The 72089-nt window shown below is 37.5% G+C and overlaps 5 protein-coding genes and 1 pseudogene across 5 annotated transcripts; 2 read left to right on the plus strand and 4 right to left on the minus strand.

Annotated features, from left to right (window-relative positions):
• Positions 1-7755: 7755 nt before the first annotated feature.
• On the minus strand, positions 7756-12627 carry LOC118807454 (chymotrypsinogen B-like). Its single transcript, XM_036569465.1, has 3 exons — positions 12585-12627; positions 9704-9939; positions 7756-7905 (listed from the first exon to the last, which is right to left on the minus strand). Exons 1-3 carry the CDS (start codon positions 12625-12627, stop codon positions 7756-7758), a joined length of 429 nt encoding a protein of 142 aa, XP_036425358.1.
• Positions 12628-23904: 11277 nt separating this feature from the next.
• LOC118807533 (thrombin-like enzyme elegaxobin-1) lies at positions 23905-27747 on the minus strand. The gene is made up of 5 exons (XM_036569556.1): positions 27610-27747; positions 25880-26096; positions 24482-24753; positions 24242-24393; positions 23905-24152 (listed from the first exon to the last, which is right to left on the minus strand). The coding sequence occupies exons 1-5, from the start codon at positions 27626-27628 to the stop codon at positions 23985-23987; spliced, it is 828 nt and encodes a 275-aa protein (XP_036425449.1). The 5' UTR covers positions 27629-27747; the 3' UTR covers positions 23905-23984.
• LOC118808746 lies at positions 27602-27751 on the plus strand (annotated as a pseudogene).
• A 9230-nt stretch (positions 27752-36981) lies between these two features.
• On the minus strand, positions 36982-40964 carry LOC118807534 (factor V activator RVV-V alpha-like). Its single transcript, XM_036569557.1, has 5 exons — positions 40850-40964; positions 40539-40755; positions 38377-38648; positions 38150-38301; positions 36982-37180 (listed from the first exon to the last, which is right to left on the minus strand). Exons 1-5 carry the CDS (start codon positions 40890-40892, stop codon positions 37031-37033), a joined length of 834 nt encoding a protein of 277 aa, XP_036425450.1. The 5' UTR covers positions 40893-40964; the 3' UTR covers positions 36982-37030.
• A 2561-nt stretch (positions 40965-43525) lies between these two features.
• On the plus strand, positions 43526-49269 carry LOC118807536 (putative trypsin-6). The gene is made up of 5 exons (XM_036569558.1): positions 43526-43698; positions 44371-44527; positions 45652-45893; positions 48264-48421; positions 48973-49269. The coding sequence occupies exons 1-5, from the start codon at positions 43593-43595 to the stop codon at positions 49135-49137; spliced, it is 828 nt and encodes a 275-aa protein (XP_036425451.1). The 5' UTR covers positions 43526-43592; the 3' UTR covers positions 49138-49269.
• Positions 49270-50950: 1681 nt separating this feature from the next.
• LOC118808127 lies at positions 50951-65101 on the minus strand. Its single transcript, XM_036570577.1, has 8 exons — positions 65047-65101; positions 62498-62617; positions 61872-61991; positions 60614-60730; positions 57184-57288; positions 54270-56178; positions 52672-52794; positions 50951-51923 (listed from the first exon to the last, which is right to left on the minus strand). The coding sequence occupies exons 1-8, from the start codon at positions 65056-65058 to the stop codon at positions 51664-51666; spliced, it is 2766 nt and encodes a 921-aa protein (XP_036426470.1). The 5' UTR covers positions 65059-65101; the 3' UTR covers positions 50951-51663.
• Positions 65102-72089: the final 6988 nt, after the last annotated feature.

Here is a 72089-nt window from a genome sequence, read left to right on the forward strand (position 1 = left end):
TGTACTTTAAATACATTTTCCTCTGTAAAATGAAAAGCCTGGAGACAAGACAAGGTCCAGAGTCTTTTTCTTCTTGTTCAAGTACAAAATGTATACAGTGAACACAGTTTCTTTAACTCTTTTCTCTTTCAGTCTCAGCCTGTAACAAAACTGTGTATTTCTACAGCTCAGATTACAAACGCAAATGTACACTATAATTACACTGTCGCACTGTCCTCTATAACCTAAAGTGAATATGAACTCCATATCAGTTGACTATGTCACAGATACCGTATTTCTTATAGATGGTCAAAATCTGGATGGAACCTCAGCTGAGACTGGAATCAGGTATGACTACAAAATGGCAAATTAAAATGGTAAAATTGAATTTGAATTTTCATTTTGAGCCCAACATTGCATATATTTAAATTCAAACATACATATATAAAGTAATTTTGCATATTACATTTTCAATGCAATTTTGCTACTGATATGCTTCCATATTATTGGTTTATGAGCTGAAACACAGATTTGTTTTTACTCTGTAACATTATTACAAATTTATTAAATATACTGTATTGCAAATGAACTCATTTTAAAGTAAAAGTACTATGATTTAATTCTGCTCAAAAAGGTACAGTTACAGGGGAAAGTGTACTCAAATACAATAATGAAAGTAAATGTAACTTTCCATCTCTGTAAACAATGTACATTTCACATAATTTATATATAGATTTAAGTAAATACTCAGAAGCCTAAAAATGAATATTAATGTATTATATATAATATATATATATATGAATATTAAGTAGAGCGGTTTAGGCCTCTTTAGCCTGCTATATTTTGAAGGGGAAATCCACCATTTTTTAAAAAAATTCTATATAATTAAATCGATGCAGTGTCATTCAGAGTGGTTTGGTGTGAAATGGCACCCTCGGTGGTCCATGTGCTTAGCAAATATAAATAAAAATATAGCCGCAAGCAGCAATGAGCGGGTTCAAGCATGCAATAGCAGTATGGGCCCTTCTGCAGGTTTGGCCCATTATGCCTAAAAAGACCTCAAGCTTTTCGTTTAGCCCATTAGGCCTAAAAAGGCCTCAAGCTTCTCGTTTAGCCTATTAGGCCTAAAAAGGCCTCAAGCTTTTCGTTTAGCCCATTAGGCCTAAAAAGGCCTCAAGCTGTGGGTCTTATTTATAGGCAGAGTGAATAGAACTGAAAGGAAGTCCGTTCATCAAAAGGCCTTCAGTTGCCATAAACAACGATCAGAGGTCTTTAAACACATTATAGGTTTAAAGTCATATGTACTGATCTACACTGGTTTGTAGAACATCCAAGACGTTGTCAACATAGATGTCAAAACTACATGACTAATGGCAGCATTTCTCACATAGTAGCACTTGCACAGTGGATTGGTTCTATATTTAAGCCATAATGAGGCCCAATGCACTCATAACCACAACATGGTTTCATTCTTGATCAGGGACCATATCCAAAGAGGTTCACCAAGTTTTGGTCAGAATGACCTTGTGATCTTTGTATAATAAGCCTTTGTATAGTGAAATCTTTGAATGAATAAGCCAAAATAGAAGACAAGCAGTGCAATTTTTGACATAACATGTAACTAGAAAGTTGTTCATGAGAGTGAACTGAGTCACAGGGCACCATTTTTTTATCTGTCGACCTTGTAATAACATTGTAATAGCATTTTAGTTGTTTTTTAAGTGTTTTTGAGTGCTAAAGCGCCCCCTAAAGGTCAATCTGGACCAACATTGGCCAAGACCATTAGAGTCCTAATATATAACATTATTGCAAGTTTGGAGATGATCTGACTAATGACTGTTGAGTTATAGCAAATCAAGCTAGCAATGCCATGGTTGCAGTAATTAATTGATTGATTCTCAATACACTCAGTGGAACAGTCAAAATGTTTTGGATAATTATTGACGATCAGTGTCTTCTGAATCTTAAGATACTAATTTGATGAAAATTGGCAAAAAATCCAGAGACTAGTTCACAAGAATAGGTTTTTCACATTATGCAAATTAGCTCAAAAACTAAGTGGGTGGGGCTAAAAGTGACCCAGATGCACTTATTCAGCAAGTCCCAAGGAATCAGCAGAATACAGAATTTTGTCTCTATCTCACTCTGATCGAATGTTACAGGCAAAAATATAAGTAAAGTTGAAAAAGATGAAAAGTTGAAACATAGGATTAAGGAAAGTATGAGCTCAGTGAAAGTGGGTCAGAATTAGCGAAAAGGCCACAATATGGTATGATTCTTGATCAGGGACCATATCCAAAGATGTTTACCAAGTTTTGGTCAGTTTGACCTTTTGACCTTTGTATAATAAGCCTTTGTATAATGTAGTCTTCGAATGAATAAGCCAAAATACCAGACAAACAGTACAATTTCTGACATAACATGTAATTAGAATTTTGTTCATGTGAGTGACCTGAGTCGTATGGCACCAATTGTTTATCTGTCGACCTTGTAATAACATTGTAATAGCATTTTAATTGATTTTTAAGTGTTTTTGAGTGCTAAAGCACCCCCTAAACGCCAATCTGGACGAAAAGTGGCAAGCACCATTAAAATCTAAATATGTAAAATCCTTAAAGTTTGGAAATGATCTGACCAAAAACTGTTGAGTAATAGCAAATCAAGTTAGCAAAGCCATGGCCACAGTAATTAATTGATTGTTCCACAGAACACTTAGTAGAAAAGTCAAAATGTTTTTGATAATTATTTACCTACACATGCCAAAGGATTTTTTCAGACCAAGTTCGAAAAGATTGGATCAAAATCCAGATACTAATTTGAAAAGTAGCCTTTTTAAACAGTTAATGATTACAAAAAAGCGATGTAGTTTTGTAATAAATATGCATTTGCAGAATTGTTTGGAATAACGTACTACATATGATACACAAGGATTTTCAAGCAAACTTGTAATAAAATAGTAATAATATGTAATAATATGTTCATTTTTGTGAATAGCGCCCCTCAGTGGTCAAATTTTTTCAAACTTGATTGTTTGTTAGAAAGTCACTATGTGTAGAGATCATTCAAGTTTCATGATGATTGGTCAATGTTAAGCCTGTCAAAAGCCTGCTAAATGCTGATTGGCCGATGGCGACCATATACTTCAAATTGTCTTTATGGATTCCCTTATAGTCTGGCCAGCAGATGATATCTGCAAAGTTTCAGCCTGATCGGATGTAGGGATGCTGAGAAACAGCCATGTAGCATTAACTCCGCCCCCTAACGACATATGCGCACAAAAATTGACTGGCTACCTCAGAATCTTCTCCCAGATGTGTCTGTCAAGTTTGAAATTTTTTGGCTGAAGGGTTGTTGAGTTACAAAATTTTAAATTAATTCTGAATTATTTTGAATTTATCCAGAAGGGTTCATTTGCACATGACAGCCATGTTGTTTAGAAAAGTCAACATTTTTTTGATAATTATTGAGGTTCAGGCTCTTCTGAATTTTTTGACACTAAAAACATGAGGATTGGGCAAAAATTGTAGGACTAATTCGCAAAAGTAGGTTTCGCATATTATGCAAATTAGCTCAAAGTCTAAGTGGGCGGAGCTAAATGGTCCAAATGGCAAAGTTGTTTGGTTGGACCCAAGGAACTAGGAAAAAAATATGGCTTGTCTGGCAAAAATCTGGTTTAGGAGTTATAAACCCAAACGCGTTGACCTGCGCTATAGCGCCCTCTTGTGGCTGACTGGGCTGATTCCTTGCACCTGAGTAGTAGGAGGGAATACTACCTATTGACCAAGTTTCAAGTCTCTAGGACTTACAGTTTGGGCTGTGCATTCCTTTTCAGGGAAATCTTGACAATAACAATAGGGTTCAATGCATTGCATGCTTGAACCCTAATGAAAAACGATTTCTATATAGAAAACTGAGTTTAGCCTTAACCTTCAACTGCATCTTAGCAATACAGTGAGAAAAGTATAATGTACTAACCAGATGCCTACAGTGATCTAAAGTCTAAAGGTCTGAGCACTAGTGAAAATGTTTCTATTTGGCATTACTTTCTAATTTAACACAATGATTTTCATTAACAAATCATATTATTAGCTTTACAATTTGAGTGGAAAGTAAAATATTTTAAATTCAAGAATTTCAGAATTTTATTATTTGGTGGCCCATTTACTTCAATCACAGTGTGCACTTGAACTCCACAAGTTTGTGCAAAAACCTCAAATGAGCAGATCAAATCCACCTGAAAGGTGCCTGAATGGAAGAGATAAGGAATCTGACCTTTTTGTAAAAAGGCCTTTATGCTGTCAATGTCACAAGTTTGTGCAAATTTAAAAAGTGACCTAGAAATAGTGCAGAATCTTGCATTTCTATTTATTTTCTGTTTCTTTTTATTTCCAGGCTTAAATGAAAAATAAAAAATTGCAAGATTAACAAAGTGTCAGACTTTTGGACCTCACTATAAGTACACACTCACCTCTTCCAGGGCAGATCCCTCACTAATGGTGATCTCAGAGGTAGAAGGGGGCTCTGCACTCTTCTTAACAAGCCACATGATCTTGGTCTTGGTGGGGTTTAATTAAAGCTTGAGGCTGCTAAAAGCCTGCTGAATTTGAAGCAGGCTATTCTGAAGTGATAGTGAGATTGATTCAGTGACATACAGGATTGTGTCTGCAGAGTATAAATGAATAAGGGAATTATTAGCAGCATTGGGGGGAGGTCATTTTTAAATACTCAAAACAGATTGGGACCTAATACTGACCCATGGGGTACATCTTTACTAACAGGGAGAGGGTGAGGGAGATAATGATCAAATTTTACATACGGAATTCTATGAGAGAGGAATAATATAGTTACAGGAACCAACAGATTGAGTCTTAACAAACAGCATTCCTCTGTCCTCTCATTCTCCTCCTGCAGCTCTTATTGGGAAAGTTAATAAAGGTGAACACCATATTATACATGACCAGCAGAGGGCAGCAGTAGTGCATTCACTGTGCAGTTCAGCAGCAGATCCATGTTCACACAGTATCAATACAATTGCTGACTCTTATTGACTTGATAGAGATTCTGAGTCAAATCAGATACATACTGGAAAATCACTGACAACAGTGTAAGACATTTGTAGAGGGTCCATGTTCTACATTTTCCTTGTATTTTATTTTTTCCCCAGGGTCAACAACATTTGTGTGGTTTTATGTACTAATTAATAGGTTCATATCTGTAAACGTGTTACTTTTGTAACAATAACAATGAATTCAGAACCAGCTGTTTTATGAGTTTAGATTTCACAATAGGACTGTATGGTCTGGGGAGTGAAGGATAAGTTTAGGAACTTTATCAATTTTCACATCAAAATCTTTAATTCAACAAACAGAGGCAGGTTTGATTTTGAATTATTTAAATATAAAATGAATCAGCCTTCTGATGATTTACTTCTTATATAATTCTCTGATGTTTTGATGTAATGTTAATATTTAGTGTACATGCAAAGGTTTGAACACCGGTGGTCAAATGACACATTTTGTTGATTTTCTAAGTGAAAATAAGTAGTGAACATACCCTGGAACAAACTTAAGTCTGGGCTTTTTCTGCAAGATTTCCTTTGTTATTTCTCTGTATTTGCTGAGATTAACATATCAGAAAATAAGTACTATAACTTTTGTAAAGGCCACATTTTATGTTATTTATTTCCAGTATGATCAATTCAGTAAACAAACAGTAATACTGCATTAAAATATGCAGACATGTGTTCTCTGTATGTGTTGTGATGTGTTAACTTATTTACACTTAGAACATCAAAAAAATCACAGTAAAATTTAACCACTGGATATTTTTATTCAAGCTACATTGAAGCATCATTTGATTCAGTTCAGCACTAGATGGCATAGTAGTCCAGTGTAAAAGCCCATGTCTTGCAAATCACCCCCATATAAAATATGGTCATGAAATTTGACCAGAGGTGCCCAAACTTTTGCATATATTTATGTTCACCAGCTGCCGGTTTTCTGTTTAACATAAAGGTTTAAAGTGGTTTTGAAGCTACAGCCAGATCTCCTCCAGAACTCTTTCCACACCTTCTTCTCCATCTCCAGCCTCCATGATATAACAAATATTATCATTCAATATACTTGATATAATCAGTCATTAATAATTGCAATACATTTTAAATACGTATGCTTGGAATTGAAGTAATAAACATTTCATTCCATTGGATCTGTTGTTCGGCTTTACCTTTATTGTTTGTAACTGCAAATATTGTTTATTTGTGGCCAGTATTGTTATTACTTTCTGTAGCTCATCCTTCTGTACTTTCAACAGTTCTTCTCTCAGATCCTCTTGGGTACATATTAATATTATAGAAATGATTTCTAGTAGATTAGCCATGATTCTTACTTTTGAAAATTGGGTATGTGTCTATTCTGTATATGGATCATGGATCATTGTATATGGATCATTGAACTAAATTATTAACAGCAGCCTAACTGTAAAAAATAAATAAAAAAAAGTGAATAATTCAGAGGTTTATGCTCTGATTTATTTAAACCCAAGACATTATTAGGGATAGAAATGAGCTAAATATATACAAAATCATCTTTTACAGGCTACTTTCTATTGAAAGGTTTCTGTCCCAAATAATACTTATATTTTGTTGCATTCTTATGTGTTTTTAAAGATCCTTTTTATTCATTTTAAAATGAAACCATTTAGATGTATCACAATTTTAATATTTAAATAAAACACTTTATCCCAAAAAATGCTGCTCCACGTTTTCATGTCACTATGGAAACACAGAGTTTTAGTTTGTAAGCAGAGCCTCATTTTAGCCAAGCCTGTGCATTTTAGAGTAGGAAGTGAGGCCGCATCCCTGTCCCTCATGGCCACAAGGTGAGCAGTTAGATCCCATTGTTTTGAAGTAAATGTGTCCCCAAGTCTGAAAACCAATGTGGAACATTAAGAATTATCACTACCGAAACACAGATTTTGTGCAAATATGTAATAGTTTTGTGTTGTAAAGAAAAATATGTTGATGTTGTGTGAACTGCTGTTCAAAGCTGTGTTTGCTGGTCATGCACTGCCTGCGTTTTTGAGTTCAGCTAAAAATGAGCTAAAATTGTCACTACTAGTCAATACTGAAACAGTCACTACTGAAACATTCGGTAAAGTCTGGGTAGTATTATGACTGTTTTGGCAGTGACAAAATGAAGGGTTCAATTATTTGTTTTACTGTAATAAACATAATTAAGGTTTAGGGTCACTCAAAGCAAAGGTATATTAGTCTAAAGATCAGTTAAAAGTCCCAAATTTCTTTCAGTTATGAACCAGTTTGAACCAGTTCAGTAGAATCATCCAGATCCAAACAGAACTATCTTACTGCTGTGTATGTTGTTATTCCTACAGCAGAGCAACATCATTGTATAGCTACATTAACTTCTGGTAGTGAAAGTCAGCTGCTACATACTGCAGGGGTCAAAGGGTATAACTGTTAAATCATCTTCATCCAAATGTGAGGCCTCCAAGACCTGAACACCAGAACAGACTCAGCTTAAAGTCAGATTTTAACGTCATCAGCTTTCAGTTAATACATCATACACTTCATACAGTAAGAGGTGGAACCATATTTTCATTTGAATTTTTCTGATCCAGTGACCACTGTAACGTTCATGTCTAAGTGTGGTGTACAGAATTAAAACACTCACAGGACAGAGATGTGTTTATGCTTGTAGGGAGATCTGAGATCTCTTTATTATCACACAACAGAACACATCACACTGATCTCTGCGCTCACAGATTCGCCACATGAAAGATCCAGTCTCTGTACAGTGGGTTACAAATGTCCATGAAGACCAAGGGAGCCGCATTAAGATACTCTGAGCCACCCTTAAGCACTCCATACAGCTTTCTTTTCCAGACGAGGCTCCCACCAGAATCACCCTGTAAATACACACAAAGAAGTAGTTTCTGGATCATCTCTGTGTATGTTAAAGTCAGAAAACATGACTGATGTAAGATTGTGAGCAAACATACTGAATTGGTTGAAACACCTGGATACTTAACACAAACACAGTAACCAGGGACATGGGGGGCTGTTCTGTAATGGAGGACAGTCATATGGTCTGGTAGGTTGACACGCCATAACTATGGTGTCTGCAAAGCGAAGCTGTTTTGCGGTGAAGGGATCTGTGGATTGACAAAGAGATGATGGGAATTTTGCTGCACGATATCATACATTTGAAAAGCACATCTAAGTTAATCTTACTCATCCGATCTGGTAGACAAAGATTTGTATTCATCCAGCCGTAAAAACAAGCTTGATGGCCACCAGGCGGTGCAGTGCAGCCTTGAAGAGGGAGCTGAATGATGGGTAAGTGATCCTGCTTGCCTTTTTTCAGTTTCAGTAACATGAGATCATGACTTTCCTTTTCATCAAAAACAAAACTGTCTGTCATCGATCTCCCGCTGTTCTTCATGATCACGGTCAGAATGAGCGTTCACAATTACCTTTAAGCTCCTAACAGCACAGAATGAGAGAATGAGAACAGAGATGAGTTCAGAGCACTTCTGTACTAGACTGACGGCATTTCTGCATCACTTTCTACATTCATTATGGAATGTAGTGCTCTATCCTCTTTACACTCTGCATTCTGAACAGGATGAACAATGATGATATCAGAATCATATCAGTATTTGCAGATAATGTAAATGAAATTAATGTGACAGGACAGGTGTTTAGATTTAGCTGATATTTGATGATGTCATTATGGTACTCTGAAAGATCAGAATGTTTAGGTGATGCTGGACTGCTACAGCAAAGTGTCTGCATTTTTTTATTTTACAGCATTTGTTAAATAAATTAACAAATTAACAAATAAATGTTATTTCTCAGTAATGCTAATCCAGGTGTATTTAGTCTCACTTTCTACATTTACTGTACAAAAGACAGAGAGCACCCTTCATTTATTAAGTCTTAAGTCAAAACAGCCACAAAGTACAAATCATTTATTTTTCAGGAGATATTTGTGAGGAGATTAGATATAAAATAATCCACCAACCCACATAACGAAAAGCAAAGTGAAAATAAGTGAGAAAATAGGAGCTTCCAAAACTGATTAAAATATACAGTTAGATAATATGTTTTTTTTGTAATTTTCTTCTTATTAAAAAAAGTCTTTCATCACAATACCATTCAATTGCAACATATACCAATACTGTAATTTAGTTGTAGAAACTCATGCATATATAATCCTTCTGTTGTAATCCATGCTTTTCTTATGCATTAAATAAATAAATAAATAAATAAATAGAGATAAATGAGCAGATTAAAAGTTCCAGTTAAATTCCAGTTAAAAACTTGAGCAAAAGTATTCAATACAAAAACTAATTAAATATGAATTTTAAGCTAAAACAACTATAACCTCTGATCTTCCAATAAAATTAGGTTATCACTTTCTTCACATGAAATCTATATATATATCACAAATGGGGAATCATTCTTTTGAGTAGACAGAAGGGATGGGGGTGTGAATGTCATACAAATTAAGTTAGTTTTTCCATAATAAAAATTTCAACCATTATATCATGCTGCTCATGTAATTGAGGGGTTCATTGTGATGGTGATTGTTTTCTGACTTGCTGCTAACAAGGTCTTTAACTATTTCTTATAGTTTTAACTCAAGGCAAGAGGGCTTTGTATGATTTTAAGGGGCCCTCTCTCCAAAGCTTGCATATTTACGTGTTTAAATAGTTCACTGAAAGTGTCACAATGAGCAGCAGTGATGACCCAGTCTTGAGAAATCAGAGAACCTCCACAGCGCACTTCATCAGGACAGCCTTTACGTTCCAAAATCACATGATGCTGACCATGATGCTGACCAGGAACTGGCCCATTATGATCAGTTGCATCACCTCCTAGTTCAGGATGATGAGGATCCACATAAACTCTCTTCTGAACTTCCCCCAGTGCAGCACCTTACAGAGAATTACAGAGGAAAAGAGTTAACATTAACAGACCATCAGTGAACTGAATCTTCATTACCTTATTCAAAGCTATAAATTCTATTCTATGCAAAATAAACCTTCATTTTGTAAATTCAGTAATAAAATCAAACAATCATTGATAATGAGCCAAGTGTCCAAAATGCAAATGTATTAATCACAGAAACAGTAACATAAAACAAGACAAGAGACAGATTCATAAACCACACTGCCAGACTTACTGTGATAATAAAAGTAAATAACATGGTGGTAACATGTTTGTTAATTCATAAACAAGGATTGCAGATGTGTTTTGCCGCTTGTGTGATGTGAGGTGTGGGGGGCATGTTTACTTCATTTAAATATGGCAGCAGTGATTCATAACAGGACACAATCCTGCAAAAAAATAACACCTGATCCACTCTGACTGTAATATTCCACTTTAAGGCTGATGTGGATTAAAGGAGATTTTCTACAATGTTTCCACACACACACACACACACACACAAACACACATACATACACTCAGCTGATTAACAGATACATTTAAAAGACACACTTTGATCTGTTTGGACTGAACATAGGAACCTTCTACACGAGCAGGATTTCAGATCAGCACTAAGTTTTTCTGTAAGAAATACAAATGTAGGTGTTACAGAGGAAGATCTTTTTAACAGATTCCTCTCACACTCTCAACACACACTGGACTTAAAACAGCCTCTTCTTCCTGCACTCAATATTTAATATTTACTAGTGGAATTTTAATTTTCACATGTGTAAATAAAAAAAAAATCAGAAATAAAAGCTAAAATGATCATTAGAATTTCAGCACATTGATTTAATTTGTAATTGTGTGAAAGAATACCACATGTTAATCTTTAATTAGTAAAACATGGTTAACATGTTAATAAAAAATGGTACTGATTATAAAGAATTGGAAATTGGAATTATTACCAATGAGAAATTAATTTTTACATGCTAAATTATCATTTAAGATGTTATAATTTGATTTTTATATACATGTCTTCTTTTGTTCTAGCATAAACTACATTTTACAATAAAGAAACATGATTGAACAAAACAATTTGCATTATTTTCAGAAATTCTTCACTTTCTTCACAAATCGTTTTTTCATTTGTTGTTTCTCTTACAGTGTTTATTTAGTCACCTGCCGGGTCTTTTATATGTATGAGCCCATTTACATATGGGTTTTGATTGGCTCTTGTCTACAACACACTACAACATCGCTACCAAGGGCGCCTCCTGGCCTGGACATCCAGCTACAGCTACTAATATTTTAACAAGCCCCAAACCTTATAACCTCACACAGAGAGAGAGAGAGAGAGAGAGAGAGAGAGAGAGAGAGAGAGAGAGAGAGAGAGAGAGAGAGAAAGAAATTGAGATTTGGAAAGATAGAACGCTGAAACTCTCAAATCTTTCTATTTCTACACTCAAATCTGATCTGTTTCCATATCAATCTGATCTGTTTCCAGTTCAATCAGTTCAATTATATATATATATATATATACACATATATATATATATATATATATATATATATATATATACACTAGATTTTTGCTTAACTCACCCTTAAAACTGGTAAGTTCTGCTCTCTTTCAGGAGTAAAATATGTTCTAGTGGGGCCATTCTCTTTTATCACTGTCCCACCCAAAGGATTATGAATAAAGAAACCAAAAGCAAATATGAAATTACATTTTTAATGCCCACCAATCAAAGTCTCAGTTTAACCAATAACTATGACTGTGAGGGGTTTACTAAGCATCTCTCCCTCCTGATCCACCAGCACACAACACACCCTGAGACTCCCAGCTAGTTCTCAGTGCTGATATAAGAGCTTCTCACCACTCTTGTAGGAGAAGTTTGAGTTCATGGAGTCCTACATTAGCAGCAATACTGTCAGCATGTTGGAGATGAATGTGGGGAGAAACATTATGTGGATTTAAGGCTTTGAAGAGCATGAACAGCCTGCTTTAAATATGAACGCAGCCGACGTAGCACAAAATCATCTATAGCATTTAATAAATACAGTAACTACAAACAGTTATGCAATGTGGCACAATCATCAGCCAACACAGTGAAACACTGAAGGCATAAATTCTAGAAATCACTCGCATTTTAAAGTTATGGTGGTCGTTATTGCTTCTGTGTGCAAAGCAAGTGATTTTATTCTCTTTTATTAGGAACTCTGAGTGCTTTTGGTTGACTAATGAGCCAGTGTCTCCTACTGCAGTGTTTGACTGACATATAGCAAATGACTCAATGGTGAGTGTAAAAAATGCTGACTGCTTTTTCAGTAAAAGACTGTATGAAAATTTGTACACAAAACCTCAACATTTAAAGAAATCAAAGGAAAAGTTTTCCAACACTTACACAACTTACTCTTTGCCTAATGATTTGTGGTTAAGACCATTAAAAGCTTAATGTTTTGCAATTTTGGGCCCATTTTTTGCCCAGGAGTGTACACCATCTTAATGCATACAAGTCAGGGTCCCCTTTAACAATCTGTGCTACAACTCTTTACGGGGAAAATAAAACATGGATCACTTGACAAGTGAAATAAAACATCCCAATCTTTGGGCTAAAGTTATTTAATATAAAGTACAGCAGCAACTCACCTGCCAACACCAGGAGAAAGAGACTCTTCATCACACTCATCATTATGGTCTTCCTCTCTGTGTCTCATGCTAAGAGCTCTTAAACCCTACACATCACCAACCAAGTTAAGCAATCAGACTCTTACACTGTAGCTCAAACAGCCACCACTTACCAACAGTCCACTGAGGATGGTTTGCGTGTAAGTGAAGATACCTCATAATTCCAGAGACTTTCTCAGCTCACACTAAGCCTCTTTGATCTCAGATATGAAATGAAAATGGAAATCTTGCAAATTTAACAACCACCACAACCACTTAACACTGCAAATTAAATCATTAAATAAAAACAAGGTGAGTGTCTACAAAATAGCAGTAAAACAAAGAGTTTACTTTAACTAAGTTTAGCTTAAACTGTTTAAGATGTAACATGTGTTTAACTTCTCAGGGACAACAAACCTGTTAAGGATTATCTCAAGGAAATAAATTTGGACAGATTTTACACCTTCTCTGTACTGAACGATGCTGGTAAATGGTACTGGCTTTAGACATTACTGCATTATGTCTTGTGGTTTGATTAGAGAAAAATGTGTTTTCATTCATCTACAGTTACAAGTTTCATAGTTACTAGAGCTGATCTTGGTGTTTCTTTGGTATTTCTTTTTCTTCTTTCTTGTCAGAAACTGATATTAAAAGAATGTTCATAGAGGGCTGTTCAGTTCCAGCTGTAAGCACATGCAAATGAGCTCCTGCCTGATAAACTTTATAACACCAAATTTATGATGAATTGGCTCATAATAGAGATGACCTGAACATACACTAAAGATTATTTGAGTGTACACTGGAAGTTATTTGAATGTACTCCAGTGATTATTCAAATGCATGTCTGGACTGGCCATCCGTCAGTCCGGGTACTTTCCAGGTGGGCCACTGTGCCTTTTGGACTAAAACAAATATCTTTTTTTAATGACATAAAACAGGTAGATCTGCCCATTGGCCTAATCACATATTTAAACACCTCCCCTTTTGCGTTCAGTCCTGGCTTTATTAAACAAAGCATATGCTAATAAGTCATAGTTTATAATTAACCAAATGTTTGTCCATGATAGGGTTGCAGAGAAGAGCAGGTTATTTAGAAAGCTGCTCTTGTAGCCCAATAAGTTGAGATGAAATTAATAAAATGATTAAGAAAATATTCATTGTAACAGAGAGATCTGCTATGTTTTCTTCAAGCCTGAACCACCTCAAAAATATTATCTTTGTTTCTCAAAGATAATGACAGCACTGCAGCAATAAACAGTGATTTCAGAAAAGACAGAGTGCAAAGTTATGGCAGTATTTTTTAGACATGACACTTAATATCTGGCTTCACTTGGATTTGCTGCATGGACTCTCCTGTTCTGTGGAAACATCAGTAGCAAAATTCTAATGAAAATGTAATATGCAAAATGGCAAATGCATTTGTATGTTTGCATTTAAATTTCCCACTTGTGTATGCAATGTTGGGCACCAAGCGTAAAAAATCTAATTCAATACGGCCATTTTAATTTGACAATTTGTAGATTAGTACTGACATTTCATTTACACAGAGTTTTAGGCACTTTATAAGTAGCTTAATTTAATTTGAAATGTATTTCCAGAATTGCATAGTTGTGCCTCTTGTGATTACACAATAATAGTGTAGTAATATAATTAATGTAATGTATGCATATTTGCACTCTTAAGTAATGTATTTGAAATTGTATCATCAAAGAGAACACCAAGCTACAGGGACTCTTCTCTTTGCAATTAAATATTTTTGCCTACTGCACTCATACTGTGGCAAAATGCCTTTGAAAATGATTGCATTTTAATTTTCATTGACTTCCTAACCTGTAACCCATCTTACAGGCTTTATCTGACTGAGAGCAGCGAGGAAGTCTGTAGGGCGGCTGTCACCGCTATTCAGTTCAGCTTGGCCCTGGAAGAAAAAGCATGGACCTGCTGGAAGAGCAGCATGGTGACCTGGCAACACTGACCACGTACTTGACCATGTGACCATGGTTTGGGCAGGTGCTGGTGGCGTGGTTGGCCAGGCAGCTGCTTCCTGAAAGGCAGGAGCATGAGGGTTCCGCAGGCATACCCATCGTTTGAGAAGGCGGCGCAGGAGGCGTTAGCGCTGAGACACATCCTGGGCGCCTGCTGCCAGAGGAGCTGAGAAAGCATGTGCAGCTCGCCGCACAAATTAGCCTTCAAGTTGCTGTAGCCAAAGCAGAAAGGGACAAATTCCCCTCTGGCGTGGAGACATGGCAGCAAGCAACACAATGTTACACAGGGGATGGGCTTGAGGAGAAGATGCTGTCGGCTGGTGCTTTCCCCGTGCTGCTTGTTCAATATAAGAGCATTTGCCCGTAAGCGCAATGTTTCCCATGTATTGTTCTACGCCAAAGCGTCTATATCTGACATTCACTATGTACATTAGAAAAAGTCCTTGGTGCTGTATAAATCTCTTTATGTATCCTATGGTTGGCTAACAGACAATAATTTCGACCCACAGATTAAAGCAGAAAATTTCTGCCGCATGTTTAAAGACTCTTTGTGGGTCATGTTTAAAGATTTATATATACATATATATATATATATATACTGCTCTGTTTCACCCCATCTTCTAATGAAATATAGGCTGCCATGTTTCAGATAAAGCCTTTTCCGCTGGGCGGGCTGTTGGCCCTGCACTACTAGGAGGAATGACAGTTTGGGAAGTTTAGAAAAATGGAAATGAAAATTACAACCGGGTCTAAAGTATTTTCAAAGGCATTTTGCCACAGAATGAGCGCAGTAAGTGAGAGTATGTAATTGCAATTACTGAATTAATCTAATTAAAGTTACTTATAAAGTGTCGACATCTCTTTGTGAATGAAATGTCAATACTAGTGTAACAAATGACAAATCAAATTGGTAAAACTGAATTAGAATTTTCATTTTGAGCCTAAAAATCATTGGAAAATTTAAATGCAAACATACAGATAATTTGCCATTTTAAATATTACATTTTCATTGTAATTTTTCTATTGATATGCTTCCATACTTCCCTTTACTCTAATATTATACTATATAACCATAATATTATTAATATTCGTTTCATGCTAATTGGCAAAATAAACTATGTTAAATAGAGAGTTAATTTCATAGTATGAAATAATAAAACATAGTGTATTCTTTGAAATATCTGACCAGTTGATGAGTGAGAGTTTATGCACTTACCTGAATAAATGTTTCACTAATGGTTAAGATCAGGATCAGGTGGTGAAGATGAATTATTAACTTGGAGCTACTGCAGAAGTAACATTTGGCTATCACTCCTTAGATGTTCACTTATGAATGTTATTGCAGTGTGTCCCTCTGCTGGTGTAGCTGTGAAACCTGCTTGAAGCTGATTGGTTGTGGGAGTGGAGCAGATACAGAGTCTGGATTACAGCTTGAGTTATCAGACCTGCTGCACAGTGAAGAAGACCACCATGAAGAGTCTGATGAGTTATATTTTTTTCTGCCTTTCAGTGTTACTTTTGGAAATGACTGTTGATGTAACAGATGTTTATTCTTGCAGACATTATGAATATTTGAAATGAATGCAGCACTTTTTTCATTGTATATAATGGTTTTGATTCATTTGCACTTGAGCTGCTAACTGCATGTTTAAATTTTAACATCTGTTTAGTGTGTCTGAATTTCTGCTAAAGTGAATATCCATGAAAGTGAGTTCAGTCTCTCTCTGAGCCGATATCTCTTATAAATTCATACTCAGCTTGAGTGAACTGCACAAAATCCTATTAACATGCAGCAATAACAAAAAATGTTTTTTTCAAGGTCTTTAGTAAAGATAATGGTTCTATACAGAACCATGAACACGCAAAGAACCATTTGCTTGATTAAACAGTGCTCTGCATGGTGAAATCATTCTTTGATTGATGGAGAATGTGTTGTTTTTGAAATTGGTTCTATATACACTATATTGCCAAAAGTATTCACTTGTATGCCTTCACATGCATGTGAACTTGAGTGACATCTCATTCTAAATCCATAGGGTTTAATATGATGTCGGCCAACCCTTTGCAGCTATAACAGCTTCAACTCTTCTGGGAAGGCTTTCCACATGGTTTAGGAGTGTGTTTATGGGACTTTTTGACCGTTCTTCCAGAAGCCCATTTGTGAGGTCAGACACTGATGTTGGATGAGAAGGCCTGGCTCGCAGTCTCCGCTCTAATTCATCCCAAAGGTGTTCTATCGGGGTTGAGGTCAGGACTCTATGCAGGCCAGTCAAGTTCTTCCACACCAAACTCGCTCCACCATGTCTTTATGGACCTTGCTTTGTGCACTGGTGCGCAGTCATGTTGGAACAGGAAGGGGCCGTCCCCAAACTGTTCCCATAAAGCTGGGAGCATGAAAATGTCCAAAATCTCTTGGTCTGCTGAAGCATTAAGAGTTCTGGAACTAAGGGGCCGAGCCCAACTCCTGAAAAACAACCCCACACCATAATCCCCCCTCCACCAAACTTTACACTTGGCACAATGGAGTCAGACAAGTACTGTTCTCCTGGCAACCGCCAAACCCAGACACGTCCATCGGATTGCCAGACGGAGAAGCGTGATTTGTCACTCCAGAGAACACGTCTCCACTGCTCTAGAGTCCAGTAGCGGCGCTTTACACCACTGCATTCAACGCTTTGCATTGCGCTTGGTGATGTAAGGCTTGGATGCAGCTGCTCAACCATAGAAACCCATTCCATGAAGCTCTCTACGCTGTTCTTGAGCTAATCTGAAGGCCACATGAAGTTTGGAGGTCTGTAGTTATTGACTCTGTAGAAAGTTCTGTAGAAGACCTCTGTGCACTATGTGCCTCAGCATCTGCTGACCGCTCTGTCATTTTACATGGCCGACCACTTTGTGGCTGAGTTGCTGTCATTCCCAGTCGCTTCCGCTTTGTTATAATACCACTGACAGTTGACTGTGGAATATTTAGTAGCGAGGAAATTTCACGACTGGTCTTGTTGTACAGGTGGCATCCTATCACGGTACCACGCTGGAATTCACTGAGCTCCTGAGAGCGACCCATTCTTTCACAAATGTTTGTAGAAGCAGTCTGCATGCCTAGGTGCTTGGTTTTATACACCTGTGGCCATGGAAGTGATTGGAACACCTGAATTTAATGATTTGGACAGGTGAGTGAATACTTTTGGCAATATAGTGTAGCACCAGGAAGGGGTTCTGCTATTTTAACAGTGTCAAGCAGAACCCTTTTTGGTGCTATATAGAACCAATTTCAAAATGTTCCATATAGAACCATATACAACACATGAAGAACCATTTCACCAAAAACATTTAAGCATGTAAGCATGTGGTTCTATATAGAATTGCAAGTTCTAAATAGAACCATTCCCTTGAAGAATCTTTTTCAAAAGTTTAGTATAACACATTGTTCATTGGCTTCTCTCTAAAGAGTACACAGCTTTAACAGAACGCAGCTGCAAGAGTTCTTATTCGAATGAATGTGTCACTCCAGCACTCACAGCACTTCACTGGCTTCCTGTTCAACACAGAATGCATTTTAGAGTTTATTGTTTTTAAAGCCACTAATGGATCAGCACATTATTATCAGATTGTCCATCTGAATCTGCTCCACAACAATGTCTAAGATCATCAAACACAGGATTACGTTTGATCCAAGAACAAAATGCTTAAGAAGTAGTGAGGCTGATTTCAGCATTTATGCTCCCACAAGACACACGATAGACATCTTCAGTTGGAAATTTTAAAAAGCAGCTTAAAAATATCTCTTTACTTTAGCCTTCCATATGTTTATTTATGCTATCATTTGACTTTTTATAGCAAATATTTATTTGTATTATTCTTTTATTTTCTTTACTTTATTGTAGATTTGGAATATTTTATGATGTGCTACAATTTCTTGTTGTCCCATTTTCTTTTATAAGTATCTTTTATTTTTCTTTATTTTATTGTCACTTATTTTAGAAGTATTTATTTTTAGAATGTATGTACTTCATTGGTCCTACAAGGCAAATTTGTCATTTTGCTGCCTAACAATGCCCAATCTGTGAGCAACGCAGCACCGCCACCTGGGGTTGTGGGGAGTTAAGTGCCTTGCTCTCCTACCAAACGGCCACCCCAATTTGCCTTACATTTTTATTTTCCTTCTTTTCGTCAGTTTTTTTCTTCTCTGTTCCTTGTTTTTTGTTGGCTTTTTAAAGTGTGTAGATAAAAAAAATTATATAATATTACATGCATTATTATTATTATTATTATTATTATTAGTAGTAGTAGTAGTAGTAGTAGTAGTAGTATTTCACTGATGTCAGAACAAAACGTCGTATCTCCATTTTTGTCATTTTTCAGTTTTTGACATAATTTGACAATACCTTTTGCTCTTTACATTGTGTGCAAATTTCATGATGAATTGACTAAAAGAAACAGCCCAAAATTACCCAAAATGTCCGGTTCTATTGACTTACATTAAAAGTAAAGTATTTTTTTCCTTCTCCTGTAAAATTTACCATTTTGGCGATACAAGGTTTTGTTCCAACAGCACTGATTGGCAACATTTTCTTTGTCAAGTTGTGCAGTGGCTAGGCTGTGGTCATTTTCAGTCCATATCAAATCTATTTCAGCTTTTGTGTTAACATTTTCTGTCCCTGGACGAGTCTTTGTGAAGGTGCATTCTAAAACATTCTCTCTGTCAGGTGTAAAGTTCTTTCATTTGTGGTGAAAATTCTGCCAACCAGCCTCCAGCTGCAGCATGAGGATCACTTTCATCAGTGTCTCTTTCTTTTCTCCTGTTATATACTATGTTTTATTAAAGTTGCGTCCAATCTCCAGCCTGTCGTGTTGAGTCACGAGTAAACTATGCACACTTTCATTTTCATTTTAAATTTAATTGCATATATTAATATCCAGAGGACATTTTTGATCAGTAATTTCTGATAGACATTTACAGTGCGTAGAAGTGAAAGGGTGGTCATGACCGACAACCAGTTGTGGACGAAGTACACAAATCATGTACCTGAGTTAAAGTAGGGATACCCAAGGTAAAATATTACTCCAGTAAAAGTAGATGTTCCTCCCTTTAGACCTCCACTTGAGTAAAAGAACAAAAGTATTTGCCTTCAAATGTACTTTGTATTGAAAGGAAAAGTACTAAAAGATTAATTATGGCTCTAATGTCCTATTACCATTTTTGTAACAAGACTCTTGCTTCATTAACTCATTTTAGGTGAAAATACTCTAGTGTCACCGTCGATAACCCAATCTTTTAATAGAATGTCATTAATTAGTCTGACTCTGATGTCTATTAAAATTATCATAAGCACAAAACACTGAAGGTAAACAATTTCCATTAGGTAGAACCGAGTGTCTCTGAAATAACCTTTGCGAACAAGCAAAGTTTCAGTTTAAGATTTATTTGCAACTTAATTACAAGTTTAAGTTTAATAAAAACTTGCTTTAATCACAGGTTCACAAATTAGTTTTCCTTTACTATATTGCATCTGTAGGTCTCTGTTCATAAACATAAACTAGCAAAAACAAATTTACAATAAAATAAAAGTGTTTGTATAAATTCAGAAAAAAGAAACATGCCAGTCACAACTGCATATCTGTACATATTTCTATATTGTGGTCTGTTTACACAAAGTTAGGTTAGTTCTATCATTTATGTAGGAATAGGCACTCCCCGTAAGCTTGCACTGGGTCGGTATGTCCAACAGGTCAAAACAAGCTCAAAACAAAGTGCGCGCTGTGCCCTGATTGGTGTTCTTGCTTCATTCTTCTTTTGTTTTGACATGAGCCACATGAGCCAAAAGGAACAACAGATTTCGCATAATGTAGTGGAGTAAAAAGTAAGATATTTGACTTTGAAATGTAGTGGAGTGAAAGTAAAGTTGCCCAAAATGGAAATATTTCAGTAAAGTACAGATACACGAAAAAAACTACTTAAGTACTGTAACAAATTACATTTACTTCGTTACTGTCCACCACTGCCGACAACGACATAGATATACATACCTAGATGTCGCGTTGAGTCCAGCCAGGCACGTCAATGGCGCTGCCTTTATAGGGTGGTCAACTTTGCTGCTGGACTGCATTTAGTACCATTACAGAGTGGCAGTTTAAGAAAGATACTGTCCAAAATTACACAATTTCAAGAATATTTCACTCAGAAAGCAGGATATGATAATATAACAGAGAGAATGCAGTGATCCTCACATGTTTGTGTAATGTTTACTGTTTGTGTGATGTTTATGTGTTATGTGAGGTTAGTGAAGCACAGAACCTGTTGATGTGATTGTCTTTCCTCTGGCTTTATGTTAAATTTATTTCATTTCATTGCCTGTAGGGGATGTAGTAGTGATTTATTTAAAATGATTGTTACTGCTTTGTAGCTATAGGTAATATCAGTGTAGATATTCATAATAGATTAGCAGCTTCTTACATGAGGCTGAAGTCAGCTTCTTATTTGCCAGGTTCTTGGTCAGATTTTCCTGTTTCTACCTTAAATGGTGCCGCTTCAGGCACCAGAAAGTAACTGCTGTACCATTTATGGTGGAACGGGAAAATCCGAATAAGAAGCTGGCAAATAGAAAAGCCAACTTAAGGTTTGTCCTTCTTGTTTTTGGGTGGTTTACATTTTTATGTGCATTAAGATTAGAAGTCATTCATACATTGATGGATTTGCTGATGTGTGTGAGATTATGTTTCTACCAGATCTCACGCTAAACTCGATTTTTAATGTCAGGTGCAGACTGAATACTCCCCTTCTGGTTAAATAGAAATGAAAGCTACCGAGAGCCGTCCATGCAACCTAGATTAATCTATGTCTGAGGATTATAACAAAACAAATTTGGTGAAAATTGATTGAGTAATAAAGACGTTACAGCCAATTTAATCAGAGAAGATTGAATGAGAACTCATCTTATCTCAGTACATGAGATACTCTCCAACATGGCGGATGCCAATCTTTTCTTTTTTAATAGTCATCATTTCAAAAGGCTCAGTTTGACCAGTTAGCCTTTCTCTTTTTTAAGATGCATATATCAATCCAAGAAGGGAGATTCTTGCCCAAATTGAAAAGATGCACCACATGCTGCAAGGACTTCCACTGCCCCTTCTGCTGCTCAGCTTTGTTTCACCCAACAAAGTTAAGCAAAGTCAAAACCCACTTAGAGAGCCATTTCAACCGGGTGGTTCTCCATGAAGGTAATGTTTGCGAACATCCTTTTGGGAAATGCAATTAGTTTTAATGCGTCTATGCATTAAAAGCAGCCTGAATGTTTTGATCAATTTCATTAGCGCAATTAATTAAAATGTCCCCCTGTGATTTGTTTTTGGCAACTGGATTGTGAATTTGGGCGTTCATAATTTACACAGAGACACACACACACACACACACACATACACACACACACAAACATATTATCTAAGCCGCTCATCCTCCTGGGTCATGGGGGTGGTTAAGGCCAAACAAAAGAAACACCACAGCAGCGTCTTCAAACTAAAGAGTTTAAAAAACTAAAGGGGAATGCAGTCACCAAAAGGGCTCTTGTGTTTTTGTGTTTTTGTTTTTTTTTTAATTATGCTGAGAGATACTCCACAAACCAGAACTCAAAACTCAAGAGAGGAACTAAAACCAAAGTTAACGGCTTAGTCTGAAACATGCACATAGCATAGTGACCTCAAGACTGAGCAGAAAGCAGCATGTGAGCACCCCTTATGTAGGGTGCCCACAGCTGTTAAAGGAGTAGTATTTGAGCAGAATAAGCCTTTAAAACTATAGGTAGTTAGATACTGTAGTATTATTTTGGTGGAATGACCTTTAAAACCATAAGCAGTTAGATGAAGTGATAGTATTCAGACAGAATAAGCCTTTAAAACTATAAGTAGTTAGACAATGTAGTAGTATTTGGGTGGAATGATGTAAGATGGCATACAGACAGTAAGAGCTTTATGGATAAAAATATGGATAATGTGTCTCCCGACGCACAGCCAGCGATGACCAGCCAAGCTTTTCATAGAGTACACAGTGATGGGTTCTGTAGGTGTCACCAGTAATGAATCTACTGGTTGTGTAATGAGTAATAAGTGGTGTACAGAGTCAAAGGTTTCAGAGTAGTTGCAGATGCGTATCTGTATATCATACCACCATAATCCAGGATAGACAACAGCGTTGCTTCAACAGTCTTTTTCCTTGTGTGCATAGAATCACATTTTGTTTCTATACAGGAAGCCAAGTTTTTGCCTCAGTTTACATGTAAGCTTGTACATCATCTAGTAATATCAACACTAGATGGCGTAGTAGTTGAGTATAAAAGCTCATGGCTTGCATGTCACCCCCATATAAAATATATAGTCCTGTCATTTGACCAGAGGTACCCAAACTTTTACACATATTTGTGTTTACCAGCTGCTTGTTTTCTGTTTATCATAATCATAGATGGTAATAAGCTAAATATATATAAAATTCATCATTATCATAGATAGTAATAAGCTAAATATATTTAAAAAAAATCAATAATTCTTACTTTTTGCATTTTTATGTTGTGTCCCAAAGTCTGAAAATGAGTGTGGAACATCAAGAACTGTCACTACTGAAATACAGATTTTGTGCAATGAAATAATATTTTTGGTGTTTGAATGAAAAATATTATTGTTTTATGTGTGAACAGCTGTTCAAAGCTGTGATTGCTGGTCATGTACTGCCTGCATGTTTGAGTTCAGCTAAAACTGAGCTAAAATGGTCACTACTGAAACAATCAATACTGAAACATTTGGTAAAGTTTGGGTAGAATTGTGATTGTTTTGGTAGTGACAAAATGGAGTGTTCAATCATTTCTTTTAACTAAATGAACATAATTAAGGTATAGGGTCCATCAAAGCAAACAAATTTTAGTCTAAAGTCTAAGATCAGTTAAAAATCCCAAATGTGTTTCCAGCTCTGACTCTTATTTTCTTTTTGCTTATTGCTCTTATTGCTGTGCACACTGTTGTTCCTACAGCAGACCAACAGCACTGCAGTATCTTCTAGGAGTGAAAATCAGCTGCTACATACTGCAGAGGTCAAAGGTCACAACTCAAATCACCTTCATCCAAACCTGAGGCCTCAAAGACCAGAACACCAAAACAGACTCAGCTTAAAGTCAGGTTTAACTGTAACTTTCAGTTAATACATCATACATTTAATACAGTAAGATGTGAAACAATATCTCAGTGTGAATTTGGCCCATCAGAGCTGTTGACTTTTATTTAAGCCACTGTAATGTTTATGTCTAAATGATGTAGAGTTAAAACACAAAGAGGACAAAGTCGTGTCTATGCTCTTAGAGATATTTGAGATCTCTTTATCATCACACAGCAGTGCATATCACACCGATCTCTGTGGTCACAGATTCGTCACGCGAAAGATCCAGTCCCTATACAGTGGGTTACAGATGTTCTTGAAGTCCAGTGGACCCTCATTAAGATAATCAAAGCCAGACCTAAACAATCCATACAGCACATCATGCTGCACTCTCGGTGGACGCCAGACAAGACTCCCACCAGAATCACCCTATAAATACAACAGAAGAAGCAGTGGATCATTACTGTGTGTATTAGAGTCAGTGAACATAACTGATGTAAGATTGTGAGAAAACATACTTTACTGGCTGCAATTAGTGGATGGTGAGCACAAACACATTGACCAGGGACAAAGGTGCTATTCGGAATTTGGTCACAGTTATTTGGTGCTCCAGGCTGACACGCTACAACTCTGGTGACTCCAAAGCGAAGCCCATGTGCATCGGAACGATCTGTGGATTGGAAATGAGATGATGATAATTTGGCTGTACAGTCTGATCCATCTGAGAAGCCCATTTTTTTCAGAGAACTTAATCTTACTTATCTTTCGCAGCCCTCCGTATTGAGGATCTGGTGGACCGAGAGTTGCATTCATCCACCCATAAAAGCGAACTGACTGGCCAACAGGCGGTGCAGTGCAGTGTTGAGGAGGAAGCTGAATGGTGGGAAATGGACCACGCTGACTATTTCTCAGTTTCAGTAACATGAGATCATGAAGTTCTCCGTTGTCACAACAAAAATGTCTTTCAGCGATTTTCCGCTCTTCTCTTTGCGCAAAGACGGGATGAGGGTTCACAATTGCCCTCAAGGACCTAACAGCGCAGAATGAGAGAATGAGAATAGAGATGAGTTCAGAGCACATCTGTACTAGACTAACTGGATTTCTTCATCATTTTCATTATGTAATACAGAGCACCACACTGTTAGAAATAAAGGTGCTGTGCAGTTACCTTTTCCATTCATCAAGGTACAAACAGTGTAAATGTTCCCTCAAAGGTACATCAGTGGTTTTAAGGTCCAATTGGGCACCTTAAATAAGTTTTTCCAGGTGAAAAGTACGTATTTGTACTTTTTCCATAATTGAATGTTTTAAAACAGAACAATAAAATAAAAAGCCTGGAGACGAGACAGGGTGTGTGGAGTCAATACAGCTTAGAAAATATAAGTTCAATAGATTTTGGTACAATTATGTTCCCTGGCTAAACCTACTGAGATGTACCCTTGAGGGTACCACCTCAGTGACAAGAAGGGGACCACCCCAGTGACAGTTCAGTGTCTTTATTTCTGAGAGTGTAGGTGGTGTTTTTATCCTCTTTGCACTGTGCATTCTGATGTAAATCAGGATGCACAATGATGATCAGAATCATATCAGAATTGACAGCTAATGAAAATGAAATTAACTCGACAGGACAGGTGTTTAGATCTGTCTGATATTGGATGATGTCATTACTGTACTGTGAAAGAGCAGAATGTCTGAGCAATGCTGGGCTACACAGACATTTTTCCTATTTTACATCATTTGTTAACACATATCGCTGTTGCTGGAGGAAAACTTTGTGTCTCCATTTTTATTGTTTTTCAGTTTTTGACATAACTTAAAAATACCTGTTGTCCTTTCATGATGAATTGACTAAAAGAAATGACCTAAAATGACTCAGAAAAAAAGTCTGGTTCCACTGACTAACACTGAAAGTAAAACAGGTTTTTTCCTTCTTCTATAAAGTTATCATTTTGGAGATACGAGGTTTTCTCCCGACAACAGCGATACACACACATAAATGAATCAAATACGTGTTGTTTCTCAGTGAGGCCTCCTCCCTTTCTGGGCACTAGTGGAATTCAGCACTATTGTAGAGGTGGAAATCGGACAAGTAACAGCTACATAAAAAGCACATTGCAAAGTATTTTGAATTAATTATTGCTAAATTTTGTTCCTACTTGCAGTTACAGTGAGAGGCAGTGATGACCCAGTCTTGATTAATCAGAGAACCTCCACAGCGCACTAAACGAGAACAGCTTACACGGCGTAAAATCACATGATGCTGACCATGGCGCTGACCAGGAACTGGTCCATTATGGTCAGTTGCATCACCTCCTAGGCTGGGATAAGCAGAATCCACATAAACCCTCTTCTGAACTTCCCCCAGTGCAGCACCTTACAGAGAATAACACCAATGAACCAGAACTTCATTACATTATTAAATTTCCATTACATGCAAAATAAAACTTTTGTTACATGTATTAATCACAGAAATGGTAAAAACATTTGACAAGAGACAGATTCATAAACGACACCACCAGATTTAGCTTAAGGTTAAGAGGTAATAGCTGATTTATAAATGAGGATTATTGGCGTGTTTTACCGTTGCGATGTGAGGCGTGGGCGCGCATTTAATTCATTTAATTCAAAATGGCAGTAGTGATTCATAACAGGACACAACCATGCAAAAAATAACCCCTGATCCACTCTGATTGAGTGGAATATTCTTTACTCCACATCAGTCTCTGTAAGAAGCTGATTAAAGAGTATTTTCTACAGTGTTTCCAAACATGTTTGCTCACACATGCAACAGATACACACATACACACACACTCAACTGATTGACAGACATATTTAAAAGACACGCCTTGAACTGTTTGGACTGAACATCACAGCAAACCTTCTACACGAGCAGGATTTCAGATCAGCACAAACTTCTTCTGTAATAAATGCAAATGTAGGTGTTACAAAGAAAGATGATATTAACAGATTCCTCTCACACTTTCAACACACACTGAACTTAAAACAGCCTCTTCTTCCTGCAGCAAATGGAAAGTAGATTTGATTTGGAATCCAAATCAATGAAGAGTGATCGGGCATGCTGAGATTCTAATTACATGTTCAATTTGATCTTATTATAAGCAGTTTTAGCTTTTAACCCTGTTGTTGAATTTATAGTGGATTTACAAGGAATTTAATTTACATATGTCAAAATGACATTTTTACTAGTCAAAACTGAATTTTTTTTACAGCATTTAATATTTTTAAACCAGCCCCAAACCTTATTACATTACACAGAGGCACGTTCACTCACTCCTCAAACTCAGAGAGACAGAGAGGGAAAGATGTGAAGGATGTGATTGGGTCTAGCCAACTTTTATCACTGTCCCACCCAAAATGATTATAAATAAAGAAACCAAAAACACATATAAAAATTTTTAATATACACATATCAAAATCTCAGTTTAATCAATGACTATAACTGTGAGGGGTTTACTGAGCATCACTCCCACCTGATCCACCGTCACACAACACACCCTGAGACTCGCAGCTACAGTTCTCAGTGAATATAATAGATTCTCATTACTTTGGTAGGAGGAGTTTGAGTTCATGGAGTCCTGCATTAGCAGCGATACTGTCAGCATGTTGGAAATGAATGTGGGGAGAAACATAATGTGGATTTAAGGATTTGCAGAGTATGAATGCAGTCTGTTTCAAATATGAATGCAGCTGAGCACAAAATCACCTATAATTTGAAATAACTACAGTAACTGCAAACATTTATGCAACGTGGCACAGTGATCAGCCAACTTATTAAAACACTGAAGGGGTAAATTCTAGAAATCACTCGCATTTTAAAGTTATGGTGGTCGTTATTTATCCTGTGTGCACAGCAAGAGATACTTACCTGGCAGGGGAGATGCCATGATCACGAAGGTGGTTCAACCAGGACGAGGCTCGGCCATTGTACTTCAGTTGATGCAAATTCATGGGCTGAAGGTTAGGGGACCAATGGTGTGTGACTAAAGTGCCCTTGAGCAAGGCACCTAACCCCCAACTGCTCCCCGGGTGCTACAGATAAGGCTGCCCACCGCTCCGGACAAGTGTGCTCACTACCCCTAGTGTGTATGCATTGACTAGTGTGTATGTGGTGGTTCACTGCATGGACTGGTTAAAATGCGGAGGTGAAATTTCCCTGTTGTGGGACTAATAGGGGTCACCTCACTTAACTTATTCTATTTTTATTAGGATCTCTGAGTTGTGCTTGGGTCGACAAGTGAGCTGGTGTTTCCTACTGGAGTGCTTGACCATTTAGCAAATGTCTTATTAGCATACAAGACCAGATGTTGAAGAATCAAATGGTCACTTGCTCTTTCATCCTCTAAGAGAGATACAGTGAACTAAAAATCTAATTTAACACAAATACAGTTGTGCTTGAAAGGTTGTGAACCCGTCAGAATTTTCTATATTCCTGCATAAATTTGACCTAAAACTTCATCAGATTTTTTTACTCAAGCCCTAACAGTAGATGAAGAGAAACAAAATAAACAAATGAGACAAAAACATTAGACTTGGTCATTTATTTATTGAGGAAAATGATATTACAATATTACAGATCTGTGAGTGGCAAAAGTATGTGAACCTTTGCTTTCAGTATCTTGTGTGACCCGCTTGTGGAGCAATAACTGCAACTGTTGATTAGTCCTGCACATCGGCTTGGTGGAGTTTTAGCCCATTCCTCCATACAAAATAGCTTCAACTCTGATGTTGGTGGGTTTCCTCCCATGAACTGCTTGCTTCAGGTCCTTCCACAACATTTCTATAGGATTAAGGTCAGGACTTTGACTTGGCTATTGGAAAACATCAACTTTATTCTTCTTTAACCATTCTTTGGTAGAACCCCTTGTGTGTTTAGGGTCATTGTCTTGCTGCATGACCCACGTTCTTTTAAATTACAGCTCACGGACAGATGAGCTGACATTTTCCTTTCTAGAATAATTCAGAGTTAATTGGATCAATGATGGCAAGTTGTCCTGACCCAGATGCAGCAAAACAGGCCCAAATCATCGTACCACCACCACCATGTTTCATAGATGGGATAATGTTTCTATGCTAGAATGCAATGTTTTCCTTTCTCCAAACATAAGCCTTCTCATTTAAACTAAAAAGATCTAGTTTGGTCTCATCCATCCACAAAACTTTGTTCCATTAGCCTTCTGGCTTGTCCTTGTGAACTTTAGCAAACTGCAGACGGGCAGCAATGTCCTTTTTGGACAGCAGAGTCTTTTTCCTGGATTGGTGAGGTCCAAACTCTTTAGAGATTGTTTTGTAACCTTTTCCTGCCTTAGGGGCATCAACAGCTCTTCTTCTGAGGTCCTCAGAAATCAGAAGTGATACACTTGCACAAATATGTGAAGATCAGTCTGTGATTGTTCCCTGTTCTTTAAATAAAACAGGGTGGTCACTCACACCTGATAGCCATCCCATTGATTGAAAACATACATACATCATCTAAACCGCTTATCCTTCTGGGTCGCGGTTGGGTGCTGGAGCCTATCCCAGCTGTCACTGGGCGGAAGGCAGGATACACCCTGGACAGGTCGCCAGTCCATCGCAGGGCAGACAGACAGACATACACATTCACACCTAGGGGCAATTTTAGCATGTCCAATTGGCCTGACTGCATGTTTTTGGACTGTGGGAGGAAACCGGAGTACCTGGAGGAAACCCACGCAGACACGGGGAGAACATGCAAACTCCACACAGAAATGACCCTGGTCACCCGGCTGGGAATCGAACCCAGGCCATTCTTGCTGTGAGGCGACAGCGCTACCCACTGCGCCACCGCCCATTGATCGAAAACTGACTCTAATTTAACCTTCAAATTATCTGCTAATCCTAAAGGTTCACACACTTTTGCCACTAACAGATCTGTAATATTGTATCATTTTCCTCAATAAATAATTGACCAGGTCTAATGTTTTTGTCCCATTTGTTTTATTTGGTTCTCTTTACTATTAGAACTTGTTTTAGGTCAAACATATGCAGAAATATAGAAAATTCCAAAAGGTTCACAAACTTTCAAGCACCACTGTATATCATTGAGCTTTTCCATCTTTAGCTACTGTATGACATTTCCCATGAGAAAAACTTTTTTGATCATCTTATTTTCCATAGAATCCAGTGCAGGCATCTGACATCACAGTGCGACAATGGCAACCTATTGGAAGAGGGATTTTACCTAAGTACCTACGTTTTTTAATAATAAATAATAATATAATATTGAACATGTACACTCCTGAGCAAAAAATAGGCTAATGTTTTTACTGCCTTTTTTGGCTGGTCAGAGTCCAGATTTAAACTCTGTAGAAAATATTTGGCCTCAAATTAAACACAAACTAGCCTGGCAATGTTTTTCAGCTGTTTGAAGCCATCAGTGCTGAGTGGATTCAACATTTAAAGAAATCAAAAGGAAAAGCTTTCCAACACTAACTTACTGCATCGGTTTGTTCGATTATTTGTGGTTAAGACCATTAAAAGCTTAATATTTTGCCATTCTGGGCCCATTTTTTGCCCAGGAGTGTATACTATCTTAATGCATACAAGTCAGGGTTCCCTTTAACAATCTGTGCTACAACTCTTTGCAGGTGAAAAGAAAATATGGATCATTTGACAGGAAGTTACATAAAACAAAAAGGTTTCTGGCTAAAAGTTGTTTAATGTAAGGTACAGCAGCAACTCACCTGCAAAAACGAGGAGAAAGAGACTCTTCATCACACTCATCATTATGGTCTTCCTCACTGCGTCTCATGCTGAGAGCTTTTAAACTCTACACATCACTCAACAACCAAATTCAGCAATCAGGCTCTCACACTGTAGCTCAAACAGCCACCACTTACCAACGGTCCACTGAGGACGCTTTGCATGTAAGTGAAGATACCTCATAATTCCAGAGACTTTCTCAGCTCACACTAAGCCCCTTTGATCTCAAATATGAAATGAAAATCTTGCAATTTTTAATGAAATCTTACTGATCCCACAAGACGATAACAAGCATCACCTCAACACGGCAAAATTAAACATTAAATGAAAACTTAATTTATTAAATTGTCAAAATAAACTACAGTAACTAGAAAGTTAATTTCATAGTGTGAAATAACAGAACATAGTGTATTCTTTGAGATATCTGACCCATTGATAAGTGGTGAAGTTCGTTATGTGCCAAAGCCACATCAAACTCTATGCATTTTCCTATTTCAATGTTCACTAACAGTTAAGATCAGATAGTGAAGATGAATTATTAACTTGGAGCTACTGCAGAAGTATCATTTGGCTATCACTCCTTAGATGTTCACTTATGAATGTTATTGCAGTGTGCCCTTCTGCTGGTGTAGCTGAGAAACATGCTTGAAGCTGATTGGTTGTGGAAGTGGAGCAGATACAGAGTCTGGATTACAGCTTGAGTTATCAGACCTGCTGCAGAGTAAAGAAGACCACCATGATGAGCCTGATGAATTGTTCTTTTTTTCTATTGCCTTTGACCGGCGAGATACATTCAGAGTTTCAAAATTCACCACTCCATTTCAAATGCAAATAGACATATTAGCTATATTTATTACCCTTTTTGTTAGTGAGAAAAAAATGTCAAATACACTGGATTAAAATGTGTCAAATGATTGCAAATATGTAAAAATTGTTACATCAACACAATTACTGTCTTTCAGTGTTACTTATGGAAATGACTGTTGGTATAACATGTTTATTCTTGAATATTTGATATTAAATAAATACAACGCAACACTTTTTCATTGTATATAATGATTTTTGATTCATTTGCAGTTAGTGTGCAGTTTAAGCTGCTAATTGCATGTTTAAATTATAACATCTGTTTTGTGTGTCTGAATTTCTGCAAAAGTAAATGTCAGTGAAAGTGAGGTCAGTCTGGTGATCTCTCTGAGCCGATATCTCTGATAAATTCATACCCAGATTGAGTGAAGTGCACAAAAACCTATGAATATACAGAAACACAGCAGAAACCCCAAACAATGTTATTTTGGCTTTAATTAGAATTTGAACATGTATTGAACTGTTTACATGCATCTGACGGCTATTACAGATATGTCTATAAACTAAACAATGCTAATAGGCAGAAATACTTTGTCTTATCGGGTAACTAAATGGTCTGCTTTCTGTCAAATATACAAGCAGCTGTTTGTGAAGTCAGGAGTCGCGTACAACCATCAACTGAAACAGACATTTTGTTGTCATAAATAGCTCAATGCTGTAAACTGAGTGTATGCTGCACCCACTCTGTTTCTCAAAGCAACAACTCTGTTTCACATTGTAGCCACTCTGTGCCACAACAACTCTGTTTTATGTGAAGACCACACTGTTTCACCCTGCAGCCATTCTGTTTCATGTTGCAGACAACCTGTCATACCGCAACAACGCTGTTTCAGGTCACAGCTACTCTGTTTCACACCACAACCATCCTGTTTCATGTTACAGTCGTTCTGTTTCACAATGCAGCCATGCTACTTCACATTGAGACATTGTTTCATCACACAGCCACTCTTGTAGCCATTCTGTTTCACATTGCAGAAACTTTGTTTCACACCTTAGCCTCTCTTGTTTTATGCCACAGCCACTCTGTTTCACACCGCAGCCTCTCTATTTCACGCCACTGCCTCTCTTGTTTCATGCCACATGCTCTCTGTTTCATGCCACAGCCACTCATTTTATGCTGCAGCCATTCTGTTTCACGCCACAGCCACATTTTTTCATACCACAAACACATTGGACTGTTCGAAATAAAGGTTATGTGCAGGTACATTTTTCATTTATCAAGGAACAAACAACGTAAATGTTCCCTTAAGGGTAGAACAGTGGTTTTAAGGTGGAATTGTGTAACTTTAAGTTTTTTTTTCAGTGGAATAGTATGTCTTTGTATCTTTTCATAACCTAATGTTTTGAAACATAACAATAATAAATGAAACAGTGTGGAGTCAATACATCTTAGAAAATATAATTTCAATGGGTTATGGTACAGTTCCCTGACTAAAGGTACTGAGATATACCCTTGAGGGTACCACCCCAGTGACAAGAGGGGTACTGCCCCAGTGACAGTTTTGCACCTTTTCATCTGAGAGTGTGGTCATGCCGCAACCATCCTTTTTCATGCTGCAACCACTATCTCTGACTTTGCAGACACTGTTTAACACCATAGCCACTTTTGTTTCTAGCCACAGCTTTGTAGCCTATGGACCCAGACAACACACTTCAGTAGCAGTTTGGCCATCTCCAGTGGATCACAGTCTCCAGTTCTTAATGTAGACACCCACAATCCAGGCCCCAGGAAAATTACTGCTGGTGGCTTCTCAGAGGATGAAGGAACCCACTACCGGGAGAGGGCATTGGGTGTGGCATTCTTTGAGCCTAAGTGATACGACAGAATAAAATTGAACTGGGCAAAAAAAGAGCACCCACCTGGCCTAATGGTGGGTTTTGACACTATTAAAAGACAACCCAATACTGACTTCTGCCTTCCCTTAGAAAGTAAGGAACAGGTGCCACGGATTGCCCCTAATCATGGCAGAGTGGCTTTGTGTCTTCCTCAGGTGGCCAGAGGTGGCCTAGCAGGCAGCCCAGCCCCTGTCTGGGCCCAGATTCATGCCACAACCACACTGTTTCACACTGCAAGCACTCTGTGTCACACTCTAACCACTCTGTTTCATGTTACAGCCATTCTTTTTCATGATGGAGACACTGTTTCAAGACACAGCCACTCTGTTGCAGACATTGTTTTACACCATAGCCACTCTTGTTTTATGCCACAGCCACTCTTTTTTCAAATTGCAGGCACTCCACCACACACCACAACCACACTGTTTCACACCATAGCTACTCTTTCACACCACAGCCACTGTTTTACATTGCAGCCATTCCGTGTTTCACTGCAATCACTCTGTCACACCGCAACCACCTACAGCCAGTTTCACACCTTAGACACTCTTGTATTAAGCCACAGCCAATGTTTCACAGCATAGCCACCCTTGATTCATGCTACAGCCTCTCAGTATTATGCCATAACCCCTCTTGATTACGCTGCAGCAACTCAGTTTCATGCAACAGCCTGTGGCATGTGCGGTGCTCTTTTTCACACCACAACCACATAGTTTCACGTCACAGCTACTCTGTTTCATGGCACATCCATCCTGTTTCACATCACAGCCACTCTGTTTCTCAATGCAGCCATTACATTTAATGATTAGACTCTGTGTAACCACTCTTTGTTGTGCAGCAGCCACTCTGTTTCACACCACAGCTACTCCACTCTATTTTCCAGCCACTGGTTTACATTGCAGCAATTTTTTCCACTGTTTCACATCTCAATCAGTTTCATGCTACAACTGTTTTGTTTTTGCAGCCACGCTGTGTCACACCACAGCCACTCTTTCCTGCAACAGCTACTCTATTTCATGCCACAGCCACTCTGTTTCATGCAACAACCACACTGTTTCATGCCACAGCCACTCATTTTCACACTGCAACTACTGTTTTATGCCACAGCCACTCACTTTAAGCTGCAATCTTTCGGTTTCACAGCGCAGCCACTAGATTTCACATTGCAACCACTATGTGTGATGTTGCAACCACTCTGTTTCATGCCACAACCACTCTTTCATACTGCAACCATTCTGTTTAATGTTGCAGCCACCCTCTATTATGCCATAGCCACTTTGCGTCATGCTGCAGCCACTGTTTGATGCCACAACCACTCTCGTTCACATGGCAACCATTAAATGTCATGTTGCAACCACTCTGTTACATGCTGCAACCGCTCTGTTTCACGCTGCAACCACGCTGTCATGCTGCAACCACTCTGTCATGCTGCAACCACTCTGTCATGCCGCAACCATGTTGTTTCATGCCACAACTACTTTGTTTCACACCACAACCACTTTGTTTCTCAAGGCAACCACTCTGTCTTACAGCAGCAACTGTTTCATTCTGCAACCACTCTGTTTCACATTGCAACCACTATGTGTCATATTGCTGCCACTCTGTTTCATGCTACAAGCACTCTGTTTCTCACTGTAACCATTCTGTTTCATGCTGGAACCATTCTGTTTAACATTGCAGCCACTCTGTTACGCCATAGCCACTTTGTGTCATACCGTAGCCACACTGTTTCACACCGCAACTGCTCTGTTTCTCATTGAAGACACTGTTTCACACCATAGCCACTCTTGTTTAATGCTGCAGCCACACTGTTTTAAGCTACAGCATCTCTGTTTCACAATGCAGCCACTCTGTTTTACACTGCAAACTCTGTTTCATGTTGCAGACACCCTGCAAAAACACTGTAAGCCTTCTGTACCATCAGTGTCATCAGACAAGCTTACAGGTAAGCTTAGACTTATACTCCTGTCTGCCAATTCAAAGTCTATGTGAACACCAGGTGGTAATCAGAAGTACAGACTGTTGAAAAACACTGTTCAGCTGATATAGAACGGCTGATGGCGAAGTGCAGACCCTTTTATCTACTGAGGTAGTCAAGTGCAGTGACCAAGTCTACTGCACTGTAAGGGGTCCCTACAAGGCTGTGCCCCAGCTGCACTTTGGGGAGTTTGACCACATTTCCATTTTCCTCTATCCATCGTACAGGCAACTCCTCAAGCAAGCTCCCCCAGTAAATAAAACTGAAGTGTGGAATGAAGAAACTGATCTGGTGCTTCAGGACTGCTTTGAAAGTACAAACTCGGATGTGTTTAGAAATGCTGCTTAGAGACAGGACTCTACTGTTGATTTAGAGGACTATGCTTCTGGGGTAACTGGCTATGTTAGCACATACATTGAGAGCACTGTTCTCACAAAATGCTGCAGGAAATATCCTAACCAGAATATATTGTGAAGTCTGGTCCATGCTATGCACTTCTTCCACTGCATTTGTCTCAAGCAACACTGAAGACTATAAAAGGGCCAGATATGAACTGTGCAGTTCTGCCAAAGGGGTCAAGAGGCAGTGCAGACTGAAGCTGGGGGGATACCTCACCACAGCAGACTTGTGGCTCTTGTGGCAAAGCCTGAAACACATCATAGATTACCAGAGAAGCAGGGGGGGTCACAACCAGCCACACCACGCTGCCAGATGAGCTGAATGACCTTCCCAAAGTAAAGCACTATGACCTGCCCAAATGACTATCGCCCCATTGCACTCACTCCAATCATGATGAAGTGTTTCAAAAGGATAGTCATGACTCACATCCAGGAGACCATTCCGGACACCTTGGATACCGTCAGAACTGGACCATTGACGACGCAGTCAGCATTGTCATTTACACAGCCCTCATGCACTTACAGGGCTAGGACACCTACGTTAGATTGCTATTTATCGACTACAGCTCAGCACTCAACACGGTCATCCCACACAAACTCTCTGAAAAGCTCCTGAACATCAGACTGACATCCTCCCTTTCTAACTGGGTGCTGAACTTTTTATTAGACAGACCCCAGTCAGTCAGAGTCAGCAACCGCACATCCAGCAGAAGAAGTGGAAGCACAGGGACCCCTAGCGCTGTGTGCGGAGCCCCCTGCTGTACACACTCCTCACATCTGACTGCGTGGCCTCCCAGAACAACACCAGCATCATCAAGTCTTCTGATGATATTACAGTCATTAGACTGATTATCAGTGGGGATGAGAGAGTGTACAGTGTACAGTGTACAGGGACATTGCAGATCTGGTAGCCTTCAGGACAACAATCATTCCATCTCCCACCTCAGGAGCAGCCTTCCTTCACTACAGGACACTTGTTTGGTGTTAAGTTCACACAGGTTTAATTTGTTCCTAGTACTGCAGAGAACTTTTACATCAATACAAACTTCCACAACACAGCAAGTTTCTGCAGAGAGGAGTGTGAATTTTTAAAAAACTAAAAATATTGCTTAGCTATAGTAAAAAACTAATTAATCACACACTTTTTAAGGCTTCAACATTTCACACCAAACCACTCTGAATGACTCTGTTTACATCTTAACTATTTAATTATGCTAAAATATTAATGTTAAATTATGTTAAAATATATCAGTGGAATTCACCTTTTTCTGCTCTAGAAGGTGAGTTAGAAGGTGAGTGGCACAACTGTCTACCTGCCCGATTATAAACAAGAGAACATGAGATTGATTCCCAGTGATGCCTCAGAGCTATCAAATTCATTTTAAAGCCACAGTTAAGTGAAGAAGACAGAGACAGAGACGTGTTTGTGCTCTTAGGGAGATCTTAAATCTCTTTATTATCATGCAATTCAGTCACATTGAATTCTGCAGTCACAGCTGTGCAATCTTTTTGATCCAGTTTCTGTAGAGTGAGTAACAGACGTCCTTGAAGCGTGATGGACCCTGATTAAGATAACGAAAGCCAGACTTATACACCCCATACAACTTTCCATTCCAGACAAGGCTTCCACCAGAATCACCCTATAAATACATGGAAAGAAGAGGTTTGCAGATCACCACTGTAAATTAAAAAACGAATTTTACCCTACACTGTAAAAAGTGGCTCATCAGATCTACTTAAAAATTACTTAATGTGGTAACAAGTAAATTAACTAGTCATATTCAACCTAAATAAATACTTTCAATCAACGATTCTTTGAATTAAAGTAATTTTTGAGTTGAATAAAACTAGTTGAATTGTTTGTTGCCATATGAAGTACTTTTTAAGCAGATCTGATGAGCCACTTTTTAAGTGTAAGTTAAAAAAACAAAATCATATAAAAAGTATACTGTCCATAAATGAAAAATATGCTGCACAAACAGGCTGTTTGAATTCAATGTTTTTGTGATGTCACAAGATCCAACTCATTTACATATATTCACCTATTCAGCCTACAGCAGTTTAGCCCCACACATCAATACACAGTCAAATCAAGTGCTCTCATACCCTTTAAAAACCACATGCCACAACATCCAATCAGATCATTTTCTTTCAAATGAGGGCAACTGATACAGATATTAATTTGATTGGCTTTAGCTGTGTCGTTCACTTCCCAGTCCACATAGTCCATATATGGAAACTAAGCTGCACAAATTGCATTGTTGGCATGGTTATCATCAAAAAAAACAACATGTATATTAAATTTCCACCCACAGCAGTTTAGCTCTGCCCACTAATGCTGAATATTTGAACCAGGCAGAATACAACTTAGCCAATCAGATTAGAACTCAATTACATATATTAGTCTAAAGGCACAATAATTAAAACAGCCTGGTTAATTCTAGGGGTTGGAAAGGTTAGAAAATGATCCAGTAAAATTGAATTATCGTCACTTTTAATGTACAAAAACACGCAAATAAGAAGAAAAAAAACATAAAATACAAGCAAAATATAGGTTATGGGCCCTTTAAAGTCAGTATACATGACAGATATAAGATGAGCAAACATACTTTATTGGTTGCAACACCTGGAAACTTAGCACAGACACATCGACCAGGGATGTAGGAGCTATCCAGTGTTGGGGGACAGTCATTTTGTGTTCCATGATGGCAGTTAACAACTTTGGAGACCCCAAAGCGAAGCCCATGTGCCATGAAGGGCTCTGTGGATTGAAAAAGAGATGTTGGCAATTGTGCTCTACGAGCTCAGACGTTTGAACAGCACATCTGTATCTTACCCATCTTCTGCTGGCCTTGAGCGTTACGATCTGGTGGACCAAGACGTGCATCCATCCAGCCATAAAAACGCACCTCCTCATCAAGACCCGGTGCAGTGCAGGGCTGGGCAGGTAGCTGAATGGTGGGTAACTGACCGCGCTGGCCATTTTTTAGTTTTAGCAGCATGAGGTCGTGTTCTCTTCCATTGTCACAACAATAATGTTTTTCAGCAATCTTCCATATTTGTCTGCGTGCATAGTCGGGATGAGCGTTCAAAACTGTCCTTAAGAACCTAACAGGTAAAATAAGAGAACGAGAACAGAACGGAGTTTAGAACATGGCTGTACTGGACTAACTGAACAATACGCATCAGTGTTTATTATGTAAGGCAGTGTTCTCATCTGCTTTATGCTGTCCATTCTGAGGAAAAAAGACAAAGAAAACTTCACTGTAAAAATTCCAACTTAAATTTGTTGAGCTGTGTAGCATTTTTGTTACCTGAACAAAGAATTTGAAAAATATTGGTTTAAAATAAAAAAAATAAAATTGTTAGTCTCAAAAAGTCTTGAGTCTGCTTGAAACATATAAAATACTTAGTTAGAAAACTTAAATGTTAACGTTTTGCAAAAAAAATTTGTTTGTGTTTGTGTCTGCTCTAAAATGTTTTAGTTAATTGAACAACAAATAGGAAGACAATAAAATAACAATGTGTCCTACATTCTTTTATGTAAACGTTTGATCTGATGTTCAGAAGGAGCTCCTTCTAATGGCCCTTTTTGCATGCCCACTTGCAAGCTCCGATAGGACTGCAGCCAGTGGCAGAACCCCACAATACAGCATATTACATACATTATGTATGTGAATAAATAATCCTATAACAAACAACATTTAGTTTTATTGTTAAATTTTAATTCCAATATTATAAGCAGCTATTAGCAAATATCAATGTGAATCTGAATAATAATAATCATTTAAAAACATATAAACATTTAAAATCATTCTTTCTAGCCACAGAATAAAGCACCAAAATCTGAAAAAATGTCACAGAACCAGCCTAAACCACAGCACAGAAAAGCTCCAAACTGGCTGTGGTACTTTAAAAGTTGTAGGATGTTATTAAACGCTATTAAATTTAAATACATGCCGACCAAAAAACTAAGCTGGATTTCTGTATGAAAGTAAGTCTACTATTAAAGCCTCTGACCTATAGTATCACAATGGACAGACATTGCTGGTTTGTCTGGGGTAATAGTCATATTATGACTCCTTAATGACAATTCAGAAAAAAACACACACAGAACTAAATACACCAGATCTGGAACAATTTTGTTTAGTGCAGCAATTTTCAAGAACTTTCATTTTTCCACAGAGAGAAAACCAGCTTAGACCAGTAGCTCCTCATATCAAATCAAATCAAATCAAATCAAATTTATTTGTATAGCGCTTTTTACAACTGATGTTGTCACAAAGCAGCTTCACAGAAATCCGTTTATTACATGTGCATTATTACATGTGCATGACTCTGACTACAGAATGATGACAGACTTCAGAGGACAACATGATGACTATGATGTCATGACTATGAGCCTAGTGTGCCTCTCTAACTCATTTGCATGTCCCATGAGCCCTCACAGAAGCCCTAGTTATGGTTTAATTGTTCATCGATGCATGACTTTTAATTTATTAAAACGTATTTTTAAATAGTGAAGAATATAATTATCCAGCTGTCATCAACAAACTGGTTTGATGGGCCTCTCAAACACATGAAAGCAAAACAGAATTGAGTCACTGGCATAATGGGGAAACTTCCTGTCAACCTGCTCCACAGTGATAAAGCAGTATCCAGCCTCCTTCAAATATATTTTCCTTCAAACTGAATATTTTTACTCCCTATGGTTTGGAAGCTCCCTACACAGGGTCTGAATACCCTGTGTAGTCTATGCAGCATGATTGGAATTCACCCTTGATATGGTTTAGAGGAAGGCAGAACCCGACTGTACGCACAGAACTGATTCAAATGACAGATAAGAAGAAGTTGAACATTTAATGTATGATATTACACAGTCAGAGCCACATCAATAGATTGTATATAAGAAATAGACAATAAAGTTAATATAATGTTCTACTAGGCCCTGCACACTTTACAAGACTTTGCAGAAATTAGGGCACACCTTGATCTTACCAGCAGTCACAGTGAGCAGCAGTGATGACCCAGTCTGCATGAATCAGAGAACCTCCACAGTGCGGAGCCAAGCTACAGGCGGGACGGTTCACAATCACATGATGCTGACCATGATTTTGACCTGGAATCGGTCCATTGTTGGCAGTTGCATATCCTCCTAGGTTGGGAAGAGCAGGATCCACATAAATCCTCTTCTGAACTTCCCCCAGGGCAGCATCTTACAGAGAATTACAGAGAGAAACATCCCAATTTATTTGGCAACTTCTTCAACAACAGTGCTTATTTTAATATATAGTACAGCAGCAACTCACCTGCCAACACCAAGAGAAAGAAAGTCTTTATCACTCTCTTCATTATGGTGTTCCTCACTGTGCGGTTATGATAAGAGCTTTCAAACCCTACACATCACTCAACAACCAATCCAACCAATCAGATGCTCACACTGTGGCTCAAACTGATAGTACTTACCAACGGTCCACTGGGGATGCTTTGAATGTAGGTTAAGATAACTACATAAAGGCTCACAGTAATGCCTTAGAGTTTATAGGCCTTTTTATCTCCATTATGGAATGAAAAGCAACATTTTACTGAAGGACAGTATATGTAAGGCTACATAAGCCAACATATATGTTTATAAATGTTTAAAAAGGCTTATTACAACAAGCATCACTTGTCATCAGTAAATGATTTTCACAACTGACACTTCAGTGAACCCTGTGATGGGCTGGCGACCTGTCCAGGGTGTGTCCTGCCTTCTGTCCAATGAACACTGGGAAAGACTCCAGCCCCCCCCCCCCCCCAATTGCCAAGGAAACACTGGAAAAAGACTCCAGCACACACTGTTCTTTGTATAGTAAAAGCGTTCTTCAGATTGATGGAGAATGTGCTATAGATGGCTCTATATAGAACCTTGTTGAAAAGGGTTCTATTTTGCACCAAAAAAGGCTCTTCTATTGTCACAATATCAAGCTTGTAATAATAGAAGAACACTTTTTGGTTATATATAGCACCATTTACAGCACATTCTTCATCAATCTGAAGATCTCTTTCACGATGCAATCAGTAATTACCCCAAAACACTGGAGCTCTCTATACTAGCATTAACGCTAGCATCATGTATGGTCTGCTGAGCCTGTGCAGTGTCTGAAAAAATTAAATTAGCTTTGGAAGTGAAGCGAAGTCTCTGCTGTACTTAGATGACTTTATTTGATTTTTCCCTCTCACCACTCTGAACATCACACTGAAGTAGCTCCTCTCCATAATGTAGATTATCACTTAATAGCCTCGTTCATACCAGTCGGTCTTTACACATCACTCCGTTACTCAAGAGGCTGCACTGAAATTACTGATAAGAATTGCTACAATTGTGAATAACAGCTATTTTTATAATGTATGTTTCAGAGTTGTTTATTTAACATCAACACGTACTGTATATCTTATTTGTATTTTCATGGTGCTTCATGTTCATAGGGGTCCTAGGCAGCAGTCTACGTTTGCCCCTAGGAGTCATGTAACTTTATGAAAGCTGCCCCTCAAGTGTTACCAGAAAAAAAAAGGAAAACTTGTTCCACCAATCTGACAGTTAGCAGAGCATATATATATATATATATATGGGAACATTGGGTGCACAGTAGTGTTTTTTTTGTCCTGCTACTATGAGGAAAATTGTCAGTTTGGTGAGTTTCTCCAGCAAGAGTTTAAGTGCTGAGTGAGGGCACCTTGATGCTGTTGATGCTTTGCTTGTTTCCAGCTTATGGAGGCGAACTTGAACTCTAAACGCTTTACTCATCATCCAAAATAAAATAAACTGACCATAAACTCAGTGACAGACACCTGACGACGGTGCTGTATATCAAATTTACGGCAGCAAACAAATCCATTCAGATAAAGTAACCAGCTGTGTAGTTGTCTGCAGTCAGACTCTCCACATTTCTTCTACTTTGAGTCTCGAGTCTTTCAAGAGTCTTAAGGCTAAAGTCTGAGTCAAAGTCCAAGTGATTCGTGTTGAAGTCGAAGGCGAGGCGCAAGTCTCTCTCGATTTTCTCGTGTCAAGTCTCATCAAATTCGTGACTTGAGTCGGACTTGAGTCCAAGTCATATGACTTGAGTCCACACCTCTGGATAGCATTAAAGAAAATGTGGTTTGATTCATCTGTAATAATCGGTGCCATAACTGCTGTTAACTGATTTCAGTATTTAGTGTCACTCTTTTCAGCAGACTCAGTTTCAGTTTCTCAAAGAAATCTGCAGACACACCTCCAAAGTTCAGTCTTTTTCTGAAGTAATCCAAACACATTCAGTGATGTTGAAGTCCAGAAGTCTGGCTAGTCAGTCCATTGTTCTAAGAACAATAGCAGCTTGTTTGTCTGATAAATACATCTATATCGTCTCAGCCGTGTGCTGAAAGAGGTGAACTGAGGTTGGAAGTAAATGATATAAAAATGGCTTTCAGGTTCCAGTTGTAGGCTCAAAGGTTTTGCAATTGAGCAGCTGTCTGATAAACCTAATTCCATCAAACGGATTTATGAATTGGCTCATACTAAAGAATACTTGAATGTACACCAGACATGATTTAAATGTACTCCTAAGATGATTTGAATGCATAGTACACTTCAGTAAATGTTACCTCTACTGTACTGCTGTAAAAATTCTCATAATTGCATCAAAATGATTGTAGGCAAATAATCCATTACATTCAATTCAGTGTAATTGTGAAAATAAACCAATCCAAGCTCGAGAAAGTTATTCACATTTTGTGAAATAAAACAAAACGAAGTGTTTGAAATATCTGACCAGTTGCTGAAGGATAGAGTTCGTTATGTCCTGAGGACATGCCAAACTTGCATTTTCCTAAACATATATTTGCTACAGTGGAGATAAAGGTGAAGTTTAGTGTACATTTGCCTATCAGTCCTTATTGCTTATATGTTCACTCGTGAATAGTTATTGCAGTATGCTCCACAGCTGGTGTAACTGTATGTTGCACAGGTGGTGTAACTGAGAAATGTGCTTGAAGCTGATTGGTTGGTAAAACAGGAGTAGATATGGAGGGTTTATGAACAACCTGGATTACAGCTCGAGTTATCAAACTTGCTGCACAGGGAATAAGACCATGATGAAGAGTCTGATGCGTTGTTCTTTTTTTCTTTTGGCACTGGAAGGTGAGATACACTCTCATTTTTGAATGACAAAATACCTACTATTGCTTTCGTTTCCAATGTAAAATGAGAAAAACTATTTCTGTTATTTAGAGAAAGTTGTCAAAAGCACTGAATTTGAATGGTTACACGAGTCAGATCTTCATTACATCAACATAGCTACTGTCTTTCAGTGTCACTGTGTTACTGTAACAGGGTTTTTTTTATGTGGATGAACATTTGAATTAATAAATTTGTAAATTAGGTGGTCAGTCTATTGTTCTGAAAACACCAGCAGCTTCTTTGTTGGTAGTCCATCTTAAACTTTTCAGCAGTGTGCTTGGGATCATTACCTTACTCTAGAATTCATGTTTCCAATTAAACATTGTCCAAAAATGTATTTATACTTACGAGCATTCATGATGCCTTCAATCAAAAACAATTACCAATCCAAATGGTGTAATACATCTTGCATTGATCATCCACCATGCTTGACTGGTGGCAGTAATCTTTCATTGCTTGAAATGTACATTTGAATTTAGTAAATTCAGTGTTTGTGGTGGTTTTGGTTAATTAGCAAGTAAATTCACTATTTTTGGTTAAGTCATTTGTATTGTCCCCTTATTTATTCATTTCCAGCCCATTTGAACATTTTTCTCTTCAAGGACAAAAATTCTAAAATATTCTCTCTGTCAGGTGCTGTGTTAGGTGTCCCTCAGAAAATGACTGACAGTGGACCCACAGAAGGTTTGCACCATGTGCTTTTAGCAGTTCCTGGTGATGTTCTTGGGCACTGTGGAGGATCTCTGATCAGTGCTGAGTGGGTCCTCACTGCAGCCTACTGCGATCGACCGTAAGAGCTCTCACAATGTAAATATTTACTATTACAGCACTGTAAATATTGAAATGCATGACAGTCAGAAAATCGGCTTTTATTTAATTCCGAGTCAAACTGGCCATTAAGTACAAGTTATTCATTTTTGTTAAGAGACTGACTTTCAGTTTTTAAACGAAATCTGCAGTCCTAGAATTTGGTTTAGCAATTTCTGATGTAATCCCAAACACATTCAGTGATGTTGAAGTCTGGACTCTGGTGTGGTCAGTCCATTGTTCTAAAAATACCAGCAGCTTTTTTGTTTGACGAGTTTGTCTAGATCTCAGCAGTGTGCTTGGGGTCATTATTTTGCTGTAGACCGAATTTCTTTGAAAATGAAGTAGGTTTTAAAATATGCATTTAGCAGCTTGCATTTACTAAATTCAAATGTGCATTTCAATCAAGGAAGATTTGTCTACCACCATCAGTCAAGCATGATAGATGGTCGGTGCAAGTTTGTGGATGTATTACAACATTTTAAGTCTGAAAAGTGCAAACAAATTTTAATTCAGCATGCGGTAGCCCTGCTACTCGGAACGTATTAAAATTTTTGTTTGTTTGTACTTAAGTACCATGTTTAATCTTTTTTAGTTTTGTATTTTGTTGCCAAATTTTGGTTTAATTTAGTATTTCTACACTTGTCATACATAACCAATATTTGAAGTTTAAATGGCTTCAAAACTAAATGTACAGTGGCATTTGGCATTTCTTTCAATTTATCTCAATAAAGAAAGTCAGAATGAATATATCAGATATTATGATTAATATATCACTGTTGTCGGAAGAAAACCAAAATGATAATTTTACAGGAGAAGAAAAAAAACTACTTTACTTTTAATGTAAGTCAATGGACCCAGTAATTTTGGGCCATTTCTTTTGGTCCATTCTTCATGAAATTTACACACATGATTTATTTTTTTTTTTGGCCTAGAGATTGGGGTTATAAGTAATAATAGACAGTTGCTATGAAAAAGAGAGCATTGGCAGGGCAATGGGGATGATCCTGATGACTGATTTTTCTCTAAAACAGTGTCAATGGAGATTATTTTATTAAAAAGCACAATACTTTCATCAAAAAAAGATAATTTTCACTCTTTTGTTAGGGACTTGGAAGTGATTTTGGGCCACCATCCAGGTCTAAAAGGAGAACGGAGGAAAGTTACTAAAAGAAAAAAGTTCAACAACAACAAGACCCTTCACAACATCATGCTGTTGAAAGTGGAAACAAAATCTAAAGACAAGTTCACCACTGTTCCACTACCTGACGAAAACTGCCTGTCACCATCCAAAAACACTGTAGTTCAGTTTTATGGATGGATCAATGCCGTATATAATTTTGCACAAGGTGGGTTTGTTAATATTAAGCAATTAGAGACCCATTTTAACATTCACAGATGTCAAGGCGAGGTCACCCTTACTGCCGATATTAAATTAAAGGCTTAACAGCACTATGGGTGTGAAAGGATGGGCAGTTGTCAAGAAGCCATCACTAAGAAAAGGAGACATCAGAATCAGAATCAGAATCACTTTATTTCACCAAGTTACACATATAAGGAATCAGTCTTGGTGAGTCATACTTGTATGACACGTAACATAGTGAACAGACCAGACAAGCAAACAAACAAGTATTTAACTAAAAGACAAATACAATAACAATACAATAAATACAATAAAATTCCTGAATCTTCTACCAGAGGGGAGTGTCTGGAAGAGGTGATACCCAGTATGAGAGGGTCAGCTGAAAATTTGCCGGCATACTTCAACACCCTGCGGTTGCAGATGTCCTGAAGCGTTGACAGATATATGGATATGGTGGTGCCCAGGAACTTGAGTGGAAACTACAGAGCTATTGATGTTGGGGAGGGTAGGGAAGGAGGGTTGCACCTAAAGTCCACCACCATCTCTACAGTCCTTACAGTCTGTTGTGTGTTGAGCAGCAGGTGATCAGCTGCACCAGGAGACTAGCTGCTCGACTTCCTTTCTGTAGGCAGGCTGTTCCCCATTGGCTATGAGGCCCACCACCATGGTGTCATCTTCAAACTTCAGGATCTTCGCAACTGGTTCCTCATTGGTCATTCATATCGAGAAGGGAGAGGGGTGACAGCACGCCTGTCAACCTTGTGGTACACCAGTACTGAGGGTCCGAGGGTCTGGTGTGTGTTGTCCCAGCCCCACCTGCTGTATCCTATTTGTCAGGAATCCAGGATCCACCAGCAGACGGAATCTAGCACAGACAGCTGGTACAGTTTGACCCGCAGCAGTTCTGTCACTATAGTGTTGAAAGCCGAGCTGTAGTCCACAAACAGAACTCTAGCTTAGGTTCCAGGACTGTCGAGATGCTGTAGCATGAAGCGCAGGGCCAAACTGACCTTGTCGTTGCCAAACCTGTTAGCTCTGTACACAAACTGCAGGGGATCTAGCAGAGAGTTTGTAATGGCTTTCAGGTGGGCTAGGACCAGGCGTTCAAAGACCTTCATGACTACAGAGGTCAGGGCTACTAGGCTGTAGTCATTTAGTCCAGTAATGTTCATTTTTTTGGGACAGGAATGATGATAGATGTTTTGAAGCACATGGAAACACAGCAAGTTCCAGTGATTTGTTGAAGATGGTGGTGAAAATTGGTGCTAGTGTTAAAATTAGTGTGTTAAAATCTTGAAATCTTGTGCTCAATGGCTGTTTTGACTGGATAGGAAGTAAATGAAGGGTGATCTCTAACTTTTGCATAGGACTGTATTCAATTTTTCCTTTTTTGTGGCTGTAACAGCCTCCACTCTTCTGGGAAGCTCTCTACAAGATTTTGGAGTGTGTCTGTAGGAATTTGTGCCCATTCAGTCAAAAGGGTATTTGTGAGGTCAGGCACTGATGTTGGACGAGAGGGCCTGGCTCACAATCGACGTTCCAGTTCATCCCAAAAGTGTTCAGCGGGGTTGAGGTCAGGGCTCTGTGCAGGCCACTGGAGTTCATCCACATCAAACTCTGGTCTAGATTATGATCTGTTGCTGAAGACCAAGACCAACTGAACAAGTGGAGTCAAGCTTGTTTGGAATAAAAACCTGCAGCCACTCCAGTCGTTTGCAAATAACCTAAGTTAGTGCTTTCATTTTTTAATAGATGACATGATTAAATGAATTTGTTTTCTGCTCTCTATATGTATTAGTAGATGATGAATAAAGGGACAACAACTCACTTATTTAGGTGTACAGCACCACCTTCTGTTTGCTTAGCTGACATTTGTGCATGTATGTTTCTTCAATGGTTATCAGTCAGTCAGTCAGTCAGTCAATGACTCAGTAAGAGACAGCGACTCTTGCAGGCTAGCTAGCAGGGTGGTTCAGCCAAAAGAGGCTTAGCTAGCTTCACTTTACTAAGAAAAGCACAAAAATGCCCTAGTGATGGCTGTAGCACAGACACCCAACATATATTTACTATTGCTGTACTAAAACACCACCAGATCCAAAAAATCTAAAGGCTTTTCCTTCAGGGATTTTATTCTGAAACAGTAAAGCTTGGTAAGTTATTGTTTCTTGGCCAGATGCATCTCCAGACTCCCTTGGGTCAGAGCACCATGTAGTTACGCTCCAAGTTATAGTGTATGAAAAGAATTCCTATAACATCGTAGTGTCAGATTATGTCCATGCTGGATTGTTCAGGTAAATTATGTTACCTCACCTGACCACACTCCAGCAGGCTAAAAACTTCCTCCGTCTTTCTGCAGACCGAGATGAGCCTCAGAATCTGCAGAAAGGAGAACTCTCAGTCTCCGCCTGCAAAGACGTCCCTATACAAGAGAAACAGCCGGTGCCAAAGGACCTGCAACATGACAAGCAAACACTTCTGTGTGCAGCCCACCCCCCTGGTGTGGACGACTGTGAGGTACACCCGCTCTTTCTGCTCAGAAACTCATGAAATAGGCTGTTATGCTACAGGTACACTGTGGGTGGAAAAAAAGGACTTTCACTGTAAAAGTACTGTGAAATTTAAAGATCAATACCTGTTTTTTGGAAAAAAAATGTTGAAAGCATGTAAATAAACCACATACAGAATTTTAACATTGCTGTCAGGAATTGATTTTCAGGAATAAAGGGTAAATTCACAAAAACAAATCACCTTTAATTCACAACATTTATGTTTATTTTAATGGTTATTGTTATGATGATGGTAAAAGACTGTGTCAGGGACTGAACCAGTGAAAGAGTAGAATTATGGTAAAAGGCAGAATTTATAAGAGATTAAATGACTAATTTAACAGATTTTTTACTGTCATTGAGAAAACACACTTTAACTGTTAATAAACAGGTTTTGCCTGGTGGCCCTGCTGCTGGACTTTTCAGTGTTTTTTTGTGTGTTTTTTTTTTTACAGATTCCTTCAACAGTGCAACTAAATTAAATAATATGACTAATCCAGAGTCTTTTTTCTCTCTCAGCTCTACGCTGGAACGAGTTTGATGCACAACGGCGTCCTGCATGGAGTGCTTGTGAATTATGACTTCCTCTGTAAGAAACAGGTGGAATTCATGGATGTCTGTGCTTACAGAGATTGGATCAAAGATGCACTGAAAAAAATGAAATTGCTTTGTTGTGGATTGTAATCAGTTTCATCTCATTGTTAAATAATGACTCAGAACTTACAAGACTTACAACTTAAACCTAAGGAAAAAAACTGGTTAAATTAGGATATCCAGGAGGATATGCAGTAAATGAATAAAACCACTCTTATCTTATTCGTGCTTACGTGAGTGACTTTGCTTGCAGGTTTTGTCTTGCACAGTCATCGCTGCAATGCTGCTCTGCACTGCAGCAGTGCCAGGTTGAGTACAGCTTCAAATACAGAGCTTTTCAATATAAATAAACCCTCAGTTTGATCAATCGAACTGAGGCACTACACAGAGTAAATATGGTGTTTAAGGAAAGAGGCAAAACAACTTGAAATGGTTGGCTAGCATGCAGTTTGGGTACGCTAGCTGGTGCACTAGTCAATCTATCTAAAGTTTTATTAAGTTACAGGTTACATTTCTTTAAAACACACTTAAGTGCTAGCAGAATTAGCTACTTCATGTACTATATGAACTACAGAATAACCATTTTATTCTTCCTCTTTTCTTCAAACAGTGCATTTACTGCATGCAGCACTTAAGTTCAGTGCTCTATCATGAGTCTCATTATTTGAAGTTTGTTCATTCTCTTTAAACCAATAGCTCTAAACATGTAGTTACATACATACACGATATACAGTATATAACTATTATGCATACAGCACACACACATACATATATACACCTCCTTGTTTCTACACTCATTGTCCATTTTATCAGCTCCACCTACTGCATAGGTGCACTTTGTAGTTCTACAATCACAGACTGTAGTCCATTTGTTCCTCTGCATACTTTGCTAGCTCCCTTTTACCCTGTTCTTCAGTGGTCAGGACCACCATGGACCCTGTCTGCAATTGTAGAACTACAAAGTGCTCCTATATTAAGTGGAGCTGATAAAACGGACAATGAGCATAGAAACAAGAAGGTGGTCATAATGTTGTACCTGATATATATATATAATATATATATATACACACACACATATATATATATATATATATACACACACACACATATATATATATATATATATATATATACACATATACATACACATATATGTCAGAAGAAAACCTGCTCTTTTTTCATTGTTTTTCAGTTTTTGACAATCTGCAAACACCTGTTGCCCTTTACATTGCATGTAAATTTCATGAACAATGGACCAAAAGAAACAACCCAAAATTACTTGGGGGAAAAACTCTGGTTCCATTGATTTACATCAAAACTAAAGTTTTTTTTTTTCCTTTCCTGTTAAGTTTTGGAGGTATGTTTTCTTCTGACTACAGCGATATATATGTATATATGTATACGTAAATCTTCTAACTTGTTATATAAAAAAAAAACCCTTAAAAGTTAGTACTATTTGAAGCACTTACCAGTACTTACCAAAAATCCTGGAGTTTGTTGGTAAAGGAACGTCTGCACATTTCAGAGTAATTTGGTGTGAAACGCTCCATTCTAGAGAAACGTACTCAGTCAGAACAGTTCACGGTGGTGGTGACAGGAACCAGACGATCACTTCTAGAAGCTCCTTTACAGAACGTTATTACATAATACTGTAACCACTTCACATCAAAACACATTATTTATGATCTCAACTATAGAATAATGCATCCTCCGTTTACTCTGACTAGGATAAAATCATAGTTAAGCCAAACAACCGAAACCTGAAATCACATCAACCCATTAAATTTGAATCTGGGTCTATGCTCTTACGTACAAACATATTCTTACAGCAGTTTAAATAAGAAATGTGTGAAAAAATTGGTCTCTATAAACAACACAGTAAAAATAATATACGGAAATCTACTTCTAGTGAAGTAACAATATTTTTTATTGAACGTCAGACACATATAACAAGTTTGAATATTACACCGATCCATCAACACAAACATCTCTAAATAAGCTGTAATGAAATCACACAGACCGATTTAGACTTTATTAGCCACTTTGTGGTGTAGTATCGTCCTACAGACTAACTCACGGACGGAGGATAAAGTCCCACTGCAGACTCTCTGCTGCTCTGTGGAAACAGCAGGGAAACATGGAATGAACGGAAGCATGAATAGAAGCATAAATGTACATTAACTGGGTATAAAAGAGTGGAGGGTGGAGTAACATAACCAGCTGCTGAATAAATGTGGAAGCTGATTTCAAAACAGTGTGTGCCACAATCACCCTCCTTGTATCATGTGAACAGGGAATATCTGCACTGCTGGACTAATGTAGAGTTGAACTCTAGAGTTAGAAGCTTAGTTTATGGCCCAATGGTGCCAAACACTCTTTGTAGTCTCGGGTTCATAAGAGGTCCATCTGCCTCTTGAAATGGATTCCTTTCTCCCAATGGGTAGAAATGAACTCCAATCTTCTCTGCTAGCTCAGAGCAGTTAGCACTTAGCAGGTTGATGTGTTGACCTCCTCCACAACGCTGCATGGGCAGAACATCTTATAGAGACAACACATGCAGTTTCTGCTTTCCGTAGTTGTAAAAATGGTAAAAAGGGAGGGAGAAAAGAAAATCCTTCATACTTTGTGACCTCCGTCTCTCTTCTGAGCCATAATGCGGTTATAGACGTAAAACTTGACGCTCTGCCAGTCTCTGTTCTTGAGAGCCAGAGGTTCGGCTCTAATGCAGTTTTCACAGGGCGTCTTGCCCGGGACACGACAGGAAGTGATGAAATCCTTCATGTGTCTCTCCACGGCCTGGACTTCACTCATACTCCAGGTTTTCCTCTTCTTCTGTTCTTTTCTTTTCTGGCCTGGAGGAGAGACTGGAAATGCACCTGCATTAAAAAATAAACAACAAGACAGTTCACATATTACAAAAAAGCTTGGGTCAATTTCAATACTTCATTTATGAATCACAAAACTATCATAAAAGATGATATAAATAAAGATTTGTTTATCGCAGATGTAAAAAGTTCCCCTTTAATCGAAATAATATTAGGAGAATTAAGCACATGTTTAACATAAAACTGTTAAACATTTTGTTTTGTTAAACCAAAATTTTCAACAAAAGTCATTTTTATTATGACTTTACTATGGCTATTATGACAGCAGTGAATATTCTACCCCTACAGCATCAGTAAAAAGTGAAAAATAAAACATCTGATGTAAAAATGCAGGACTAAGAAAGTAATAAAGTGCATATAAAAGTGTCTTCAATCACTATAATAAAGACTAACCATTTGCAAAGAGGCCTTTGTAAACTTCAGTAATGAAAACTGAACTGTTTCTTTGGTGAAATCATCTGGCAGATAAGTCAACCAATCACAGTATATTATCATTGTAAAACTTCTTATTCCCAAAATACCCGAAATACTGAACAAAACACAGTCTAATTTAATATTTAATCTACATTGTTTAAAAGAAGGTATATAAAAGTAAGAAATACTAATAAGACAATTCAAACTTTTGTAATGAGCGAGCGATTACATTTTTGCATCAGTATAGTCATCTCGTCCACTTCACATATATATTACAGTACCAGTATATATGCTATAGTTTTTATTACAAATGTAACTGACTCACTTGAACCTGTGACATTGCACAGTACAGTGTCCTCTACCGCACTTTCATTTACACTCTGCGTACCTCCAGGTGCTGAGCATTCCCAGTTTTTCCTTCCTCTGTCATTGCAGAGCTCAAGCTCCTCTACAGAAGACAGAAAACAGTGGCAAGTTTAATTTCTGTGTTTAATTTCTGGGATTTATTTTGGGTAACTTCCACCACCTTTTCAAAATTCCTCCATAATTGAACGTTTAAGATGTAAACAGTCATTCAGAGTGGTTTGGTGTGAAATGGTTCAGATGTCTTTACAGTGGTGGTGATAGGAACCAGGGGTCACCATGACTACAACACATATATAGCCATTTTATTTACAATCTAAAACCACCAGTGAACCTACATGTGTCTTCTGAGTTTTAATATGGAATACTGATGATGTGAAAATAGTGCAAAGTTTCTCTAGAACAGAGCATTTCACACAAAAACAAACCATTCTGAATTACTTCATCTTACGACTGAATTACTTTTTATTTTAAGAATTGGTGGAATTCCCCTGCAGAATTGATCTTTTTCTTGAAAGTGATGTTCATGTAATTGTCTCCAGACAGCAGCAGATGGAAAGATGTTTAATCAACACAAGTGACAATTTCAACATGAACAACATGCAGTAAACAGGCAACAGATAATCCATCAAAAAATAAATAAAATTATAAAAATAACAAAAACAGCATGCAAGGCTTAAATGTTCGGCAAAAAAAGAATTTACACAATTCCTTACAGTGTCAGAAACCACTTAAGCAAGAATATCTGAGACATCTTCACGTCGTAGGTAGTGATTTGACACCCCCCCCTCCCCCCCCTGGAAATCATTACAACCTGCTGCATTTCCCTTTTACCCCAAAAATAACAGCTGACAAAGCAGTTTTTAAGCTATAGTGCTAAACATCATACCATAACTACCAACTACTCCATCTATTATACACAACCACTGATACAACTTCATCACTTTCCTCTGCTAGCTGGCTTGTTAGGGTGATAAAGGCTAAATAGCTAACAAAAACAAAAAGAAAGGTGTTACGCCATGGTTCTACACCGTTTATAGGCGGACAAAGCAGTTACTTGCACGTTATACTGAAACTTTGCATGCAAAACTTTCATGGCTAGCTGATTAGCTCACTGAGGCTAACCAGCCAAAGGGCGAGTGTGTTCCTTTAATAATCTGCTCCTCACTGTTGCAAGTGGTCATTGGTGTAATGTTGAAGTGATCAGCATCTAAGTGGCAAGTCAAAGTGAGCAAGGGTAATTAAAATATGCTAACTGATGGGGTATACACTTCCATTAATTATTACCAACATTAGCCTCATAGCTCCAGCAAATTTGAGACCTTGAATGTGTTTTGGTTGGTCGACTACATTTAGTGTTAAGGGAAAATTGCATAAATTCGATTTTTGGCCGAACGTTTAACACAGATGGACGCTTTGAGATAGCCTCAAATGTGGGTCGACACATGCTCTCATTGGCACCCTTGTACATCAGCAAAACTGTGAATGAGTGAGTGAGTGAAGCAACGAGTGACAGAAGGTTGAAGAGTAAGAAGATAGAGACAGAGACATCATATATACCATTAGGTTGAACAGTGATGTCAGAGAAGTTCTTGCCCATAAACTCCATCATTCTCCCTTGTTCCATTGCTGTAAGAACCTTGTAGACCTTTGCCAATTGCAGGGTCCTCTCAGGCAAAGGATAGTATTCCTCATGCACGATCAGCTCATGCCCAAGAAAGTTTGCCAACTGGTTTATCTCTGGATCCCCCAGATTCAGGACTGTGGACAGCGTCGCAATTCGCTTCCTCAGCTTTCCACAAGTGAGGGCGTAAGCGTCCTTCGCGCCACAGGCTGAAGCAGCCACACGGACGCAATCCGAGCTTCTGTAGTGTGTGTTAGATGACGGCCGGGCAAACACATAAGGATTCTCTTTGAGGACTCCACAAACCTCTCGCTTCTCGGCCAGGAGCTGCAAGCCACGAAGCATTTTGAGGGTGAGCAGGATGGGCACTGGACGGGCACCTTCGGGCCTGATTACTATTTTGTAGAAGTGTCTGCAAAGCTGTTTCTCGACCTCGGTGAGGGCCCAGTCTATGTCAGTAGGGGGATCAGCAGAGTCCCTGGACAAGAATGTGGTCAGGGTCATGCTGGACACTTCCCCTTCTCTGCTGCGGTTGAACAGAACAACTTGAGTCAGACACACTTTCGCCAGATCTGACCAGTATTTCGTAGAAGGGTCAGCAGACAGCTGAGCCATGCGTTCATCTTGTGTCTTGTTCAAGAAGGTGTGGAGTTTCTGGACGTCTTCTGTGAAGGCCAACAATGTGGGTGTCTTGAACTTTACATCCTCAGTGTTTTTTGCCACCGACGTCCAGAGCAGATCGTTCCATCTATCCTCATGGATTTTTTGGAAGTCCCGCAGCTTTTGCGCCAAGCCACTGTCTTTCGGGATCACGACTTTGGCCCTCACTAGTCGACTAAGCTGGACGAGCCAGATTGAGAGTTTCTTGGCTAAGGATGGGATTTTGTAAGTGTTGGTTTCGCTGTTGTATTCACATGCCTGCCTCACGGCTTCCACCACCTGCATGCAGTTGTATGGGTCAAGGAAATCCTCCAGTTTCTTCAGTGATGCAACTTTCCTCCCAGTGACCAGCAGCTTACCCAGCTCTCGTAACTTCTGCCTGATGATGCAGCCCTGGTTTTGTTGAGGCGCACCACTTTTGTTGAGCCAATATTCCCCCATCTGAAGGATGCAACTGTCATTTTTGACAGCATCTGTGACTTCATCAGGGACCATGAAGCTTAATATAGTCCACAGTGCTGGGCTTACATTAGCAGGCACAGGCTGTGAGGCTGCAACAATGGACAAGGTGCGGTTTTTTCCAGGTTTTGGAACATATGTTTTATTAGGGCTTAGTTTACAGACCTTCATATGCCTCCACAGAACCCTTTTGTTGAACAGTCCTTGGCAATGTGCACAATGCATGAAGTCACTGGCTTTGACCACCCCTCGTGGCCGTTTGCAAGGAACCAGGTCACCTTTGCCTGATTTCAGCACAGCTATATTGTGTTTGTAGTTCCCCCGAAGACGAAGTTCATCCAACTGTAGTCTCCTCTCCTTTGAACCCTTCGGAAAGCCGCGGGCTTTTGCAACTTCTTCTTCTTTGGCATGCACATCTTCCAGATGTCTCGCCATCTTGCTAAATGGTTTCGAACAAAAAAGGCAATAATGTTTCTTATTATACACTCTCTTTCCATCCATTTTTCTTTGGCTTCTGTTGACCGCCACTGCCGCTCTGGTTTTGATATTGTTGCTGCGTAAATTGGCCTTTGGCTTCTTCTTCGAACTGGAGCTGGGTTTGGGCGACTTGCAACCTTCTGAGCAGCTGTCACGACTTTCATCTTTAGAGTTTGAAGGAAGTTCCTTTCCGCTGTCTGAAGCAGAATCCAAGAGCTCGTTTGAATCCTCTGAAAATAACTCTTCCAGCTAAAATCAGAATTGATAACATGTTACTTAAATACTGAGAAATTAAGTATCCTACTGACACTTAAACTTCTGATCTAGTTTTGAATGAATTAAATCAACCATACAGTACTGTGCAAATGTTAGAGATCCTTCATTTTTTATTTGAAGCCAAAAGGACCATTACTTTTTTTGTAATTTTCAACATGAGAGAAAAACACATATTTCAAAAGTAAATTAATTTTAAAAGTAAATTACACAAAAGCCTCAACAACTAAGTACAACACCAATTTTTCCCCCAGTATTTAGCGTGTCCGCTCTTCACCTTTATTACTGCTTTCATGTTTTTCAGGAGACTTGCTTTCAGTTTTTTCAAAGAAAAAGTCCAGGAATATTTCCACACTTTCAAAGTTTTGTCTCAGATATTGGTTACATTTTCTGCTCTTGAACCAAGATCCCAAACACTAGCGTTGGGCTATATGACTATTTTTTTTTGTTGTCGTGAAAATTTTCATTACATTATATCACAATACGCTGGTCTGATTATACTGTGGATATCATGAGTGAACAGTTTTGGAATGTCCAGTTTGGGTGTCTAAAAGGTTTTGCAGGTGGTTGTTAGGAGCCCCATTTTCTCTGTAGCTTTCATTTTATATACTCAAGTTTTTGAAACTCCTGCTTTTTCCACTTATTTTCCTATGACTTCTTTCTTTCTTATACAAATGGATATTATATCTAATCTTGTCAGAAGTATCTCCCAAAAAATGAACTTGGCAGGAAATTAAATAAATGAAGGATGGTTGCTGATTTGCACAGTACTGTATAACCATGGGAAACTTCTTTATAGGCCGAGAGGTTCACAGGCTGGATTTTGCTATTTTGTGGGATAGTTTATCATAAAGTGTGAGAGGAAAAAGAGCCATCTTAAAATGGACATCACAGAATCATGCCTGTTGATTGCACTATTCCTACAATTAATACTGAGACAGATTAAATCTGTTTGGTAGATACTATAGATGAAAAACTTACTATGCTTCTAGTCTTCTTCAGTCTTGATGTACATACGTCCTCATCACTGTCTTCAGAGGAATAAATGTTCAATCCTGAATAGGGGTTCTGAGTGTTTCTTGCATTCTATAAAAACAAATAATTTAATACATTTTAAAACACAATTTAATGACAAAAAAACAACAGGGCTCCAAAGAAAACAAAATAATGATATTTTGAGCAAGCTGTTGGTGATCTACCCAGCAGCTAGGAGCCCAAACAACAACAACCCATATTGTCTAAATTATATTAGATTTTCTGTGGATTTATCATTATTAGCAAAAACACCACCAACAAAGTGGTTTCTTTTACATTGTAAAGAACTATATAGTACTGGACATACAACAAAAATGTGATTTTTATGAAAAATTGGAGCTAATTAACAAAAATGAACTCCACATTTCCATTAATAAATATTTATAAGCATTGTCATGCATGTAAGGTTGATTACATCAAATATATGTTATTAGAATATTTAGCTGCTTAAAATTGGTAGTGACAGTTTTTGGAATGATTGGGTTCTACTGCAGACCTCAGTTTCAGCCAACACATCTGGAAATTTTTGAGACGCTCCTGAAGGCCACGATAAGCCGGTTAAGTGTTCTACACCTCTCAATAAGTTCACTTAGGATTTTACCCTTTAGTGTTGAGTTTGAAAATGTAGAATATGTAGAATTTGAGCAGAAATATAAACAATTTAAAATTGATTTAAAATTTCTATTTTAAAATTTCTATTTGAAATTTTGAGCCTTTTATATCAGGCTATAAAAACAAAGAAATCACAACTACCTCAGTAACAGAAATTCTGAGCCAGATTCACAAATAACTGAGAAGAGCTTCTCCAAACTGCACATTTAAAGCATTGCTGTGGTCACTTGAACACCAGCCTGAACTCCCAAAGAGCCTATATAAGCCCAGAAGTACAGCAAGTCACAAGACTAAAGTAACAACTTTTCCACTTGGACTTCTAAATAGAATATGCTGTAAGGTTAGTATGTTTTTAAAGCCTGATATCACGAAAAACAGATTTTTTGTCACCTTTTTATTATTAAAAGATTTTGACACAGTATGTAAAGACTTTTAAAATGAATGTTAAAACATACTGTTTACTCTCCAGTCCATACAGTCCATATGTGGAAACTGAGCTGCAAAAACAGCCAGTTTTGACGTAATAGTTTTTTGTAAGGTCAAGAAAACCAGGACATACAGTACTGTGCAAAAGTTGTAGGTGCCTGAGAAAATTACATTTAGAAAAAAAAAAACTATTTATATGGTCAATAAGCATTTATTTACAAAAAAAAAGAAACTAAATACAAATAACATCAGTACAACAAGCAGTGATTTTATGGATGACATTGTATTTTTTAACCATTTCCAAACCTCTCCTTGTAGAAACCCTGTATTATTTGTGGTTATCGTTCAATACTTGGTTTGGCTAATTAACATTATGTTAAATCAAGTGTCTAATGAGAACCGCACTCTGTAAAACTCTCTTTAAAAACTACTTCTTAAAATAAATATCCTCTTGTTAGTTTTTTAGTGCTTTTATCTTTATTCACATTTATTCTTATGATATATGAAGATTTTTACTAACAAAAATATGCTCATTGCCAAGATAAATGATTTTAAACAACATGCTTTAAGGGGAATTCCAAGGATTTTCCCAAAATCTGGCATATTTCCGTAATTACAACGTAAACAAAAACATTCAGAGTGGTTTGACATGAAATAGTTAATTGTAGAAAAACTTACAGACTCAGATTTTCTTTATAGTGATGCTGGTGAGAACCGGGGTAAATGTCTACACAAACATATCCATTTTATTCACTATCCAAAACTACCAGTAAACCTACTTGTCTTCCTAGTTTTTACATGTAATGTTGATGATGGTAAAATAGTGGAAAATCTAAAAAAATAAGTTTTCTTTGGGGACTATTTTGCCTTAGAACACCTTGCATGTACCCCTCTGCCAAGAAAGGATTAAAATAAGTGGATAAATATGACATTTAAAACCATTTTGTGTAATAACTTTTTGTGATGTAACTTTTAGAGGCAACTTTTCAGACATTTGGTTCCTATTGCTACTACTGTGAAACAGAGCACTTCATGCCAAACCACTGTGGATGACTTTGTTTACATCTTACCCACTATATTAAGTGAAAATTTTGAAAGATTTGTGGAGTTCCCCTTTCAGTGCTCAACACTTTTGCACAGTACTGTATATGAACCTATTCAGCCTACAGCAAATTAGCCCTGCCTATTCAGAAGTTATAAGAAGTGTTTCAGTCCGGTCTGTTAAACAAATGTAATACAGGCCAGCAAATCAGAACTGAGCTCATTTACATATGTGAGTCCTAAAAGCACAGCAACAAAAACAGCCTGTTTAATTCAAAAGGATAGAGAGGTTGGAAAATGGTCATGTACACCTGAAATAGTGCTGAGTTTACTAAAAGACATCCTGGTAAATATTTTAATGGTAATAAAAATGAGATTAAAAATGTTGTTTATTTCTTCGCTCTCCTGTGTTGCTCAGCATAGACATGTTCAAACAGTCTGATCAGCAGATAAACACTTTAAACATTGCCTGACTGCAACCATTTCACAGGTTCTACTAGGGCTGCACAATATGGACATAAAATGCAATGTTTGATAAAGCCGGCTGATATCACAATGACAATATAAGAAGCGACTGGCTGGATATGATGCAAGTACAGATTTTATTATTAATGTATCTTTTTTATACACTTATCTGATTTGAGTCATTTTTATTGTTAAATTTACTTTTATTTTTTATATGTTTAATAATTAATAATAATGATACATTATCAATCTCTTTTTCCTGTATCAACTCGGCAACCGTGTAAATGAGGGACACCCTCAATGTTCTCCGAGGTTAAATAAAGATTGATTTGCTGACTGATTGATTGACGATGTCTTGCGCAGCCCTAGTTTCTATGAGAAACATTAGGCACAAGGTTTATAATCTCTGTTCCTGTGGAGCAGCAGAAGCAAAAAGGAAATCACACACCGACACCACCTGTACTCAGTTTACGAAATGATAACATTCACAAATCACAGCCAAATAGCAACTAAAAGTAATATAACTCATTGCCTTTACTGACCAACTCTTCTCTGCTGTCACTAAATATCAATTATAAGTTATCAATAACAAGCAGTTTTTCTTCATTAATTACATGAATTAAAAAACACAAAGTGGTAAATTACATTAATTTTTTTTTTTCCCCCTCATTTTCATCTGTCCTGAATTTCGGTACTGGATTTTCATTTCAGTGCACTGCTAATAAATATGCATGAGGTTTGTTTCAGTTACTGACACTTAAAGCTCAATGGCAGTTTTCCAAACCACTGATCATCTTTCAAACATATGGAATGTTTTAAAAAGAAGGTTTACCTGTTGATTAGGCGGCTCTGAACTGGCAGGTTCACGATTATCCATTACACTCTTTGACTGGCACGATGGAAAGCTGTCCGCCGCACTCATCTCAGCAGAACTGCTGTTCTCTGTTACCTGCAAATGTATTTCCTGTTTGATTAACTGAATTTGGGTTTAGAATCAAAAACAAACAGAAAAACCACTGGTTGCCTCTAAAAAGCAGCACTTCTGTTTATGTCACAGCTTTCTAGTGGGCAAAACCTACATAAATAAACAGACTTTTCCTCAACCTCTGCCAGCCCAACATATGATTTATTTTTTCTTGCAACACAGAACTAAAAATATTCAAGCTCCAGCAGTCAGCAGAACTTGCCTCCTGAACTGCCTTCCAAGAATCTGACATCATCTACTCTTCAGTTAAAAGCTACAATTATGGCCACTGTGCTTTTTAAAATATTTTTAATTTCATTTCTTTATTTATAGATTCAGTGCCATGCAGACAGTCGGCATAATTTGCTGTTTGTAAACTGTTCCTCATTTCCATTTTTGGGAAATACACTTCAGACTGTAAGTCACCATTTTTCCTGGTTGTCATGAACAGTTTCAGACCGTTGTGAGATTCTCTTAAACTGTAACCTATATAGTTAATCATAGAAAAAAGCCAGGATGGGATATTTGCACCATAATGCACTGACGTTAATGCATTATTAATGAAGTGTAAATTCAATGTAGGTAAATTCAGGATCCTAAGGACTCCCTAAGGATCCTGAATTTACCTATATTGAATTTACACCACATTAATAATGCATTAACGCAATCAATTGTGTACGGCACAAATTCCTCCCTCCTTGAACGCATTTTCCTACTTAGAACTATTGATTTATCCACAGCAGTGCAATTTTTTTAAAAATCTGAATTTGCTCAATGTTAAATTAAAAATAACTAAATGCTAAATGAAACATTATTGGCAGACCAATATCTTCGGTTTTTGTTTCCCAACTACTTAAATAATCAAAGTGAAACTAAGGCAAATGACTGGCAAACTAAGCGGTTATGATTATGAAAATGTTCTTCAGCTGTAGCCCTACAGCACAATAATAAAAGCAGCAGCTTGGTGGTGTATCTTTGAAGTATATATTTGACACCAACACATACCTTACCTTGCTTTTTCTTTTAAAAACAACTGACATTTGACTGAATATATATTTGTACATTTTTTAACTGTAATAAAAATAAATAAATAAATAAATAAAAACATAGAGGAGACTTACAGTACCTGCTGTTTGGGAGACTTTGAGCTGGTAGCACTGTAATCCAATGGAGGTGGAGGTTTCCACTGGGTTGCCGGATATGAATTCTGGGAATTAACCTCAGCAGGTGAATGGTACTCCATTACCTGAAAATACAGATCCATAAGACTTTTGTTTACTTTTTTACTTCCTAATTCCGTATCAGCATCTGTTCTTATGAGTTTAATATCTATACAGGGAGTACATATTAAATCAGTTTGTAGAAACATTTGTGGTGAGTGAGGTGAGCTATCAATTAGAAGGTTGCAGGTTCAAATCTTAAAGCGTACTGATGCTGAAACATTCTCTGTTTTGATTTCAAATATTGTTTTAGGCTTTTAAAATGGAACAATATCTACACCTGAAGTATTACTGTGCAGTTATAGATTACTCTGGGATTTGATCGCCCTCATAATTCAGCCGATACTTTCAAAGTTCTGTTAATAAGGTGGCCATTGGGTGAATTACACCAATTAAACAAGCTAATAGTCATGTTAGCCTTGCTCATCTTTCTTAAATACAGAGTGCATTCTCATCCATCATTTTCTCCATCTATAATGTTGATGCTGACTATGTAGCAGGGCTTAAAGAGCTAAATGTAAAGGAAACTTACATTAATCGGCTGTTTGGGGGACTTCGTGCTGGTCGCACTGTAATCCAATGGAGGTTTCCAGTGGCCTGACTGGTAGGAATCCTGTGAATTACCTTCAGCAGGTGTGCGGTACTCCATTACCTGTCAATATATGTTATAGTGTGTCTGGTTTATAAGACAATACGACAAATAAGACAAGAAACTAAAGCATTTTTCTTGCTGATTCATGGCTGTTTCAACTCATTAGCTTGCATATAAAGTCAATGATAAGAAGAAGAGCAGAGAAAAGATTAAATTTGAGGAAGAGCCATGAAAAAACAACAACTCTAAGATATGCATATACTTTTAGTACAGTATTATCTCAGCAAAGGATGAATGTACATGGTGCTATATGCAGAAGTGCTAATGATTGTATAAATATGTCTAAGAAAAAACTCTTCAGTGATTTTATTTCATTTTTAAATAAATTTATTTATGAGTCAGCTGTATTTTAACGTTGATGATAACTTTTTTATCCATGTCCTAACTGAATGTAGTATGATGAGATAAAATGACAGTTTGCTCTGATTGACAGATATTTAATTTACTTGAGTACACATAATTGTCATGTTTATGGACAATCAAATGCTTTTTTTGGTTACACATTAGCAGCCTTGTGTTTGTTTATTTAGATCCTACACTTTAGATGCATGTGGAGTTTTTTTCTTCTGCCCTTTTTCATTTTTTAAGTAAGTTCATTTAATATATCTTGAGGTTTTATTTTTATTTTAAAAAGGCAATGCGACAGATGCCACTTTTGATTCATCAGCCACATCAAAAGTTGACTTTTCTAACTGAATATTTATTTGAGCTCAATATAATAAATGAAAAAATATATGATCAAAGATAACAAATATAATACAACCTCCCAGTCTAACATTACATCTCTATGGGAGAAATGTTTCTCAGGCTTTCTTATTATGTATAGTAATTATTAAATTAAATGGATCTGTGGCTATTTGTAATGTTTTTATTCTTTATACTTTTATTTATAATTTGTATTCAACTGGATATCTCTTAATATTTATATTCACTCTAATTTCTCCAACCCAAACCTTAAATTTAACTCCAGTCCCTGGCTCTGGAATAAACCCAAATAAAATAAGACAACCTCATGTGACCAAAGACTGAATCTGATGATAAATTAAGAAATAAAAACATAAGTTTTCAGCCATAAGGTGTGATCAATTCGAAACATTTCCTAAGAGAACATATGGAACATATGGACCAAAGGAAACTTACAGTTTCAGATGGGAACATTAATGAGCCTTGATGAGTGAAAGCCATTTCACACTGAAGTGACTCCTAATGATGATGACCAGCCTGGGGAAAGATGTGTTTATCATCCTCTATTTTGTTGTGAGCACCTTATTTAATGCTCAAACTGCATTAGTAAAGAAAAGTGGAGCTCCTTTAATCACACAGTCCTATTCAGCTTTCTCAATAGTGTTTACTTTACACTCCTAAAAAAGATGGTTCTTCAAGGCTTCTTTAAAAATCATGAACACTCAATTTTTTCAAACTTTGCATATATATATATATATATACATATATATATATATATACACACACATACACACACACACACACATATATACATAAATTGTTACAGGCTTGACATCATCACAATAGAAGAACCCTTTTTGGTGCTATACACAACCCTTTTCAAAAACGTTCTAAACAGAACCATCCACATCACATTCTCCATCAATCTGAAGAACGCTTTAACAATGCCAATGGTTATTTGAACGTTCATGGTTCTATATAGAACCATTCTGTTCACTGAAAAACCCTTGATGAACCATCTTTTTTAAGTGTGTACAAGCTTCACATCTTAACAATAGCAGAACCCTTTTTGGTGCTATATACAATCAAAAAGGTTCCATACAGAACTGTATGCAACATTATCCATTAATCTAAAGAACAATTTTAGCATGAAATGGTTTTAAATAGAACTCATGGTCGAAAGAGAACCATTCCTTTTACTAAAGAACCCCTGAAGGACCATCTTTCTTAATAGTGTGAATGTATTCAGGCTATTCAGAACGTACGGAGCTGAAGTTAGCGTCTTGTTCCAATTCTCCGTTCCACCTTAAAACGTGCAGCAGTTACATTCTGCTGCTTGGAGGCGCCACACTGCAACCGCTGAAGCATTTAAGGTGGAATGGGCAATTAAAAAAATAAGCTGGCGAATAGAAGGCTTTGTAAAGAGTGTATGGACCTACACTGCGTTTTAAAACAGCATAATATCCCCAGTGGCAAAAAAAAATCCAGAAATAAACCCAACAGAGAGAGAAGCTCGGCCGCTGTGTTGTTGTTTTGTGTTGACTGTATCGCCCCTGCAGTCTGCTAGTCTGCTAAAGGCCATTCCTGCAGCCCTGCATTCAGTTAGCTTCATTTACTCCCCGGTTTTTCACATTAGACCATAATTGGGACTCTTCTTTACCTTTTATTCGAACTATATCCCTTGTTCTTTGTCCGTGGGTCCTTCAGAGGCCGCAAAGAAAAAAATCTCTAAGAAAAAAACTCACTTTTTCCACCATCCGATGGATTCGCCTCCTTCCTGTGTGGCCTGTGCCGCTGTAACCTGCGTCAGCGCCGCCTGCTGGTGCTGGAGTCTCTCAAAGTATTGTTTTCACTGGGCTTGAAATTAAATGCTTTCTTTCCTTTTCTTTTGCCTTTTTCCATTTTTAACCCTCCTTGTATCTTTCAATGTTTAATGTCGCTTAATTAATGATTACATTTTTTTTGCTTCATATTTAATGACTTTTTTGTAATTAAATTGGGGGCAGCTGGGTAAAACTGACATGGTGAAATGTTTTAAATGTCCTGTACACATTTTGTATGCATCATCAGTGCTCTCTGGAGTCAGTTTGACCCCAGTCTGTTTTAGCTGTATGAAACATATGAAATATAAAGATTTTACTTGGTTGTTTTGGATGATACTGGGGTCACTATAAATTAAAATTTATGATAACCTAACCGAACCATACACAACGCGGGGGAGGGGATTTTTTTATTGTTATGTTCTGAAACAATGCATAACAACACACTTAGTTTAGGTTTATTTTATATATATGAAATGAAATGTACATACGTCCATAACAGGAGGGTTAGTTCGTTTGTCCTACCTTGAGGTTTTTTTTTTCATAGAGGTGATGTGACAGACGCAACTAAAACGTTTTGATTGGTCGCGCACCAACACTTATTTTTGATTGGTCAGCCCTGACAGATCTTGTCATCATCAGCATCACATCAGTTATTAGTTTTTTGTAATTGAATATTTATCTGAGCTTGATATAATGAATAAACAACGATACAGTCAGGATTAACAAATACATTCCAAGTCTCCCAGTCTAGCAGCTTATGTCTATGGGAGAAACGTTTTTCCTGTTTTTATCATTGTGTATAGCAATTTTAAATAGATCAGCAGTTATTTGTGATGTTTTTATCCTCTATTCAGGTCCAAATGACAACAGCATTTTGTTAATTTTAATAAATTAATTTTATGCAATATAAGAACAAACATTGCCATACTTTCTTTAGCTCATCTTTTCTCATCTTTTACCTCTAAATTGCTGTAATTAATAAAGAATTTTCTTACATATGTTGTACACTGCATATTACATTTGTAAACTCATCCAAGGAAGTCGTAAAATCAAAACCATATTATTTTGCTTTTTTAATCTTTTGAAAACAATTGACATTTACAAAATTATAACTGACATGCCTCTCAGCCAATCACATTAGAAAACCTAAACAAAACTTCCCAAAAATGACAACCTTTATCTGGGTTACTGTATTTGCTTAAAATCATTTTAATATGATGTCTAACGATTACAGAAAAACGTTAAGCTCAGTAACTAGTTAGCTTTTCTTAGATTAGCTGCTGATAGTTATCTTGATAAATCAGCCAGATTGAACAGGACTGTACAGCACTCACATTAGTGCTTAAACATTCTGTGAATATGTAACCCACCTACGAAGCTTCTTTATTTTATTCTTGTTATTTCTTATTATTTTATTATTATTTATTATTTTATACTTGACTGTTAATTTATTTTCAGACACATACTCAGGTCAAAATCTCTCTACCTACTGTTGTGCAGTTCCTAAAGCTGAACTGCAGCGCCCTCTGTAGGTCATGTTTGATATGCAGTTTGGCGTCAGGAGAGTAGAAAGGTCTGGTGGCTGCTCGTAAAGACTCACGTCCAGCATGAATATTATATTCATTGCTTTCTTCAGCAAGCCTACTCACTCTGTCTGAAATCATATTATTCTTCATATTAGGTAAGGTTTTTTTTTATTATTTTGTAAAACTATACTTTATTCTTCATCTAAACTGAGTAAGTATCAGCCACGTTATGCTCTGTGCTAACTATGAGGAAATTAGCCAGCTATTTGGCAGAATGTACTAAGTGTTTTGTTAATGATTTTCTTGCTCTTTTTTTTAATTTGTACTGCCAGGTATAAAAATTAATGCAGAAATTCATGTAGTAGTTGCTTATCTGATTCAGGACGCAGATTGAACTGTGTGGAGTTAGTTTTGTGCCAAAATGTTTGAGAGAAGATCCTGATGTTTGAGAGAGGAATGTTCCGGTTTGAGAGAGGAATGTTCCGGTTTGAGAGGACAGCGCTGCTCTGAGCGCAGCTAATGAACTTGAACGCACGTGTCAGCACGAAGTCCGGCAGGTAAACACTTTCGGATTTGCTCAACAAAACTCTCTGGTTTTCACTCAAAACTGGAAAACCTGCTCATTATTATTATTTATTATTATACCTGATAATTATACTAGGGTACATAGATATAAATATTAATGCAATTCTTTATAATGTTTTATTAAAGTTTTCTGAAAGATCTTGTTTAAAAGACAATGTGGCCCCCTCAGCAGCTAACACTGCTCTGGCTAGCTCCAGTGTTAGCTTTAGCATTAGCGCATCTGTAGCAGTAGCAGATTTCCAAAATACGCGTTTTGTTAGCTTTAAACTGGACTACATTCATCTTTTAGGTTCTCAAATAGGAGTGTCTGCACTGAACATCTTGAAAAACAGTTTATTTTTGAATGAAACATGTTTTAGATGTCCTTCCCTGTGTGTTTCTAAATCTTCCTTTTAACTTATTACTGAATTTTTGTTAACACAAGTGTTAGAAAAGCTACTAGGTAGCCTGACCTGAAAAATTGATGGATGTGGTGATATTAACTAAGAGAGGCAGGACTCTCTCAGAACTTTGCAAACAGTCAACTGACAAATTTGATGACAAAAATTAACATTCAGGTATCACTAATTTGGCCTCTCAAAAAGCTACAGAACATGTCTATTGATCTTACAGATATATCAAACTTTATTGAGGGAAATTGCAGTGTTGCAGTAGATATATAGACATATAACTGCACATAGACTAAGCAGAAATAAACATAGACATAAATTAGTCAAATAAAATATAGACATAAGTTAAAGTATGAGAGAGTAGGAATAAAAGTATATCTATTTGTATCTTTGCATAGCATTTAAGACAGATTTGTTGTATTTCCATGAGAGCAGGTATTGCACTAAATGGTGTGAGGTAGTTACAACACAATGGGTATAAACATAACTAGGAGTAGCAGCAGTGTTTACAGTCTAAAGTGAGCAGTGAAAGTGTCATTACAGTAGCGGTTATGATATATCACAGTGGGTATTAATAAGAGAGGTGATATAGTGATGTGACTCAGCTCAGTTCAGACAGCAGGAGATCAGTACTGTCTTGGCAGTAAGGAGACTCGTTGTATAGCCTTATAGCAGTGGGTAAGAAAGATCTTACAGAGTGCTTTTTTAATATGGCACAGCTGTAACAGTCTGCCACTGAATGTGCTTCTCTGTTTTTCTAGTTTAGCATGCAGGAGGTGTGGTATTGTCCAAGATGGTTAACAGCTTGTTGAGAGTCACTCAGCACTTATTTGCAATGAGATAGTTTCACAACTTGACGAAGTACAATAAAATAAATGAATATCTAATAAATAGAATAATAAACCAGTAAATAAATAAAAATGCAGAATGTAACACACAGCCTCTATGTTCTGACACATTTTATGAGCCCTAGTTTACCAGCCTTATGCAGAATGCGAACTGGCTGCATAAACCCTGCAAAAAAGTTGACAGTCAAACTGACAGCTTGGACTATGTCAAAGTCTTCCACTGACAAAGTGTTCTGAGAGCCATATGCAACCATTACAGAGATGTTTTGAATAACAATTGCCATCAGGTAAATGGAGATAAGTTGAAAAGCTTTCTTTTTGGCGGTGCTTGTACTTCCCTCCTGCTTGTCTCCTGGTGCTGGATGCAGCAGAGCCTTCAGAACTGATACACAGCAGTAGAGCTCAACATTCAGAATGATGAAATATACAACTATAGCAGCATTATATGGAGGAACTGGAAATGAATAGATGCTGACAGTGCCCACTACTAGTGCACATAGCCAGGCAAATGTTGAACACCCCACCCGATACCTGAGTGGCGTAAACCTCAAGAAAGTCACAGGGTGGATCACAGCCAGGTAACGCTCCAAACACACACAGCACTGGAAGAGAAACCGAGCAGAAATGCTGGTCCCAAAGGCAACATCCACCAAAATGGCAAACCAAGGCCCGAAGTACAGCTTACACAACACATACAGAAGTGCCACAAGGGAGAGAAATACTTCAGCTATGGCATTATTCACACCAAAAACCATGGATACATCCACTCCTCCACCTTTGGACAGAAGCAGGAACGTAATGTAGCAGTTTAGAGGAAGACTAACTGAGAAATAGATGATCAAAGTAAACAGAAAAACAGTTGATGAGATGGCCAAAGTTGATTCGGGGAGAGTTGTGGTGTTCATCTTCCTCTGCAGGAAAAAAAAATGACCTGTGGAAAGATAATATGCGTGAAAATGCAGAGAAATGCTCCAGGACAAATACTGAAAGCAGAAAAGACGCTGCAAATAATATCATTTTAACCAGTTAAACATCAACTATTAACCCCTAAGAGTCTGTGTACAAGTCCACACTTCAGTCCTTCACACTCGCCTACAGACCATACATGTTCTAGTATTTACTAAATAATTCAAATTGAAGTAGTTGAGTCTAATTCAAGTACTTGATAATTTAAAGTACTATAAATTATAGTAGCTACTCAATAATGTATAGTAGATAATGGATAAAAAATTAATAAATAAATATAATTATTACTGACTAATTCAAAACATTTAATAATTCATAGTAGATACTAAATAGTTTGTAGTAGTAACTAAATATTTCTTAGTAGTTAGTTGATAATTTAGTAGCTACCGTGTTATTTATAGTAGAGACTTTATAATTATTATTAGTTACTGAACAATTCTCAGTATGTACTAAATATGCCTTTTTAGCAACTAAAAAATCTTAGTAGTTACTGAATAATTCGTAGCAGATTTTGAATATATCATAGCAGTCAATCAATAAGTCATAATATAATAACTCATAGTAGACAATGAATAATAAGTCTGAAGGTCAGAAATTAAATAATGAGCTTAGGTTTCAAGGGGTAAAAAGCTCTATATTTAAAATGTTGTAACATTGCTGTATATGAATATAATTCTTCCCACATACAAAAATAGACTTCACTAAATTCATATTCAGATTCTTAAGAGCATCACCAGCACAAACCTGAAGCAGTGCAGTTTCAGTCCTCTGTATCTTTCCTCTCCTCACAGAGTCTGGTGTGTGTTTGCATTTGGTTATTACTTCAGTGCATATTTTCCTCTGCTTATATGCATCTCATCATATATCAGTCATGTGAGTGAGTCAGATGTCATGCAAACTTGATACAGTAATGGCCTAATTGAACAGCTGCCCATCCTGTGCATCTGATGCTGTTGCTTCTTCTGCCTTGATTAGGTGCCCACTGCTCTCCAGCCTTCTGGACCGGCTTGACCACCATTGAGCTTCATGCTGTACAACGCTGTGCAAACCTCACCCTCATGAACTGACCCTCCCGATGATGCTGCTGCTGCTACTGCTGCTGCATAAACTAAAACTAATCTAATTAACCATTGCTCTGCCTGTTTTCCCCGTTTTGTACTATAATACTTTATACTAACACTGTTTGCTATCTGGAATCGACCAGAGGAGGATGGGTTCCCCTTTTGAGTCTTGGTTCCTCTCAAGGTTTCTTCCTCTTGCTCTTAGGGAGTTTTTCCTTGCCACTGTCGCCACTGGCTTGCTCATGGGGGCTTGGACATGGATTTTTCTGTAAAGCTGCTTTGTGACAACACCTGTTGTAAAAAGCGCTATATAAATAAACTTTGTTTGCTTGCTTGCTTGCTAATTTATCTTTCTTTCCTTTCACTCAGAAAACCTTTAATCATGTATTATTTCAGACATACTCAAACAATTAAAGAACACTGTGCACACAGACAGGTGCATTTATTTATTTAGTTATTTGTTTGGTTAATTATTTTGTCTTGTACTGGCAACATATTCTTGGGCTGTTCAGTCTGTTGTATTAATAGTAGAGAGTTTACTCCCAGTACACTTCAGAAATCGACAGTAAGCCTCGGAGGCATTGGCCAACATAATTACAGAAACTTTAATGCCAGACATACTGAGAAATCATGTTATTCCTGACAGGTCACAGCATGAATTTGAGCAAAAAACTTCTTTTTAATTCATGCAAAGATGCAAAATTTCAAAACTGTGCTCCAAAGTAGTTAATTATTTATTTTAATTTTTGTTTCATTTTTCAGTTTAGAGTTTAAAGAGTTTAACTTCTTAAAGTTTAAGGAGTTTAAACAGTTTAACTGCTTAAAGAGTGACCAAAAACATCACTGAACAAATAATGAAAATCGAATAAAAGATTAAAATCAAACAAGATGTTATTTTTACTCAAGTTTAAATATCAACATTAAACTCCAAATTTATAATGTTGCTAAGTAACTTAAATGGATAAAAAGTTACATGGATGCATTAATTAAATAATTTATTTTAAAAATGAAAATGTTCATTTTTGTGGAAAGTTTTGCTGAAAGTAAAATAGGACCTACCAGACCTTAGGCTAATGGATGTAGAATAACTGAAAAGTGGATAAGTGAAGAGCAAACACCTCATCAGCCCACAGACACTAGATATTGTCACTGTCCAATGAAAAACAAGTATCTCCAAAATAGTAACTTTACAGGAGAGGGCAAAAACGCTTTTTACTTTCAATGTAAGTTAATAGAAAAAGTTTTAGTTCTAAGCAGTTTTGGAGTATATCTATTGGTCCAATCATCATAAAATGAGCCCAAATGATGCAGAAAAGTAAAAACCGCTAAAAAATTGAGATACATGGTTTTCATTGGACAGCGACGATATGCTGGTAGATGTTAATTACAATATATGCAATTCACAATTAACAACATAACAATATATGTTTATACAATATAAAAAAATCCCAATCTAATTATTTGCTTTTTAATAAACTCAATATGCATGCTTAAAGATAGCTTGTCACCATAAATGTTTGTAGTTTATAGTTTTAACTGTACTATTCAAAGTGCTTACTGTTAAATTATTCCAATAGTCAATTAAATGAC

The sequence above is a fragment of the Colossoma macropomum genome, unplaced genomic scaffold, assembly GCF_904425465.1.
Source record: "Colossoma macropomum unplaced genomic scaffold, Colossoma_macropomum, whole genome shotgun sequence".
NCBI lineage: Eukaryota > Metazoa > Chordata > Actinopteri > Characiformes > Serrasalmidae > Colossoma > Colossoma macropomum.

Bases quoted from the DNA above. Each gene is read 5' to 3' on its own strand.
- LOC118807454 (XM_036569465.1), bottom strand. From the start codon at position 12,627: ATGATGAGTGTGATGAAGAGTCTCTTTCTCCTGGTGTTGGCAG. The intron at 9,940-12,584 runs GTGAGTTGCTGC...ATTCTCTGTAAG, and splicing joins CTTTCTCCTGGTGTTGGCAG to GTGCTGCACTGGGGGAAGTT. The intron at 7,906-9,703 runs GTAAATATGCAA...GTGTATTTACAG, and splicing joins TCAGTGAACTATTTAAACAC to GGTGATTCTGGTGGGAGCCT.
- LOC118807533 (XM_036569556.1), bottom strand. The intron at 24,394-24,481 runs GTAAGATTAAGT...TCCAATCCACAG, and splicing joins CGGAGGGCTGCGAAAGATAA to ATCGTTCCGATGCACATGGG. The intron at 24,153-24,241 runs GTATGTTTTCTC...TTGTATTTATAG, and splicing joins CACTAATTGCAGCCAGTAAA to GGTGATTCTGGTGGGAGTCT.
- LOC118807534 (XM_036569557.1), bottom strand. From the start codon at position 40,892: ATGAAGAGAGTGATAAAGACTTTCTTTCTCTTGGTGTTGGCAG. The intron at 40,756-40,849 runs GTGAGTTGCTGC...ATTCTCTGTAAG, and splicing joins CTTTCTCTTGGTGTTGGCAG to ATGCTGCCCTGGGGGAAGTT. The intron at 38,649-40,538 runs GTAAGATCAAGG...TTTACCTGTTAG, and splicing joins GCTGCTCACTGTGACTGCTG to GTTCTTAAGGACAGTTTTGA.
- LOC118807536 (XM_036569558.1), top strand. From the start codon at position 43,593: ATGAACAACCTGGATTACAGCTCGAGTTATCAAACTTGCTGCACAGGG. The intron at 44,528-45,651 runs GTAAGAGCTCTC...CTCTTTTGTTAG, and splicing joins GCAGCCTACTGCGATCGACC to GGACTTGGAAGTGATTTTGG. The intron at 48,422-48,972 runs GTACACCCGCTC...TTTCTCTCTCAG, and splicing joins CTGGTGTGGACGACTGTGAG to CTCTACGCTGGAACGAGTTT.
- LOC118808127 (XM_036570577.1), bottom strand. The intron at 60,731-61,871 runs GTACTGTAAGTC...ATACATTTGCAG, and splicing joins CAAAGTCTCCCAAACAGCAG to GTAACAGAGAACAGCAGTTC. The intron at 57,289-60,613 runs GTAAACCTTCTT...TTGTTTTTATAG, and splicing joins CAGAGCCGCCTAATCAACAG to AATGCAAGAAACACTCAGAA.